Raw genomic sequence first — 65,897 nt, 5'->3', positions numbered from 1 at the left:
GGAGACCTGTAGAGTCAAGTACATCAACATCAAAATAAAAATCAAATGGAAATTGTAGTTGTGATACCTGTGCCGGTGGTACGTAAAAAGCACCACCCGAATGTGGCCGATGCCAGCGACGCCTTGACTGGCGTCTGTGCCAGTGGCATGTAAAAAAGTACCCACTACATTCATGGAGTGGTTGGCATTAGGAAGGGCTTCCAGCTGTAGAAACACTGCCAGATCAGACTGGAGCCTGGTGCAGCCTCCTGGCTTCCCAACCCCGGTCGAACTGTCCAACCCATGACAGCATGGAAAACGGATGTTAAACGATGATGATGATGATGAGTGTTTAGAATGTGTCAAGTCATTTCACATTCCAACAAAGTAGAATGACATATAGAATATTTTTTTTTGCTCTTGGCACAAGGTCCAAACTTTTTGGGGAGGAGGCCAGTTGATTAGATCGACCCCAGTATGCAACTGGTACCTAATTTATCGATCCTGAAAGGATGAAAGGCAAAGTCGACCTTTGTGAAATTTGAACTCAGAACGTAACGGCAGACGAAATACCTATTTCTTTATTGCCCACAAGGGGCTAAACAAAGAGGGGACAAGCAAGGACAGACAAACGGATTAAGTCGATTATATTGATCCCCAGAGCATAACTGGTACTTAGTTAATCGACCCCGAAAGGATGAAAGGCAAAGTCGACCTCGGCGGAATTTGAACTCAGAACGTAGCGGCGGACGAAATACCGCCAAGCATTTCGCCCGGCGTGCTAACCATTCTGCCAGCTCGCCGCATAAGACATATTGTATAACAAAAAAATTGAAAAAAATTAAAAATCTTTCAGTTATCTCCCTTTGACCGTAACAGATCAACTTAAATCCTTTTAGTTTTGTTTTTCTGTTAATCTCGCACTCAAGGCTCAGCTCTAAACACCGCGTGCGCTTGAGATTAAATGATTTAAGCGGTATTTCACCGCATTTCTTTAGGAACACCCAGGCTGCTTATATCTGGACAGCAGAGAAGATTCCTCTACAACTAAGGAATGCTCTCTCATTGTCAAGAACTGTGTATGTATACACACCTTGTAATCGACTGACGGCCATGCTGGGGCACCACCTTGAAGGGTTTTGTCGAACAAATTGGCCTGAGGACACATCTGGAGTTATCTCCCATATTTACTCTTTTACTTGTTTCAGTCATCTGACTGCGGCCATGCTGGAGCACTGCCTTTCGTTGAGCAAATCGACCCCAGGGTTTATTCTTTGTAAGCCTAGTACTTATTCTATTGGTCTCTTTTGCCAAATCGCTAAGTTACGGGGACATAACCACACCAGCATCGGTTGTCAAGCGATGTTGGAGGGACAAACAGACACACACATATATGACGGGCTTCTTTCAGTTTCCATCTACCAAATCCACTCACAAGGCTTTGGTTGGCCTGAGGCTATAGTAGAAGACACTTGCCCAAGGTGCCATGCAGTTAGACTGAACCCAGAACCATGTGGTTGGTAAGCAAGCTACTTACCACTTAAAATATTAGACAGGCATCCAATGTTCCCTCCATGCCCACCACACAATTATTTCTAATTAGCTTTTTTAATGCTTGCCACACGAATTAACAAACATTTCTGTTATACATAGAGATGTTTTCTTTGAATTATTAATTATCCAAAACTGCTCCAGCATGTCCTCACAGACGTCGTCGTTTTAGTTCCCAAGCCGACCTTTTCTATCTATAAATTTATTCATGAAATTCTTGTTTGTCCTGGGAATAAATTACTTCAACGAATGACTGGCAATATTTCTAAACACATTTTTCTGTGTGAATAACCTGGCAGTGGGGAGGAAAGTTGGAAACAAGATGATACAAATGTTGCCGATGTGGATTCGGTTGGCCATGGGCCAATAAACCTATTGTATTTCTAATCGGGTAATTCCCAGTGGGCCAATTAAATTATTGAAATACATGTTGCAGATTAAGTCAATGAGAGGGCCTCTATGTAGTCATTTGATATGCTAGCAATAACAGCCAAACCTCTTATAAACCAGTTTTTTTTTCTGTATAAAAACTTATAAAGAATAAGTGCTGATGTTGATTTCCTCGATTAAAGGCGGTGCTCCAGCATGGCTGCAGTCAAATGACTGAAACAAATAAAAGAGTAAAGAGTTCCACTGCAAACAACTCAGAAAACTTCTTACAAACCAGTTTTTTTTTTGCTGTTTAAAAACTAGATAATGTAGCCTAATGTAGACTTTTACCTGAAAAGACAGACAGGATGGTCATGGCTGGAATGCTGTTAATCAACCACCTCAACTGAAGCTGGTTTGAGGCTAACAAAACTCCGGAAACCTGCAACTTATGGTTTGGTCAATTCATCATCGTTTAACGTCTGCTTTCCATGCTAGCATGGGTTGGACGATTTGACTGAGGACTGGTGAACCAGAAGGCTGCACCAGGCTCCAATCTGATCTGGCAGAGTTTCTACAGCTGGATGCCCTTCCTAACGCCAACCACTCCGAGAGTGTGGTGGGTGCTTTTATGTGCCACCAGCACGAGGACCAGTCAGGCGGTACTGGCAACGGCCACACTCAAATGGGTTTTTTTTATGTGCCACCTGCACAGGAGCCAGTCCAGCGGCACTGGTAGAACACAAACAAACACACACACACACCAGCCTATATCTATCTTTTCATTTTCTTTCCTGCACACCTTAACATAATGCAGGGGTAGCCATGTATCTCCTCAACTGCAAAACCCCTGTACTGGTCCCTCTGTTGTACTTCTTAGCACAAAGCCATCTCCCTCTCTCATACTCCACCACTTAGGAGTGAGGGTTTTTCTCTTGTTCTGTCTTGCAAGCTACTTGCCAACTTCACTCGAGTTGGTGCCATGGAAAAGGCACACAGCACATTTTTAACATGGTTGGCATTAAGAAGGGCATCTGACCATAGAAACCAGGCCAAAGCAGATGCTGGACCCTGGCACAGCCCTGTCATTCACTGGATCCTCTCAAACCATCCAACCCATGCCAGCAAGAAAAACAGAAATTACATGGTAATTGTGCTAGAAGTTTGACCATTTCAGGATCATCTTGTCCAAGATCACCTCTGGATTTATGATGCAAACTGTTTTAATGTGACATTAATTAAAACATTCCATCAACAATTGTTAATTTGCCCCAAACACCAGTTTAATGTTAATTATCTTAATTGAAACCAAAGCCATGTACTTCAGCAGAAAATTGATAATTCTGGTGAGGAAATTTTTTTTTTAAATCTTGTTTCGGTCACTGGACTGTGGCTATGCTGGAGCATCGCCTTGATGTATTGAATGAATTAACCTTGGCACTTAAGTCTGGTACTCAGTGGTTTGATAAAAATCTGATGCAAGTTATGGGGGATGCAAATAAACTAACACTGGTTGTCAAGGACACATGGATTCCCAGCTTTCATGTACCAAATTCACTCACAGGCATTGGTTGTTTTGGGACAGCCCAAGGTGCCACACAATAGGATTGAACCCAGACCAAATGGTTGCAAAACGAGCAACTCAACCACAGAGCCATAGCCCTGTTGAAAGAAATTCTTTAGTTTTTGCTAGATTTATTTTCCTTATCGTTTTGATTTTTTAATGCTAAATTTAGATGGTCATAATAAACGTTATAAATACTTTGAACTCTTTGCCTGTCCAAAGAACTTTTCAGAAGTTTGGCACATTAAGCACACCATTCGAGCGTGATCGTCATCACGTTGCCTTACAGGCACTTGTGCTGGTGGCACGTGAGACATTCGAGCGAGGTCGTTGCCAGTGCAGGTGGACTGGCTCCTGTGCAGGTGGCACGTAAAAAGCACCATTTGGGCATGGCTGTTGCCAGTACCACCAAACTGGCCCTCGTGCCGGTGGCATGTAAAAGCACCCACTACACTCTGAGTGGTTGGCGTTAGGAAGGGCATCCAGCTGTAGAAACTCTGGAGTCTGGTTTGCCAGACCTCAGTCAAATCGTCCAACCCATGCTAGCATGGAAAGCGGACGTTAAATGATGATGATGTCCTAAATGTTGATGCTGGTTTTCAGACTTTCCGTTGACCCTTCTTTCACATGGTCTGCGTAATATCAAAGCTTTCCTTTCATAAAGCCTCAACTTACTTTGATGGTTGACAGAAACTTGAGAATGTGTATCATTGATGCTGCATGTCGAGGGTATCTAGTAAAGAGGACAGGCAAAGGACTACCGTAACAGTGAATGTATGAGGGTGGTGAACTGATTACAGGGGATGGAGTAGAGAAGGGCAACAGATTAAGAAACAGTGGTGTGCATAGGGTAAGCTCAGAAGAGTAATTCTACTTCCATATTCTAGCCAAGCTGCCGAAGTGACTCATCTCTACACACTGCAGCAAAAAGCATTTTAGCAAAGTATTATTGAAGGAAAATAAACTAGAGTTAAAAAAAAAAAAGAAATATTAAGTTTCTAAATATCTGAGAGAGATGTAAGCAGTAGTGGTATGATAGAGTAGTTGTATACTGTCAGCTTAACATGACAGTCCCATAAAGGGAATCACACCACTGCTATTTAGCCCTAGGAAGCATCAACGCTTCCTGTCGGCCTTAACTCATTTCTATGTTTACAAGGGGGAGACAAGCACCCCCACCCAGCAAAGCCTGCACCCAGGGACTAGTTTCTGAGTCTTGGTCGTCATCAGTCTGGAGTTGCATGACCTGTTAGTTGGCTGCAGACACCTGTCCAGGCCTTGTAAACATATACACTTTCAGTGAAGTAAATTCACTGATCACAAAAAATAGAAATATTAAATTTCTAGAGTTGGTTCATAAGAAAGTTCTTTTGATGGTAATTAGCGAGTAAAGCAAACTTAATTTGAAAGGACTCATTTCATTGGCTGAGAAATATACTAGCCAAAGCCGTCCTGGTTTTTGACTGAAAACTATTCCAAAAGATTGTTTCTGGACGCTTCTAGAAATTTCCAATGAAGGTTATAAAAACCACAATTTTTTTCCATGTTTTTAGCGACATTTACGCTGTCCTCATGAAGCTATGTCACTCACAACCTTGTGTGTCTCAGTGTTGGAATGTCTCTGACACTAACGTAATAGACATGGCATTATTCTCTATTATGACCTTAAATCATTTATCGAAACCGTTTCCTTAGAATACTTTGAATAAGTTAAGGAATTTTATTCTTATCTTTTCATGAGAGGAGTGGCTGTGTGGTAAGTAGCTTGCTTACCAACCACACGGTTCTGGGTTCAGTCCTACTGCGTGGCACCTTGGGGAGGTATATTCCACTATAGCCTCAGGCTGACCAAAGCCTTGTGAGTGGATTTGGTAGACGGAAACTGAAAGAAGCCTGTCGTATGTATGTATGTGTATGTTTGTGCATCCATATTTGTCCCCCCAACATCGCTTGACAACTGATGCTGGTGTGTTTATGTCCCTGTAACTTAGTGGTTCGGCAAAAGAAACTGATAGAATAAGTACTAGGCTTACAAAGAATAAGGACTGGGGTCGATTTGCTCGACTAAAGGCGGTGCTCCAGCATGGCCGCAGTTAGATGACTGAAACAAGTAAAAGAGAAGTTATTTTTAGTGGTGGGGAAAGAACTAGAAAATGTCTTTCATTCCATTGCTTTGGCTTAATCTTCAAGAGAACAGTTTGAGAATTACTCCTGATATATATATTTTGCAATTATCTCTATAAAATAATTGATCAAAATAATGCAAATGATCTTTTTGTACGTGATAGTGCTTGTTCTGTTAACTACTCAAAGTTGATGTATACTCTGAGTTATATATCTACACAACATACTCAGTTTGTTTTCAATTAAAACCTTGCGGAGCTGTTGCACCAAGACATTATTTGCTTAAATTAACTGATCTCGATAGTTGAACTGGTGACCCCCTAGATAAGTAGAACAGTTGAACTGACAACCAGAACTCCTCTATCTAGTTTAGTTAAACCACTTTTCTGAGATGACAAGACAACATGAAGCTGCTGAGGTTGGTTAACCCTTTTGTTACCATATTTCTGTTGAAATATTTTGTGTTTCTTTCAATTAATTTTAAATATAACAAAGAATTTAGTAACATAACTTAGTTATCATTCAGCTAGTATCAGGAACATAAATTGTGACTAAGGTTTGGTGGAAGATTTTAATTCAGAACTTATGAAAACAAGACATTTGTATTCGGAGCCAAAGGCAGTTTCAGCTGGGTTGGTATCGAAAGGGCTAAAGCTTTCCACACACACACACACACACAGATCTATGCAGCTCTGCTCTCTTGTCAGCCGCGTCTTTCACTGCAGGGGAAACCTTAGCCAGAACATTTGTTGTTGCAGATGGTGAGGAAATACAAAGGCCAGTCACTGGCTGGTAGCAAGGACTGTATGCTTTCACTGGCCATGAGCTGGCTGCAGTGGGATTGTTCCTTGATGGTCAAGAGATGTTCACACTAATCAATGTCGTACAGTTACGATGAAACAGATTTTAAAAAAAATTCATTTTTATTTGCTATTAAAATTGCTTTATAAATTTTGTAATCAAGTACCGAGGATGATAAAGTACTTGGTAACACATCATTGATTTTAAAGAGATAGTTCACAATACTGTATATATTGTAACATAAATATAATCTCCAACTGAGGGTTATTTTATATCACACAGTTAAGGGTGGGGTGGGGCGATTATGGATTATATCAGTCATTTATCAAGATAGGATTATAAAAAAATTAAAAAAGAAAAAAAAAAATGAATAAAAATCATGCATTGGAAGAGATAAAGATGAAAAGATTGTTCTGAGGCTGATTCTCGTCTCAAGAAAGACTTTTTCTTCATAGAAAAGATGGAAGTAGAGCAGCGGGAGAGGGAACGGAGGGGGCTGGGATAACTGGCTTTTCTCATGCAGGAGAAATTACCATAACCAAAGGTGATATTAGGGTGAGAAAAATGCAGTGGAGGTGCTGGTGGGGGTGGTGGGGTCTTTTTACTGCATCGTCATATCTGAGATTCCAGAACTGGTAATAACACCAATTGTTAAAACCATTTGACTAGAGATGAAATTTTCTTTTTTTTTTTATACATGAACATTTTCTGTTTACAAAAATTAAATAAGGGAAAAAAAGAAAAAATTGGATATAAATGTAATACACACACATACATAATTATAGACATGCTGTTGCAGTACTTGGTCAGGGATGGTAGTTATTTAGTAACATGAATACACAAAAAAAAAAAAACTGAAAATAAAATGAAAAATAATAAAAATTCTTGTATTGCTTAAGTCTTTGATAATGTTGATCATTTCATAAATGTTCAAATCAGGTTTGTAAAGCAATCAATATCTGATTAATAACGGCCAACAGACACAGGTCAATAACTGGGGGACTGAGGTAAGCTGAGAGTTTTTTTTTTCCAGAAACACATCTATGGGGACAGGGCCTTTCTTATTTTCTTTTCACCTCATGCTTTTAACCATAAAACAAACAAAAAACATTAATAAAAGCAGTGGTAGACAATGGGGAGGACAAAAAAAAGAATTAATATTAGATTAAAATCAGTTAAAAGAAAGAAAGAAAAAAAATTAAAATTCTATTAAACTCCCGATTTAATCCTTCAGGAAATACTCCTCCACCCTAAATTCATTTCCTTTTGTTTCAATGACTTCCTCAGAATAAATTGAAATCGAAAAAAATATTGTGAAGATTTGTCTTTCTTCTGATAAACAGTGAAGTAAATTCTTAATGGATCTTTCTCAGATCTTTTTCTCTCTCTCTCAGGGCCACAAGGCAGAGAAAGGCAAGTCAAAAGGAGGAGCTTGGATTACTGGGAGAAAAGAGAACACCAAGAAAATAACACTGTACACCAAGGGGCATGTTGTCCACATACACACACACACATGTATATATAGCTGTCTACATTTATAGACAACAGTTGTTTATAGATGTAGACAGCACTGTCTTAACATCAGAGCTGTCTGCATACGGACACAGCATCTACATCTGATCCCATCAGTAGAGAAGACTGTAGGTGGCGCTAGTGTTTGTGACTTATGAAGACAAACACTTCATTAACAATTAATATGCAGACATCACAAATTTCTAAAATACATTAATTGTAAAAAAAAAACAAAAAAGAATACTTCACAATATTTTTTTTTTACTTACTTTAGAGTTTTTTTTTTTCCCTCCCTTTGGTTTTAGAAATCCCTTCTCTGATCATAAGGGACCCAGAGAAAGACGAAAATAATGAAATGCCCCAAATGGAGAAAAACTGAAAAAAAATTGGTGGGGACCTCAATCCCCATCTGCCCCAAAGTAAGTAAACGACAGCGAGGTGGTCCTGGGGTGCACGAAACCCCAGTCAGACCCCTCTTTTTCTAAAAATTATTTTAAAAACCGAAAGATTTGCATATATTTTGAGAAAACAAATATTCAAACTAAAATGGAAGACACTGACAGGAAAATTCAAAGAAATCGAAAAATGTGGAACAGAAAAATAGACATTTCTACTTTGTATCAGGTTGTATCATGAAATAAAAGTTTGCAAAATGAGTATTTCCTGTAAATGTTGATTTTGATGAAGTAAAAAAAGACGTGTGCATGCATGTGTGTATGTATATATGTATATATACATACACATATATAAATGAAATAAAATATTAAAATATTCATAAGGTTGGGAGTTCCTGGACATGATGGGGGGGGAGTGAGGGATGTTTTAGCTGACGAAAGGAATTTAAAAAAACGCTTTTTTTTTTTTTAAAAAGAAAAAAATGGCTTCATAAATTCTGAAGAAAATAAAACTACAATTGTCCCCTAGAGAAAGAAAATGTGAGATAAGCAAATAAAAATTCATGAGGATGAGAATTAGTGGAGTAAGCTCAATGTAAAAGTAGATGTTGGGGGTAGCGAAGAAGAATGTCTTGTTAAAGGATGCTGGCTATAATTGTACAAATGAAGAGAAACTAACAGCTGTTTGGGTATTCACTTTGATTCTTATTTCCTAATTAATTGACGAGTTGGGTGGGAGGATGATCCTCGTTGGCACTCATCTGGTTAAGCAGGCGCCGGATTTGGAATGTCACTTCGTTCAGCTGCCGACCAAGTTCTCGCACCTCGACCAAATGCTGGAGTCTTTGTCTCTCCTGGAAAGAAGCCAATTCGCGGCGAGTGGTCTCCATTTGTTCCAGTCGAAGACGGGTCTCCCTCATGCGAGCCCGTAGCCGTTCGTATTCCTTGGGGCCAGTTCGGCGATTTACAGAGCGATGGTGGATAGGACCGACACGATTGGAATTGTTGGGGTTGGTGGTGACATTATCGGGCTCAGTAACCGGTGGAGCAGAGGATGGTGGGGTGGTGTTTGCTTGAAGAGCATTTCTAGAAAGGCTACTACTATTACTACTACTATTATTATTATTATTAAGGCGACTTACAGGAGTTGGATGTGTGGTAGTAGCAGGAAGGAAGGAACGAAGGACACTCTCTATAGACTCGTTTGCTCTCTCATTCACACGGTTGTTGTTGTCAAGCGTTGGGTGGTGGCGCTGAAGACTAACTAAAGAACTACTACTATTATTATTATCAGTAATATTATTATTATTAGTAGTAGTATTAGTTACTGGTGTTGAACTGCTAGAAGATAAAACATTTCTAGAACTGAGCCCTGTACGAGGGGTTGTTAACAAAGGGGACAATTGGGTGGTGGTGGTTGCGGTGGCCTCGGTGAACAAATTATTTGAAGACAAGTTGGCTTCTTTCCTCTCATTCCGGATTCTTTGAAGGAGGGCTGCTGCTGACGAGGGTTCCTTCGCTAAAACTCTCTCCGTTATTTCAGAGCATCTGTCCCTAAGATTCAAATTATTGTTATTGCTATCATTATTGTTGTTGTTGTGGTTGCATGACTTATTCGTCTTGTAATTGTCTTCGTGATGTAGTTTTTTGTTGAGCACATGACGGTGATTGTGAATGTTTTTCAGCTGACCGACCCAAATGCAGGAGCGGAGGAGGCAGCGCACCTGCCTGTTGTTGAGGTTGTCTGCAATAGCACCACTCGGTAGATAGTAGCCGCTCACACGGCACACGGGGCATTTGTTGTGGTTTTCAGAATCCCCGCTTCCCGACCATACGGTGACGCAGGAACGACAAAACTGATGCTTGTTCACACAGTGACACGGGTTCTTGCAGATGAGAAAACTGCAACGAGAAATAAAATAAATTGAGAAAAAATGGGAAAAGAAAAAATGAAATATATAAAGAATTTAACTTTGGAAAATGGTCTTTTTTTCCTGTTGCTTCCAGACTTACCACGGCGCTGACTGTTTTAACCCTTTAAGCATTTAAACTATCCATATCCAGCCCAAATATTCTTTTCTACTCTAGGCACAAGGACTGAAATTTTTGGGGAGGGGCCAGTCAATTAGATTGACCCCAGTATGCAACTGGTACTTAATTTATCAACACCCGAAAGGATGAAAGGCAAAGTCGACCTCATCCAGGCCCAATATTCAACATGTTTTATGTTCGCACTGGCCAGATCTGGCTTCTTACACATACCCAACAATGTCATTCTAAAAATATAGTCACATCATCAAAATCTGGAAGCTTTGACATACAATGCATGATTAATTTAAGATAATCTGAATAAATAAGCCTCACATTTGATGGAGTAGTGTGAATGCTAAAGGGTCGAAGTTGTTATTGAGGGGGAAACTTCTGATAATTGTTTCAAACTTTCCAGTGGGAGGGGGTCAGTCGATCACATGACCCGTGAAAGGTAAAGTTGAACTCAGAATGTAAAGAGCTGGAAAAAGAAAAAAAACAAACACACACAGCTAAGCCTTTTGTTTGACTAATACTAATAATTCTATCAGAGGGTCACCTTAATTTCTGATAATCCTTTCCCCTATAGACACATCATCATCGTTTAATGTCTGCTTTCCATGCTGGCATGGGTTGGACGGTTTGACTGGGGTCTGGGAAGCCAGGAGGCTGCACCAGGCTCCAGTCTGACCTGGCAGAGTTTCTACAGTTGAATGCCCTTCCTAACGCCAACCACTCCGAGAGTGTAGTGGATGCTTTTTATGTGCCACCAGAACAGGGGCCAGAGGGGCCTGGCAATGACCATGGTTGGTTGGTGCTTTTTACGTGCCACTGGCACGGGGATCACAACCACAATTTCCATTTGATGTACTTGACTCAATAGGTCTCCTCGAGCATGGCCTGAACTGTTTTTTTTTGTGTGTGGAGGGAAGAGTAAGTCAATTACATCAACCCCCAGTGCCCAACTGATTATTGTTTTACCAACCCTGAAGGGATGAAAAGTTGGCTGCAGCAGAATTTGAACACAAAACATAAAAAGTCAGAAGAAGAAATGCTGCCAAACATGACATGTCTGACATGCTAACAATTCTTGCAGCTTGCTGCAAAATAACGACAAAATAACGACAGCAGGTTGTTGGCAAACTTGAAATGCTTCAGTCTTCCAAATACCAACCTCTAATTAAATTCCTGTATAACAGCACTCAACCTCTTTCTTAGCTTACACAATCTAAGCTGACCTTTCAAATCCCCGTAACACCTCTCATATAACTCTTTACACATCTAATTCCATTGCCCTGTCTCTAGCTATTGACTGACAATTCTCTGTCATTACATCCACAAGCCTTTCCAACACTCAAGCAAGTGAGGTCCCAGCTTGCTTCTATTCTTTCCTTCTCTCTACAAGCACACAAGGCCCTCGTCTTCCCCTTTCTTTTCCTGAATTAAGCAATCTCCTCTGGCTTTGTCTCATGTTTTTCGTTTCCCCCAGCCTCAAAGCCAAAAGAGACATGATATTACCTACTCTCTTTTACTCTTTTACTTGTTTCAGTCATTTGACTGCGGCCATGCTGGAGCACCGCCTTTAATCGAGCAACCCGACCCCGGGACTTATTCTTTTGTAAGCTCAGTACTTATTCTATTGGTCTCTTTTGCCGAACTGCTAAGTGACGGGGATATAAACACACCAGCATCGGTTGTCAAGCAATGCTAGGGGGACAAACACAGACACACAAACACACACATATATATATATATACACACACACACACACATATATACAACGGGCTTCTTTCAGTTTCTGTCTACCAAATCCACTCACAAGGCTTTGTTCGGCCCGAGGCTATAGTAGAAGACACTTGCCTAAGGTGCCACGCAGTGGGACTGAACTCGGAACCATGTGGTTGGTAGACAAGCTACTTTCCACACAGCCACTCCTGCGCCTATATATATATATATATATATAAAATATATAAACGCATTACCTGTTAGTGTTATTTTGCAAAACATGTCTTAATAATGTCACCAGTTCAAAGACTTTCAAGGCTTGTGTATATATAAATCATCAACAAACTCTTTAACATCTAGTCCCACCACATCTAGACCCAAACATTCCACCTGCTTTATGTTGTTAAAACTGACTCCGTCTAACCCCTCACACCTACCCTACAATGCCATTCTAAAAATACAGAAACACAATATTGGAAATCTGAAGCTACAAAATAATCCATGATTAATTCAAAACAATGTGAATAAAAAAGCAAGACATTTGACAAAGAAATCCGAATGCTAAACGGTTAATGTGTTTTTCCTGCTGGCACAGGTTAAATGTTATGTTTATATATTTGTTTTGCAAGATTCTTGATGTGAAGTCGTGTGTTGAAACAGATGTTGTATTTAGGAAGGGTCATATTGCCAGTTTTGCCAATAAAAACACATGCACTATACACTATATATCTGGTGTTACTTTGCTTCAGTGTTATTTATTTTTTACATTAATCTTAATCTTATTTCGGCCAGTGTTCTTTTGTCACACTTCTGTGATCTCATCATTTGTGTATGGAGAGACACACAAATAAGAAAGAAGAAAGCAAAGGACCACTGATGAGGTCACAGAAGTGTGACGAAAGAACTCTGGTCGAAATAAGATTAAGATTAATGTAAAAAATAAATAACACTGAAGCAAAGTAACACCAGATATATAGTGTATAGTGCGTGTGTTTTTATTGGCAAAACTGGCAAAATGACCATTCCTAAATACAACAACTTAGGTTAAATGGTTTGACATAATCTGGTGAGTTGCAGGGCCACACTGAGCTCCAGGGTCAGCTTTGACATGCTTTGTGTAGCTGGATGCCCTTCCTCCAGAGGTACATAAGGGGGTCTGTATATATGTACCACTTCACTTGTACACACCTCCCAGTAACTTGACACAGCTCCTTCTTGCCCACAACATACCTTCCTAACAATCCCTCCCTCCACCTGCATTTCCCTTCGCATCATCTCCCACTCACCTTTTGCAATCTTGTAAACTTAACCACCCACTCACCCCTATTCTATCCTTAGTACCACTTCATTAATATACCCCTCTGTAACTTCTGCACCACTTTCTCTCTCTCTCTTTTCCCAACTGAGGTAGCCAGGTATCTTCTTTAGTGCAGGACATCTGTTTCTCCTCCTCTGTTCATACACTAACCTCTCATCACTTGACACAAAGTCACCCCACTCAATACTACTCCCCCACCTCATTTACGGGGGGGGGTCTTGTCTTGCAAATGACTTGGTCACCTCACTGGCATTGGGGCCACGTAAAAAAAAGCATCTAGTACACTTTGTAAAAAGGTTGGTGTTAGGAAGGGCCCCCAGCCCTAGAAACCAGCCGTTCAAGAATTTGGACCTGGAGATCTCCATTTCCAGCGACTTCGAGGGCCACCTCCCAGTGGTGTCCGTTGTCAATGAAGAGCCCTTGACTACAACAGGACGACCAAAGTTTTTTTTTCCAAGGTCTGGGGTCTCCCGCCCCTAAGCCCTAGTCCCTAATCATCTAATCACACTTACCCGTCTTGTTGCTTAACAACAACAACAGCCCTAAAAACCATGCCAAAGCAGACAGAGTTTGGTGTAGCTTAAACCATCCAACCTTTGCCAGCATGGAAGGCAGACAATATTACATGACAATGATGTGTGTGTGTGTGTGTGTGTGTGTGTGTGTGTGTGTTTCCTTTTCTACCTCCCCCTCTCACAATTCCTCTTTACCATTTAGTCTAAAGACTATTTTTCCTTTTGGTTATTTCTGTCCTTGTCTGTCTACGAATGCCAACGGAGGAGCCTTTATGCAGTAGCTTGATTAGCTAGAAATAATCGGATACGTTGGGTAATGTAGCTCTGTGTCCGAGGGTGGGGAGACAAACAGGATGGCCATATGTGGAATGTCTTATTTCCGTTGATTAGTTGGTCTGAAAACTAATCAAATAACAACCTAAGCTATCTTTAATTAAACGATTCTAAACCAAGATTACTGCACTGACAGGTAACAGTAGCAACACTGTTTCATATGAGATCGAAAGGAAACAAACGATTGCTGCCATTCAACATTCAAATACCATTGTGTGTGTGTGTGTGCATGGGGGTGGAGGGAAAGAGAGAGAGAGAGAAAGAAAGAGAGAAGCTTATAGGAGGAGGATGGCATGAATAGGCTTATTCAGCTTTCAAAAGTCACTGTGTTTATAAACACAGGTTTATACACAAATATATGAATAGCTCCATTCAGCTGTCACGTCACCATATGTGTGTGTATATATATATCATCATCATCATCATTGTTTAATGTCTGCTTTCCATGCTGGCATGGGTTGGACGATTTGACTGAGGGCTGGCAAACCAGATGGCTGCACCAGGCTCCAATTTGATCTGGCAGAATTTCTACAGCTGGATGCTCTTCCTAACGCCAACCACTCCGAGAGTGTAGTGGGGGCTTTTACGTGCCACTGGCATGGGGGCCAGTCAGGTGGTACTGGCAACGACTTCGCTCAAATGTTTTTAGACGTGCTAGTAAGGCGACGCTGGTAATGATCACCCTTGAACAGTGCCTTTTACGTGCCACTGGCATGGAAGCCAGTTAGCTGCTCTGGCAATTATCACGCTTGGATGGTGCTCTTAGCACCCTACTAGCACGGGGCACAAGTGCCAGTAATGCGAATATATATATATATATATATATATATATATATATATATATATAGCTAGTCCTACTGTACATCATCCTCAACTATTGTCTTCAACTAGAACCCTAAGAGGACCAAATCCTTGTGAATGGACTTGGTAGATGGAAACTGAGAGAAGCCTATTGTGTGTGTGTGTGTATATCATTGCTAACTGTTAACAAATATGCCTGTCATATAAATGGTGTTTTTTGTATGCAATCTCCCATGAAATGTATTCTTTTATTTGTTTCAGTCAGTTGACTGTGGCCATGCTGGAGCACCATCTTTAGTTGAACAAATTGACCCCAGGACTTATTCTTTGTAAGCCTAGTACTTAGCAGCTCGGCAAAAGAGACCAATAGTATAAGTTACAGGGATGTAAGCATACCAACATTGGTTGTCATGTGATGGTGGGGGACAACACAGACACACACACACACATGACAGGCTTCTTTCAGTTTCTGTTTACCAAATCCACTCACAAGTCTTTGGTCAGCCTGAGGCTTTAGTAGAAGACACTTGCCCAAGGTGCCACACGGTGGGACTGAACCCAGAACCATGTGGTTGGGAAGCAAGCTTCTTACCTCACAGCCACACCTGGCCATTGTACTATTTGTTTCTTCTGAGGACTATGGAAAATATTACGTTGCTCAAAAACAGGTGAGGGTTGATACAGGAAGAGAATCCTGCCTCAATAAATTTCATCTACCCTGCTTTGGCTTTTCATTGGTTATGACAATAAGGGTTCCAGCTGATTCAATCAACAGAACAACCTGCTCTTGAGTACTTCACAGACACGCATACCCTTAATGATCTAAGGGAGATTCAGCATGATACTGAATGTGACAAGAGCGGCCCCTTTGAAATACAGGTACTACTCACTTTTGCTAGCTGAATGGACTGGAGCAACGTGAAATAAAGTGTCTTGCTCAAGGACACAATGCACTGCCAAGTATTGAACTCATAACTCTACAATCGTCATCGTCGTTTAACATCTGCTTTCCATGCTGGCATGGGTTGGATGGTTTGACTGAGAACTGGCAAGCCAGAAAGCTGCACCAGGCTACAACCTGATCTGGTAAGGTTTCTACAGCTGGATGCCCTTCCTAACGCCAACCACTCCAAGAGTGTAGTGGGTGCTTTTCATGCGCCACTAGCAAAGGAGGCTGTCAGGTGGCACTGGTAACGACCACACTCAAATGGTGTTTTCTATGTTCCGCCCGCACGGGACCAGTCAGCTGGCACTGGCATCGACCACGCTTGAATGGTGCTTTTTACGTGCCACCGGCGTGGCAGCCAGTCAGGTGGCACCAGCAACGACCATGCTCGAATGGTGCTTTTTACGTGCCACCGGCATGGCAGCCAGTCAGGTGGCACCGGCAATGACCATACTTGAATGGTGCTTTTTACAATTATGAGTTGAATATGCTAACCACTGAACCATACACACCTTCATTTAACTGAAACATGAAAAAAAGGCAGACATTAAAATGATAAAACACACACACACCCGTTTCAATTCCACATTATTTAAAGTTTCATTGGTGCAGGACATGTCTATATCATCAGATATTCAAATGCAGGGGATATAAAAGAAACTAAACATGGCTTTAGATAAGAGTATTTAGGCTTCCATTGGTCAGCTAAAGCCATGTGGTTGGCTTACCTATATTAGCAACTAAAGGAGGGTGAAATACTTTCACCTAAAAGCCATTTTAAAATTCTTTTAATTTCTCTCCACTCTTCTGTAAACATCTGACGATGTGGACATATGCTATACTCATGAAACCTTAAGTGTGTATGGCTTAGTGGTTAGGATATCCAGCTCATGATCGTAGGGTCATAAGCTCGATATTTAGTGGTGTTGTGTCCTTGAGCAAGACATTTTATTTCACAATGTTCCAGTTCACTCAGCTGGCAGAAACAAGTTGTACCCATATTTTAAAGGAACAGCCTTGTCACATTCTGTATCATGCTGAATCTCCCCGAAAACTACGTTAAGGGCATGACTGCCTGTGAAGTACTCAGCCACTTGCTTGTTAACTGATAGTAAATATATTGAGGGCTACTTTGGTTTTTACTCTCACTGGTGTGCATATCTACACACACACACACACACACACACAGAGCAATATCTAAATTTATACAACCGGTCTTTTCCAATCTTTGTGTAGCTGGATGCCCTTCCTCCAGAGGTACATAAGGGGGTCTGTATATATGTACCACTTCACTTGTACACACCTCCCAGTAACTTGACACAGCTCCTTCTTGCCCACAACATACCTTCCTAACAATCCCTCCCTCCACCTGCATTTCCCTTCGCATCATCTCCCACTCACCTTCTGCAATCTTGTAAACTTAACCATCCACTCACCCCTATACACACCTATACACACACACAGACACACACAAATTATATTAGAGGAAAATCAAAATCAGGGCAGAACAATCATCTCAAGTCATTTAGAATAATTTAATTAGGGTAAGGTGAATTTCAATTAAATCATTCTAAATGACTTGAGATACTTGTTCTGCCTTGGTTTTCATTTTTCCTCATAATATATACAGGTTATAATGGAACCCTAACATGGATCCTTATATCCAGCCTTAGCTCTGACCTTGGAACCTAACGGTTGACCTGCTATATAGCACATACCTGTTCATTTAGATCACAAGTGAACCAAACCCAATATTCTATATACAAGTATATATAATAATGGACTCTCCCATCGTTAGATGATGTATGAGCGTTCGGCAAGTTCTTTATTGAACAGCCAAACAGATGATCTGCTTATAGTGATCAAAGGTTTGTGTTCCCATAAGCTGACTCCCTCCATCAAATCAACATTACCTGTACAGGTGCTTCTGGGTGCCACACGTTAGGTGTTGAAATGATTGCAGAGCAACGTGAAATGAAGTGCTTTGCTCAAGAACACAACGTAATGTCTGGTCTGGGAACTGAACCCACAATCTTGCCATTGTGAGTGCAACACCCATAACCACTAAGCCATGAGCCTTCAGTAAATGTATGTGTGTGTGCGCATATGTATGTATGTGTGTATATATATATGTTACCAACGTCGCCTTACTGGCACCTGTGCCGGTGGCATATGTAAAAAGCACCCACTACACTCTCAGAGTGGTTGGCATTAGGAAGGGCATCCAGCTGTAGAAACTCTGCCAAATCAAGATTGGAGCCTGGTGCAGCCATCTGGTTCGCCAGCCCTCAGTCAAAATTGTCCAACCCATGCTAGCATGGAAAGCAGACGTTAAACGATGATGATGATCTATATATATATATATATATATATACATATACACACATATATATATATATACATATACACACATATATATATATATACACATATACACACAGTCATGTACAAACACTAATATATATCATATATGTATGAATAGCTTTATTCAACCATCAAAAATTACATACATAATAATATATAGATTTATACAACTGATATTTTCCAGTCAACAAGTTATGGTAAGCACACACACACACACACACACAGAGAAATATATAGGTTTGTAAGATCGATCACATTCAACCTTCACTCTCTATATACAACCATATATAGATTCGTAAAGTAAACTACAACAGCTGTTTTTACTACTACCACCACCACCATTGCCACCAGTAGTAGTAGTAGTAGTAGAGTGGTTAGTAGTTTATCAGTGAAATATTTTAGGTCAGCCCGCAACTATTAGCTCACTGTGCCTCCTCACAGACTCCGTACAGAGCTGTGAATGTATTAAAGTTCACGAAGGTGGGTGTATGAGGGGGTGTATAATGCTATTGTGTATAGTCAGAGGTGATTATTGTGCAAGTGTATGTTTAACGGGTACACATGCACGAGGTCAGTGTGTGTGTGTGTGAATGCACAGGGATATATGTATGACTGTCTGTCTGTCTGTCTGTCAGGGTACTCCACCCCACTGCTGAAACAGGGTAGTGAAATAACAACAATGGTGACATTTGGATTTCTCCTTCAATTAAGCTTTGCTCTCTCTCTCTCTCTCTGTCTTCCCCCACAGTGTGCAGAACCCTCCCATGGCCACCCAGCTAACACATCTTATATCATGAAGTGACTTAATTAATTTGTGAAGTGGTTTAATTAACAAGGTGTCATAAGGATGTAAGCTTCATAAAATCTAATTCTGTGTACACAAGCACACCTGGTGCTGCCACTGCTAGCCTCTGGTCAAAAAACGGTAATATTTGACCATCGCATGAAGAAGAAGAAGAAGAAGAGGAGGAGACTGTCACAAGTGTTTTGTACTAAACAACCAGTTAAAAACAATACTTTGAACAATAGGTAAGTTAGCATTAACCTAGTTCATACAGGAAATAGAAGAGAAGAGAATAACTAGAAATAAATAAAACAATACAAGTTAATGAGTATTTTCAGTTTATTGGTGAGTAGGAGATAACTCTGAACCTGTTTCAATGTTATAATGACCTCATTAGAACTAAATCTCTATAACAACTGGATACAAATATTAATTGGTTTTGCCAGTCACACTTTACATTATATAAAGAGGGGAGGAGGGAGAGAGAGAGAGAGAGAACTAACGGAAGAGATGCAGGGATGAGGAGAGAGAAAGAACCATAGTGTGACGAGAGAGAGATGAGGTACAAACGACGGAGTGGTTGTTGGATGGAGTACAAACAAGGAGGATTTATTTCATCATTTTGTACAAGAAGAGATTCGTCAAAAGTTAAATCATAATTAGACTGCGACCACGCTGGGGCACCACTTTGAATGTTTTAGTCAAATGAATTGACTAAGCCTGGCACTTATTCTACCGGTCTCTTTCTGCTGAACCACTAAGTTATGGAGACATAAGCAAACCAATACTAGTTGTCCAAGAAGTGGTGGGGAACAGAGACAAACACACAGATTATCATCATCATCATCGTTTAATGCCTGCCTTCCATGCTGGCATGGGAAGGATGGTTTGACAAGAGCCGGCCAGGCAGATGCCTGCACCACACTTCTGTGACTGTTTTGGCAGGATTTTTATAGCTGGATGCCCTTCCTAACACCAAAAACACACACACACATATATATATCGTCATCATCATCATCGTTTAGCGTTCGCTTTCCATGCTGGCATGGGTTGGACGGTTCAACTGGGTCTGGGAAGCCAGAAGGCTGCACCAGGCCCAGTCTGATCTGGCAATGTTTCTACGGCTTGATGCCCTACCTAACGCCAACCACTCCATGAGTGTAGTGGGTGCTTTTTACGTGCCAGACGAGGCTGGCAAATGGCCACGATCGGATGGTGCTTTTTACGTGCCACCGGCACAGACTGGTTATTATAATTCCTTGATTTATGAATCGACTGGATGGTCACTACAGGGACGCCTATCATCATAGTTAACCCGTGCTTAAACTATAATACTTTCTATTATAGACACAAAGGTTTGACATTTTGGAGGAGGTGGGTTACTCGATTACATCGACCCCAGTGCTCGACTGGTACTTAGTTTATTGACTCTTAAAGGATGATGGCAAAGTCAACCTCAACGGAATTTGAACTCTGAATGTAAAGACGGAGTAAATGCCGCTGAGAATTTTGTCTGGCGTGCTAATGATACTGCCAACCCGTCGCCTTTCGGGGTTAAACAATAACAGCTCTCTTTCACAGACATAAACGAATAAACCAGCGAAGAACCTCCTATGTGATCGTTCGGCCTGCTTAAAATAGGAACCAAATTCCCTCAAATTACACCATGCCGGGATTAGATGGTACCCAGTGCACACAAGCATACACACTCACAATTTCAGTGCATAGCTGAACACTCACATATCCTCACACAATCTAGTAAAGATCTGTGCTCCAGTACGCACATCACGAGGGAGCTTCTACGTAATCACTGGCTTTTCTAGAACTTGCAACCAAATCTCCAAAGAGAGGATCGAATCATCGGGTCTTCTCGAAGACCAAGGGGAACTGGAACTGTATTTTAAACTCGTGAAATGACTTTGTAGGGCCAGCACATGAAAGAGGAGGGTGCAAAAGCCTTGAAAATCTGTTTCGGAGTTCCCAGATGTTTGAAAGGCATGGGCTCCAATCTGGCAGGGTTTCTACAGCTGGATGTCCCTCCTAATGCCAACCACTCCGAGAGTGTAGTGGGTGCTTTTTACATACCACCAACTTGGGAGCCAGCTTGTGGGGGACTGGTATCAACCACATTTGGATGGTGCTTTTTACGTGCCATCAGCACAGAGAGCCAGTCAGGTGACACTGGCATCGACCACGTTTGGATGGTGCTTTTTATGTGCCACTGGCACAGGAGCTAGTTGGTGGGGGGCTGGCATTTACCATGTTTGGATGGTGCTTTTTACATGTCACTGGTACGGGAAGCCAGTCAGGCGACATTAGTATCAGCCCAAGCTTGAATGGTGTTCATTACGTGCCACTGGCACCAGCCAGGGGAGACTGGTATTGGCCACAACTACAATTTCCATTTTGATTTCAATATATACACATATGATGGGCTTCTTCAGTTTCTCTCTGCCAAATCCACTCACAAAGCATGGTTAGCCTGGGTCTATAGTAGAAGGTACTTGCTCAAGGAGGTGCCATACACTGAGAATGAACCGAGAACCCTGTGATTGGGAAACAAACTTTATACGTGGCACCACTCAATATTACCCATGGTGGAAAAAGTCACCTGGCATATGACAGGTATCACTTAAGTTTATAGTATAAAAAAAAACATAGTTAAAATGGTCAACAGGAACTGTCATTGGAACCTCTTTGGTAGTGATGGTGGTGGGAATGGTGGGCCTCCATTGTAAAGTGAAGAGGATTCAGTTGTGCAAGTGGCTGAGTATTTCAGATACATGTAGCCTTAAACTTAATTCTTAGGCAGAATCAGCAAAACACAGTGATAAAGCTCTATCTTTTGAATTACAAGCTACAATTTGCTCAGTGGGCTTCTCTACAGTTTCCACTAACAGAATTTCACTCATGAGATAAAGGCTGAAAATGACATCTGCCCAAGATGCCATAGAATGTGACTGAACCCGAGATCTTATGGTTGTAAAGCGAACTTAACTATTTGACCCCACTGCACCTACAGTGGTTATAAACTATGCCTATACACACACACAATCTGAAGTAGATATGCCAATTGTGCTAAGCGTTTCAATTAGTTTAATCTCACAGTATATTTAACTATTATTATTAACCTTGCTAACAAGTTATCAAAGTATTAACCTCATTAGCAAGTGGTTTCCATTGTTATTTGATCAAATTTATTATCAAACATTAAATGTTTAACAAGAAGAGGGAACCAAGTAGCCCCCCCCCCCTCATAAATTCTGTTTATCTCTTTTAACATCAATTAGCAGCTTCTGCATTTATCACTTAATCTGTCCCAGATTTTCTGCACTCTGCACCAAATAACACCAAATAATTAATATCTATAAGCCTACATGTGAACCTCTGTGTGTTCGCACAACCTATCGAGAAATAGCAGCCTAATTTCCCTCAAATCACTCACTGTCATCTGTGTCTTTAGGTTTTACTTGATCAGTGTTTCCCTGGTGAGGGTCGTTACAATCTTCCTAATTGACAATGTTGAAAAGGGGTAGATTGGCAGAGTTGTGGGTGTGTAGCACTTAGTTATAGTTAGAGTTCAAATCCTATGGCTCATCCTTCCAGAAGATCAAATCCTGGGGCTGATTTAATTGATTCATACTAGGGCTTCCCAGGTTCCTTGAAGCAAACAGTGACAACAACCCGAGCGAGGATGTAAAACCCAACAATGGCTGTGAGAAACAGGGACTTCTGGTATTCCAGCTTTGAAAGGGACAATAAGGAAACACAGCCATCAAAATTCTATAATTAATGGCATTTGGGATGTGTCTGTCAATGTGTCAACAGAAGAGGCAGATGTTACAGCTGAATATATCACATCACAGATTTTACAGAGGTGGTTTAACTGTGTAGAAGGCGGTGAGCTGGCAGAAACGTTAGCAGGCTGGGTGAAATGCTTGGCGGTATTTCGTCTACCGCGTTACGATCTGAGTTCAAATTCCGTCGAGGTCAATAAATTAAGTACCAGTTACACACTGGGGTTGATGTAATCGACTTAATCAGCTTGTCTGTCCTTGGTTGTCCTCTCTGTGTTTGGCCCCTTGTGGGTAGTAAAGAAATAGGTATAACTGTGTAGTCATCATCAGGGTTGAAATGCATCTTTGGGGTAGATCAATGTCTCCCAACTGGGGCTTCACCTAAGCCCTAAAAATCTGAGAGAGGCTGCTTAATGTGCCACAAGACATAGTACTATACATATAAACTAATTATATGCAAATGCCTGTCCTGGGTAGAGTTTCAGGGTTTGAGGAGTGTGGAACCATCCCTTGGCCACTTCTGTTCCTGGGTCTGCTCAGACCTATTAAGGTCTCAGCTAATTAGCATTTCATGGAACTGCCTCCAGAAGAAGGTCACTCACAGACTCCTCAAAGGACTCAAGAGAGATGAGGCTCTTAAGCTGCTCATCTAAGAGAAGGGCACTCCATGCAAATCCCGAATCCAGACAGCTATTGAGCTTTTGTAGCACTTGCTGCAGTTGACCAATACAAGTTTGAAGGACGAGGGAGCGAGACTGGCCCTGAACACAAACCAAACCCACTGTCAGAATATTCATAGTGCAGGCTGTTATATCTAAATGGAGGCAAAGTGGCTGAGCTTCTTTCTAGTGTTGGGCCTCATGGATGCAATGACTAAGGCCTTTGGCATTATGTTTTGCTTGAGAAGAAGACCCATCAAGCTGAGCAAAATTAGTCGTGACAGATACCAGTGTCATGCAAATGGCACCCATGCTGGTGGCACAAAAAAACCATGCCAAATCAAACTGGAGTCTGGTGTAGCCTTTGGACGCTAAATGATGATGATGATGATGAAATGGAATTGTAAGGAAATTTGGTCAATAAGGTCTTGTTTAACCCTCATGATATCAACCCATCTAAGACCACTCCTGATCTGTATTTCAAAGGGGCCAGCCTTATCACACTGAATCCCCCCAAGAACTACGTTAAGGGTGGAATACTCAGCCACTTGTATGTTAATTTCACGAGCAGATTGTTCTGCTCTCCGGATCAACTGGAACATTCGTTGTTATTACCAGTGGAGTGGCAGTTATTTTTATTAGCACAGCAAAACCTTTTAAAGACACTTTAAAAGGTCTTGGTTTATTTTTATGAGACAGCAAGAAAAGATCTAATTATGTGAAAGTTCCACAAGACATGGACTATATCTTAAGGGTTCTATATCAAGATTATTTCTTAATTGCCCACAAGGGGCCAAACATAGAGGGAACAAACAAGGACAGACAAACTGATTAAGTCGATTACATCGACCCCAATGTGTAACTGGTACTTAATTTATCGACCCCGAAAGGATGAAAGGCAAAGCCGACCTTGGAATTTGAACTCAGAACATAACGGCAGACGAAATACTGCTAAGCATTTCGCCCGGCGTGCTAATGTTTCTGCCAGCTCGCCACTGGATTCTATATTAAGATTAAAAGGGTTGGGAAACAATGATGCAATTGGTAGTTTAGAGGTGGGCCTCTACCTCTTGCTCTCCTGCACAAAACTGACAACTGGTTCATTTATTCTACTAAGTTAACAGTACTAAGTCACTGACCTACTAAACATCTACAACAGCCACCAGCAACAATATAACTAATCCTCCTGTTGACATTCAAACCAGATCTGTTATAATAAATGAGCTCAGTCATGGCTGTTTCTTGTCAAGAAGAAAGTTTATTCAACAGCCATCAGTTGCTGGTTCAATCTCACTGGTAGGTGTCTGCTTTCAGAGGTGTGGATATGAAATTTGGAAGGTGGGAAATAAGTGGAAGCTCATCAGATGAGTGTGTTGCAAAGTGCAGACAATAAGTTCAAAATAATGCCATGGCAAGGTGTGTGTTTTGGGCCCTAATGAAGCACTGGGTTGACTGTATCTACGGGACAGGAGAAGGAGGGTTAACAAATGTGGGAATTATGTCCTATGCAAGGATCAACTCAAAAAGGGAGTAACAAAACAATACTGTGTACCATAAAGCAGTTGTATACTGTCAACTTAACGTGACAGTCCCATGAAGGGAATCATACTACCGCTGTTTAGCCCTAGGAAGCATCAACGCTTCCTGTTGGCTTTGACACATTTCCTGTGTCCTTATGTTTACAAGGGGGAGACAAGAGCACCCCCAACAGCTAGGCCTGCATCCAGGGACTAGTTTCTGAGTCTTGCTCGTCATTAGTATGGAGTAGCATGGCTTGCTAGTTGCAACTGTGTACCAGTTCCAGCAGAATGACTATAAGAATGACAATGGTAAACTCAATCAAAAGATTACAGTGACTTAAAAAAGGTTGAGGTTTCAAAAGACTAAAAGCATTTCAACCAGCAAAGGTGGTCAGCTGGCAGAAACGTTAGCACACTGGGTGAAATGCTTAGTGGTATTTCGTTGTTTGTCTTCATGTTCTGAGTTCAAATTCCGCCGAGGTTGACTTTGCCTTTCATCCTTTCGGGGTTGATAAATTAAGTACCAGTTGCATGTCACTCTAATTGACTGCCCCACCCACCACTCTCCAAAATTTTCGGGCCTTGTGCCTAGAGTGGAAAAGAATATCAACCTGTTTGAGACCAACCCTTGGTTCTACGGCACTAAATGCCATTTTAAGTTGATTGAAATTAAAATCTTCTCCCATCAAAATTTCATTCATTTCCCAAACATCAGCTTTAACAATCTTTGTCTTTTAGTTGTTTCAGTCACTAAACTGCGGCCATGCTGGAGCACTGTCTTGAAGAATTTTAGCCAAACTCTTTTTTTCTAAATCCTGGTACTTATACTATTAGTCTCTTTTGCTGCACCACTAAGTTACAGGGATGTAAACACACTAACACTGGTTGTCAAGTGATGATTGGGGACAAACATAGACACAAGGACATGCATTTATATACGACAGGCTTCTTTCAGTTTCTGTCTACGAAATCCACTCAGAGGGATTTGGTTGGCCTGAGGCTATTGTAGGAGCTACTTGCCCCAAATGCCACATAGTGGAACTGAACCTGGAACCATGTGACTGGAAACTTCTTACCACACAGCCATGCCCACCACAAAGTTATTTTACTAAATTCAATATTTTCAAAGTTTGCTGAAACAAAGTCCATAAATTTTAACCAAAATAGAGTAATCGAAGGATTAAGGTGTTACGTGATAGTCAGAGGAAGAAGGGTAGAACCCCCACAATCGCCCGGATGGAACTATGGAAAAATAACGACACAACTCAACCTCAGACTGAAAATCTTGTCAAAAATCTTTGCAACAGAGTGGACTCCATTAAGGGCAAGCGAGGGCCAAGTGGTGGTATCAACTAGAGAAATGAGTTAAGTCTTGCAATTGTGAATAGGTACAACCTATGAGGCAATTTCTCTGCCCTTTCCATCAGCTGAATATTGGTGGCAGTGGGACTGAATCCTGGAACCACACATAACTGAGAGGAAAGTTTATGCCACAAGGTGGTTAGCTATCTCAGCAGGAGCACTGAGCTGTTGAAGAGTTTTACTGATTGTGTGGGGTCCCTAAAGGAAGACATGGTTCCTTTAACCCTTTCATTAGAAACACTGCTGAAACCGCCTCTGGTTCTGTAGTACAAATGTCTTGTTTTCATAAGTTTTGAATTAAAATCTTCCACCAAACGTCACGATTTATGTTCCTAACACTAGCTTAATGATAACTAAATTATTTTGCTAAATTCTTTGTCATATCTAAAATAATTGAGAGAAACACAGAGCATCTCAAAATAAATACAGCAACGAAAGGGTTAATATAAATCGCCAATCATGCTCTATGACTAATTAGTGAGGATTACTAATAATTAACAGATGTGAAGTGAAATATAGTTTTTTTTTCCTTCTAATAAGGAAGGGGGAGGATTTCATGGAATATAAGCAGGCACAAACAAAATAAACCCGACAAATGCTAGGTAGGACATCGCTGATGATAATCAATAAATTAGTCACATATATGATAAATCATTGAGCAGCACAACTCGTTACATTAATCACAATCCAAAAATACCTAAGCAACAGGCACCAACAGATATACACAACCTGCAGTTAACTGAAATAACCAAGAACAGTGTCAATTATATATGTATATATATATGTGAGTGTGTGTATCTGTCTACCTACATATCTATCTAAACAATTATAAATAAGGGCAAAAGAAAAAAATTTCTATGCCAATATGCTGAGAAATAGACTTTAAAACGTCAATCACCACATTAAAATATACATTACTATAAATATACATCGTTATTTATAGAGATGTGTACTGTATGTGGTGATTGACGATTTAAAGTCTATTTCTCAGCGTATTGGCATAGAAATTTTTTTCTTTTGCCCTTATTTATAATTGTTAATAATTTTCACCTTAAAAGGTATTTTAATATACTGGCCACTTGATGAAATTTAAAAAAAATTTTTTATCCTATATTAGAAGTACATATCTATCTATCTAAATATCAGTTGCCATGATAAATCGTTAGCCACTACACACATTGTTTTTTCTCTCCTTGTTTTTTTCTGTGTCCCTTTCTGTAGAAGAGCATAGGCTCGAAACGTAAAAGACTTTCTATTCCTGAGCGTTATATTAATACATCTTTGTTTTGTACACCACCTGCCTTTGTCTTTTGTTTTTTTCGTAAACTCTCCCTATCTATCTACATATCTATCTATCCACGCACACACATATAAGTATGCTTCATTCATTCCTTTTATATTGCAATCATTGCTTGTAAAAGATCCTTAACAGACTAATCATCAGTTCACTGCATTTCTCACAAGTAACAAGGGAGTGGGTGCAACTTAGCACAGAACAAATATCATAAGAGACTTCATTTGAAAACTGGTTTTTTAAAAACTTTCTCCCTGATGTTCACATTCCACCCCACCACCCCAATAAGCATCAAACAGACACACAGACAGATACAAACATACACAAGGCACATGGCCAAATAGTGATGGTGTTGAGCTTGTGATTATAAGGTTGTGGGTTCGATTCCTGGCCCGGGCAGTGCATTGTGTCCTCAAGCAAGAAACATCATTTCATACTGTTCCAGCAGACTCAGTTGAAATGAGTACCAGCCAATTGTGAGTACAGTACTCTATACCTCCAACTTGATGTTCCACCTGGTGGAAAAAGTGGGATGGCAAAAAAAGTGTTTACATTTACAATTAGAGAAAGTATGATACATGCTACCAAATCATGCTGTGTCGCTTTGAATATACCACTCACAATCTATTGAGAACCTGTATCCTGAATCCTTCAAATTACTCAGGCTGGCAAGTGAGCACAGATACGAGGTTCTTAGCTCCCTTTAGTTGTATCAAGCATTTGGTGATAGTAAAAGGGCTATTTATGTCCCCCTATCGTTTGAGAGGTCCTAGCCTTGCGAGTTTGTGGGTGCTAGTGCCATGTGTAAAGCACTGGTGCTGGTGCCACATAAAAAGCACCCAGTCCACTCTGTAAAGTGGTTGGCATTAGGAAGGGCATCCAGCTGTAGAAACCATGCTGAAACAGACGGTTGGAACCTGGTGCAGATTTCTGGCTGGTCAGCTCCTGTCAAACTGGCCAATCCATGCCAGCATGGAAAATGGAGATTAAATAATGGTGATGAGCGTGTTTGTGTGTGCTTTTGTGTTTGTTCCCCAGCATTGCTTGCCAATTGCTGTTGGTGTTTTTATGTAAGTTAGTGGTTTGGTAAAAAAGTACTTTGTTCGACTAAAACTTTTCAAGGAGGTGCCCCAGTATGACCACAGTCTAATAACTGAAATGAGTAAAAGATAAGAGATTTATGACTCAGCAACAGAATATTGGGGTTTGTATCATTGCTTAATCCCAAGGTGACCCTAATCGATGTGCTCCAACTAAATCCATTCAAACTATTTTCAGGTAATGTAAATTTGGTTAATCAGATGACCAAGCCCAAACAACAACATGTGTGTGTGTGTGTGTGTGTGGATGTGTGTGTGTGGAGGTGTGTATCAAGAACACATTTATGTGTATCTGTGCACAGTGTGTGTGCAAAAACAACAGATGAAAACCAATATGCCAGAAGCTATCAAAAGGCAATCAATCAATTGATCAATAATGTTGGAATGTTTTCCTCTCGAAAACTTGTTTGCGACTTGAAACAGTCAGTGCCCAATAATATGAGATTGATGGGGAGGGAGATCGATGAAGGAAATGGGAGCCAGGGTTTCTTTTTTGTACTTTCAGCCTTATGAGGCAAATATCTATAATATGCAACAGGTGAGGTTGTGCGATAAGAAGTTTGCTTCCCAACCGTGTGGTTCCAGGTTCAACCCCACTGCATGGCACCTGTGTTTCTCTGTCTCTCACCACTGCTTGACAACTGGTGGTGTTGTGTTTAAGTCCCTGTAACTTAGCGGTTTGACAAAAGGAACCAACAAAATAAGTACCTAGCTAAAACACTATCACCTTTATTGAGTACTACTGCTCCTGTGTCTCAAGTAAACTGTATATGTTCATCTTTTAGCTTTTACTTGTTTCAGTCATTAGACTGCAGCCACACTAACCTCGGTTGTCAAGCAATGACCGGGAGGAGGGAAGACAAACACAGAGACACAAATACACACACACATACATACACATATATGTATATACACACACACACATACATACATACATACATACATACATACATATATATATATATATATACACACGATGGATTTCTTTCAGTTTCCACCTACCAAATTCAGTCGCAAGGCTTTGGTTGGCATGAGGCCATAGTAGAAGACACTTGACCAAGGTGCCATGCAGTGGAGCTGAACCTGGAACCATGTGGTTGGGAAGCAATCTTCTTAACACACAGTCACAACTATGCCTGCCACACCTGTTTGTAAATAAGTACTAGGATCAAGCCATTCAACTAAAATTCTTCAAGACAGTGCCCCAGCGTGGCCACAGTCTAATGACTGAAACAGGTAGAAGACAAAATATGAAAGTAAACATTTCACATGAGAAACAGGAATAGTAGTACTCAATAAAGGTGATAGTGCTTATCTTATTTGAAGCTGAGGCTGCCATCTGTTGATTCTCTCACATTTTTAAAATGTAGAAGCCAGGAGTTTCAACAGAGGGAAGACTCGGGTGGCTACTCTGAGCTTATTTAAGGGTTGATTTAGGCTAAATACTGGGGCCATAAATGTGCTTGACTCTTTTTGTATAAATGTCTATGTCCCTTGGCTGCTGGAAGTAGTTGAGCACAATTGTTGTGTTGATGACTGCTACTGAGGCAGAAACGCATGTCCACAACAATGAGCCTGACCTTTTTTCCCCCTCAATTTCACGTCAACAATCTTTGAATCTTCAGATGATCTCTCCTTCTCCTATGGATCTGGTCACAGTTACCATTTGGTAATTGTGACACATCTTCTAAGAGGAGCAGATAATTTTAATAAATCAAAAATTTATTTGGTATCAGTCTTTCTCAACCATTTGGTACTGATGGACCCCTTTCAGCCGTTTTACTCAGATAGACTCCCACAGCTATTCTAATTTTTAAAAGTTCTATTATATACTCTTTTACTTGTTTCAGTCATTTGACTGCAGCCATGCTGGAGCACCGCCTTTAGTCAAGCAAATCGACCCCAGGACTTATTCTTTGTAAGCCCAGTACTTATTCTATTGGTCGCTTTTGCCGAACCGCTAAGTGACGGCAACGTAAACACACCAGCATCGGTTGTCAAGCGATGCTAGAGGGACAAACACAGGCACACATATATATACATATATACGACAGGCTTCTTTCAGTTTCCGTCTACCAAATCCACTCACAAGGCATTGGTTGGCCCAGGGCTATAGCAGAAGACACTTGCCCAAGATGCCACGCAGTGGGACTGAACCCAGAACCATGTGGCTGGTTAGCAAGCTACTTACCACACAGCCACTCCTGTGCCTATATCTTCATAATTAAATATTATTAGAAACTGCATTAAAAAAATTTTAATGTTTGGTGTATTGAAGGAGTAGAAGCAATTTATTCTTTTATTTTATTTCATTATTTTACTTGTTTCAGTCATTTGACTGTGGCCATGCTGGAGCACCACCTTAAAGGGTGTTAGTCGAAGAAATTGACCCCAGAACTTATCCTTTGTAAGCCCAGTACTTATTTGATTGACCTCTTTTGCCGAACTGCTAAGTTATGGGGGTGGGGTAAACACACCAACATTGGTTGTCAAGCGATGGTGAGGGTACAAACACGGACACACAAACATGCATATATCATCATCATCATCGTTTAACGTCTGCTTTCCATGCTGGCATGGGTTGGACAGTTTGACTGAGGACTGGTGAACCAGATGGCTCCACCAGGCTCCAATCTTGATCTGGCAGAGTTTCTACTGCTGGATGCCCTTCCTAATGCCAACCACTCCGAGAGTGTAGTGAGTGCTTTTACATGACGAGCTTCTTTCAGTTTCCGTCTACCAAGTTCACTCACAAGGCTTTAGTCGGCCTAAGAGTATAGCAGAAGACACTTGCCCAAGGTGCCATGCAGTGGGACTGAACCCGGGACCATGTGGTTGGGGAGAAAGCTTCTTACCACACAGCCATGCCTGCTCATAAATTTTGACAACAGAATCTTACATGGACCCCCAGTTGCGAACCACTGTTGTATGGTATTTGATATACTTGTTGTTGTTGTTGTTGTTCAAATATGTGCCACTGACCACTGCAGGTTAAACTCATTCTTGCTAAACACACACACACAGACATATATTACTTTGGCATTAAAGAAGAACGCACACTGCTATTAATAACGATGATGATGATGATGGTGGTGATAATGGTATGAGAAAGTAAATTTCACACAGTCTGTGGCTGGAGAAATTGCTTGGAATACATAAAAAGAAGAAAGAAAAAAGAAAAAAAGAAGGAAGAGTAGTAACCTCAGAAATAAAGTGAGTCAGTGAGATGTGTGTGAATACGATTATTGATTGGTTGTGTTTGTTAGAGGAAGGTCAGGGTCTATAGAACTGGGTGTATATATATATTGTTGTTAGATGGTGGCTTATTGCAGGGGTGGTGGTGGTAGGGGAAGTAAGTAAGAAAGGGGGGGGGGTGTAGCAGTAAAAGACTTTATTACAATATATTAAGTACAAAACCAAACTTTATATGTAGAGAGATGATAATATTGACATAACGACTGGTAGTCATACTAATTGCTTGCATTCTGACAATTGGAACTCTCACATGTCTGTGCTATGTTTTATATATATGTGTATATATATATATATATGTGTGTGTGTGTGTGTGTACACACGCACACATGAGTGGAGAGACATCCAGCATTAAAGTAGCAGGGGTGGCAGAATGTTTAATCTTTTACTTGTTTCAGTCATTAGACTGTGGCCATGCTGGGGCAATGCCTTGAAGAATTTTTAGTCGAATGAATCGACCCTGGTACTTATTCTATTCATCTCTTTTGCTGAACTGCTCAGTTACGGGGACATGTACACAAGCGGTAGTGGGAGACAAGCCCAGACAGAGAGACACACAGACATATACATGTATGTGTGTGTGTGTATTCTTTTATTCTATTGTTTCAGTCATTTGACTGCAGCCATGCTGGAGCACCACCTTTAGTCGAGCAAATCAACCTCAGCCTAGTACTTATTCTATCGGTATCTTTTGCTGAACTGATAAGTTACAGGGACATAAACACACCAACATCGGTTGTCAAGCAATGGTGGGGGGAAAAACAGACACACAAATACACATATACATAACGTGCTTCTTTCAGTTTCCGGCTACCAAATCCACTCACAAGGCATTGGTTGGCCCGAGGCTATAGTAGAAAACACTTGCCCAAGGTGCCACGCAGTGGGACTGAACCCGGAACCATGAGGTTGGTAAGCAAGCTACTTACCATACAGCCACTCCTGCACTATAGAAACTTTCAAAAATAGTGTGTGTGCGTGTGTGTGTGTGTGTGTGTGTGTGTGTGTGTGTGTGTGTGTGGTGGATATTGGAACTGGGGTTATTTCCAAGAGGACAGGTCATGTTGATAAAACTAGATAGACTGACACATCTGCAAAGAAAGGTGTGAGTGGTGCTGTATTGGAGATAACCATTGGGGAGAATGGTAGCCCTACAGACACTTCCAAAGGTGGCAGAGGGGTGTAAGCGGTAGTAAGAGAAAAGTCATGGACATTGGAAAAGCAAGAGAGGAGGAGGTGCCCCTGCTGCTGCTTTTAGAATGAAACAAGCTACAGGGAAGAGAGAGAGAGAGAGAGAGAGAGAGAGAGAGAGAGAGAGAGAGAGAGAGAGAGAGAGAGAGAGAGAGAGAGAGAGAGAGAGAGAGAGAGAGAGAGAAATAGTTTAGAAACCTCAAAACTAGAAGTTTTGGGATTAAAGAAATAAAAAGAAACATGAAAATTAACAGAGTAAAAGGTTGTCCTCAAGAGAAAAGCTTGATGGAGAATCTAACATGTACAAGGAGAATCAAATAACAAATGACATTACCATGTTAATCATCATCATCAGCAGCAGCAGTGGCATTATAAACCTATTAAACATGTCTTGCAACCTCAGCCCCCCTCCCCACCCATACTAGTTAGTTGTACTATCTTCATCCACCCCATGTTAAATGTAGGTCAAGTATCTACTACTCCAAGCCAGTTTTTTTCTAATATTACTTCAGCATATATAATAAGATCTATAGAGACACAGCACACACACATGGCACAGAAATACCAGACACAGGATACTACACATACTGAACAGAAATATCCTTTTCTACTCTAGGCATAAGACCCGAAATTTTTGGGGAGGAGGCCAGTCGATTAGACTGACTCCAGTACACAACTGGTACTTAATTTATCGACCCCGAAAGGATGAAAGGCAAAGTCGACCTTGGCGTAATTTGAACACAGAATGTACAGACAGATTAAATACCTATTTCTTTACTACCCACAAGGGGCTAAACACAGAGAGGACAAACAAGGACAGACAAATGAATTAAGTTGATTATATCGACCCCAGTGCGTAACTGGTACTTATTTAATCAACCCCGAAAGGATGAAAGGCAAAGTCGACCTTGGCGTAATTTGAACACAGAATGTACAGACAGATTAAATACCTATTTCTTTACTACCCACAAGGGGCTAAACACAGAGAGGACAAACAAGGACAGACAAATGAATTAAGTTGATTATATCGACCCCAGTGCGTAACTGGTACTTATTTAATCAACCCCGAAAGGTTGAAAGGCAAAGTCGACCTCGGCAGAATTTGAACTCAGAACGTAGCGGCACACAAAATACTGCTAAGCATTTTGCCTGGCGTGCTAATGATTCGGCCAGCTCACCACCTTATGACTCTAGAAATATTTTTTTTATCCTCTAGGCACAAGGCCCGAAATTTTGGGGGAGGGGGCCAGTCAATTAGATTGACTCCAGTATGCAACTGGTACTTAATTTATCGACCAGAAAAGGATGAAAAGCAAAGTCGACCTCTGTAGAATTCGAACTCGAAATGTAAAGACAGATGAAATACTGTTAAGCATTTTGCCTGGCGTGCTAACGTTTCTGCCATCTTGCTGCCTTACTGAACAGAAATATCAGACAAATATTACAGACTTAAGGATAACACACACACACGCACACACAGAGAAGGCTGAGGAGTTAGAAGTTGGAACCAGTTATTGGGTTACTGGGGATGGTGTCATAAAAAATATAAACTGATAGGATGCATTAAAATTTCCAGTTTCACAGAGACTAATTTGTTCCCTGCACTAGAAATGCTCAAAACAAATTTAATCCTTTTGGGACCAAGCCACCCGAAGCTGCTCCTTCATAACAAAAGGGTTAAATAGGAGTTTGTTTTACAGAATGATACACATTTGAACTGCACCTCTGGTCCCCAACATACAAACTTCTTAACCCTTTTCATAGCAACCCATCCAAAATTGCTCCTGGTTCTATGATATAAACTTCACATTTTTAAGTAAATAACAGCAACACTGATCCTAATCAGGACTGCCACTTTATGTTGGCAAATAAACTCTATTGTACTGTTGCTGCCTGCTTCTTGTTCAGAGATTTAGAACTAATAGCTTTTCTATTTAAAATATTCAAGATTTCATGTTAATTTGTATTCTAAACACCAATTTCAATAAAGACAGTTATTTTACAACATTCTTCATTATTTTCGATATTAAGTGAAACAAATCCAGTGTACTTCACCAGAAATAAGGTAACAGAAGGGTCAAAGAGATCTGCATTAAAACTTTCCTCCAAGATTTCATATTCATTTATGTTCTAAACACCAGACAAAGTTATACTAAATTCTTTGTCTTTATCAAAATTTAATAAAATTAAGGCCTTAATTTTATTAAATTTAATTTCAACAGAAATTTGGGGACAGAAGGGATTAATAGTTTGTGAAGGAAGATCTGAGAGAAACAGTCCCATTTCTAAGATGTCAATTTTTGACTTAAGCCCCTATTCTACAGATACAGATTTTCTTCAATATATTTTGGTAGGAATAAAATTAATCCATCTTTAACAATGTAATTTTTATTCTATTTTGTTAATAATACAAAATTCCACAATGGCATCGCTAAAGGCTTCCAACCAATTAGGATACTAAAAAACAGCCTGGTGGCTATGTTTGCCGTGTGTTTTTATTAATCAATCTTATAAATACACAATTTAATTACAAACAGAGGACTAATTTCAAGGCCCCGCTCACAGATATACAGCACAGAGACCCCCCTCCTCCACCTTCTGTATTACTGATCATTTACCCCTCTTTCTGCCACCCATACACACGGCAAAGAGCTATCTCAAAAGCCACACATTACAGAAGCAGCTCTCTCTCTCTTGTATACAAATACTGTAAAGGTGTTACTCTCTTTCATAAACCCACACAACACCTGTGTCTCATCAAAGCTGACCTGAGTTAATCAACAAGCACAGAATCAAGCCACACCACACTTCCTAAGTTCCATACTAAACAACTATGTCACTAATCCCTAACTCACAACACATTCACCTATACTGTATGAGTGTTACAGTTCATGTTGCAGTAGAGGATACAGTATGGCATGTCAGCAAGGCTGGATATACCACATGTCAGAGGTGCAATCAGGCTGGCATTAGCGTATCTCAACTGTAAGTATGTATGATGGATGGATGGATGTGGGGCTAGGGGTGACTGTGCAGTTAAGAAGCTCCAACTCCAACCATGCCAGTCCAGGCTGAGTTCCACAGTGCAATATCTTGCTAAGTGTTTCCAATCAAAGAATTGGGTTGCGAAAAGTCCATCACACTCAAAGTAAACATGGGAATGTGGGTGGGAGGCTTGCTTCCTAACCTCATGCTTTCATGTTCAATCCTACCGAATGTCCCTTGGGCAGCCATGGGACGACACAATGCCTTGGAAGAGAATTTGATGGACAGAAACCGAAAGAAGGGCAGTGAGCTGGCAGAGACGTTAGTGCACCGAGTGAAATGCTTAACGGTATTTCGTCTGCTGCTATGTTCTGAGTTCAAATTCCACCGAGGTCAACTTTGCCTTCCATCTTTTCGGGGTTGATTAAATAAGTACCAGTTAAGCACTGGGGGTCGAGGTAATCGACTTAATCCGTTTGTCTGTCCTTGTTTGTCCCCTCTGTGTGTAGCCCCTTGTGGGCAATAAAGAAATAAGAAACTGAAAGAAGCTCATCGTATGTGTGTGTGTGTGTGTGTGTGCATGCGTACACTCTGATCTTGACATCACATGATGGCTGTAAATGAGCATCACCATCATACAAGCAATGTTGTTCATTTTTAGTCTTCTGTGAAAAAACATGTTTGGCCATGGGGCAAATATTACCCTGCTTGGAAACAAGGGAGGTTTGGTGACAAGAAGGGCACCTTGTCTTAGAAAATCTTCCATTTGATCCATGAAAGCATGGAAAAATGGACATAAAAACATTTTCAGTGATGAGTTGTCCAGTTGTTTCATCAATTAGATTTAATGTCCACTTTTCAAGATTGCTCCTGGGGTCAGGCAGAATTTGAGGCAGATTTTCTACCGCCGAATGCTCTTTCTGTCACCAACCCTCAGCTGTTTCCAAGCAAAACCATTCTCCCTCCATTGCCAGACATATTTTTCACAGAAGACTAGAAATGAACAACTTTGCTGATGTCAAAGTAAGGGTCCATAAAAACACACGTGTATATACAATAAGTTCCTTTCAATTTCTATCTACCAAATCCACTTGCTCAAACTGGTGCATAGTGAGACTGAACCTAAGGCTACATGCTTGGGAAGCCTGCTTCATAACCACAGAGCCACATTTGCACTTTCAATCCAAATTCCAAGTTACACCAGTTTAATAATGATAAAGTTATTTTGTTAATTTCGTTTTTGTATTTGGTTTGCAAGATTCTTGATGTGAAATCTAGTCTTGGGAGGATCATTACACCAATAATAACACACACACACTGGTTCAATATCACTTCTTTATTGTTACCTTGAAGAAGTCATGAATAGCAACAAAGGGACTTCCACAAACAACTGATTGACTGTATAACCAGCACATGAAACAAATGGTTGATTCGTAAGTTGGTTAGATATTTAAACAATTGATTAACAATAAAGAAGTGATATGGAATCAGTGAGTGTGTTGTTATTGGCATAATGACCCTTCTAAGGCACAATAAGATTATTTTGCTAAATTCTTTGTTATTTTCAAGGCAGTGTATTTCAACAGAAATATGGTAATGAAAGGTTTAAGATCCAAATTACAGAGTTTGAAGGAAGGGCATTGTTGCTCTTACTTCCGCTTCACTGCAACTTGCTGTATCAACCCCAGAAGTATGGAAGACAAAGTTAACCTGGGTGTATTTTGAACTTATAATATAAAGGTATGGTATTATGTACGCAAATCATTTCATCTTATCTCGTTAATCAATACAGTCATTAAGCTGGTTTCATTATGTCACAAGACAATAAAAGATAAGAAAAAAACACACAAAAAGAGAATTCTACAAAGGTCAAACTGGCAGTGTGACCCAGAATTGAAGAATGATTGTGAAATAGCTTGGTATTTTGAAAATTACACAGAACGAACAGACAAGACACCATTATAAGGTAGTAATGTTAGTAAAGGTGTTAGTAAAGTGACTAACGGAGGAAACGAAGTTGGTCACTAAATGAACCAGGAAATAAACATTGAGTGCAAAGAAACAAAAACATGAAAGGAAACAAAAACAACCCAAAACAAATAAAAACCGCTTACTCAGAACATCTCAACACTGCTATTTCTAGATCCTACGTAACACACACACACACACACACACACACACACACACACACACACACACACACACACAGACGTTGCATATATATACAAACACGTTTTCATCTTTTACTTGTTTGTCATTGAATTGTGGCCATGCTGGGGCATCCCCATCAACAATTTTTAGTCAAATAAATCGATGTTTGCACTTCTTTTTTAAGCATGGTACTTATTCTGTCGGTCTGTTTTGTTGAACTGCTAAGTTACAGGGGGAGGCACAAACACACACATCATCATCGTCGTCAAATGTCCAGGGGGGCGGGGCAGAAAAGAGAGAAATCTTTAACAAAAGTCTTTTTTTTTGCCCACTGTGTGCTAGTGGGTGGTCAGTAGTGGACAGGGTGCTATTATGTGCCTCACGAATAATTGCAAGAGAGTTAACTCTTTAGTATTTAATCCGGCCAAAATATTTATCCGTTTTATGTTCAACTGACCAGATCCAGCTCTCCACCTACCCTACAATGTCCTTTTCAAGATTGCTTCCTGGGGTCAGGCAGAATTTGAGGCAGATTTTCTACCGCCGAATGTTTCTCTTTCTGTCACCACAAGAGAGTTAACTCTTTAGTATTTAATCCGGCCAAAATATTTAATCTGTTTTATGTTCAAACTGACCAGATCCAGGCTCTCACACCTACCCTACCCTACAATGTCCCACTTTTCAAGATTGCTCCTGGGGTCAGGCAGAATTTGAGGCAGATTTTCTACCGCCGATGCTCTTTCTGTCACCAACCAACTCAGGTTTTCCAAGCAAGACCATTCTCCCTCCATTTCCAGCACATATTTTTCACAGAAGACTAGAAATGAACAACTTGGCTGATGTCAAAGTAAGGGTACAAAAAAAACCCCCAGTAATTACACCATCAAGATCTTGAAGATATGAGATAATGCATGATTAATTCAAATCAATGGGAATCAATAAGCATTATGTTTGATAGGATAATCTGAACACTAAAGGGTTAAAATGAACAGTGAAAAATATAGTGTTGTGTACGACCATAAAACCCCAGACAGCAAACCAGATAGGTAGCCATTGTTTAATGATTTCACTCAAACAACACATCATCATCATCATTTTACATTCGCTTTCCATGCTGGCATGGGTTGGACGGTTTGATTGAGGACTGGCAAGCAAGGAGGCTGCACCAGGCTCCAATCTGATCTGGCAAGATTTCTACAGCTGGATACCTTCCTAACGTGATGGGTGCTTTTTATGTGTGTCACTGGCATGGGGGCCAGTCAGGTGGCACTGGCATCGACCATGCTCGAATAGTGCTTTTTATGTGCCACGCTCAAATGGTGCCTTTTACATGCCACCAGCCGAGGCATTGGCCTGCATTTTTATGTGCCGCTGGCATGGGTGCCAGTCAGGCAGCACTGGCATCAGCCACAACAACCTGCAAAATATGGTCATTAGTCAAAAGTTAAAGTGACAACATTTAATCTCGGTGTTTAGTGAAGAGCTGTACAGCCCAAAACCACCTCCACCTCTGACTCTAGTAGAGGCACAACACTGAAATATGGGCTTCAAATTTTGGTACAAGGCCAGTAATTTGAGGGGGTGTAGGGTTTAAGTTGATTACATTGACCCTCATGCTTACCTGGTACTTATTTTATCGATCCTGAAAGGATGAAAGCAAAATCCGTCTTGGTGGAATTTGAACTTAGAATGCAGAGTCAGAAGAAATGGTATTAAGCATTTTTTGTGACATGGTTAACGATTCTAGCTTATGCAACACTGAAATATTGGCATCAGGAAATATCAGCCCTTAAAACAACATGTACGAGGGGCACCCACATCTCCTCCGAAGAGAATTTGAGACAAGTGGAAGGAAAGTAAAACCTGGCCTCAATACTTCTCATAAAGGTACCTATGATCTAGGTGGTGGTGCTGAACTGCCCCCACGATTAGGTGCGTCACCCGAGAACAGGGATGTTCCTTTTAACAGGCTTCTTAACTGGCCCTCAATCAGTTAGAATGATGAGGGTTCTAGTCAATCCGATCAACAGAACAGCCTGCTTGGGAGATTAACTGACAAGTGGCTGAGTAGACCACAAAGACACAGATCCTTAATGTAGATCTCAGGGAGATTCAGCATGAGACAGAATGTGACAAAGTTGGCCCCTTTGAATTACAGGTACAAGTAATTATTGTCAGATAAATTAACTGGAGCAATGTGATATAAAGGGTTTTGCTCAAGGACACTACATGCGTCTGGGAATCAAACATAAAACCTTACGATTGTGAACTAAACACCCTAACCACTAAGCCAAGTATGTTGACAGGCTTCTGTGCAGTTTCTCCAGGAGGCAATGACCAAGAACTTTGGCATTATGTTGTGCTTGAGAAGAAGACCCATGAAGCTGAGCAAAATTGCAGTCGTGGCAGATACCAGTGTCACGCAAATGGCACCTGTGCTGGTGGCACATAAAAGTACCCATTACACGCTTGGAGTGGTCTGCATTAGGAAGGGCATCCAGCCGTAGAAAACCATGCCAAATCAGACTGGAGTCTGGTGCAGGCTCCCAGCTTACCAGCCCTGGTCAAACAGTCCAACCCATGCCAGCATGGACAACGGATGTTAAATGATGATGATGATGATCTGAGAGGCCATTGTATGAAACATTTAGCTAAACTGGCACTCAGTAGGTTCTGAATCATGAAAAGAATGCAAATGCAAAGTTAACAACTGATCACACAGCCATTTGGTCAGAGCAGCTGATGAGGGGCAGGAGAGAAGTGCTCTGCATATCATTAATGGCATCAAAACCTCAGGTATTTACCCTACATGCCGTTAATCATATACTGAAAGTCCTACAGCATAGCACCTTGGGCAAGTGACTTCTACCATAACCCAAGGCTGACCAAAGCCTTGTGACTGAATCTGGTAGACAGAAAGTGAAAGAAGCCCATTGTGGTGTTGGGGTGTTTACATCCCTGAAACTTAGTTTAGCAAAAAAGATCATCATCATCATTTAATGTCCGTTTTCCATGCTAGCATGGGTTGGACAGTTTGACTGGGGACTGGCAAGCCAGGAAGCCACACCAGGCTCCAAATCTAATGTGGCAGTGTTTCTACAGCTGGATGCCCTTCCTAACACCAACCACTCCGAGAGTGTAGTGGTTGTTTTTTATGTGCCACCAGCACAGGAGCCACTTAGGTGGCACTGGAATCGGCCACATTTGGATGGCGCTTTTTACATGCTACTGGCACAGGAGCCAGTTGGGGCAGAGTAGGGGGAGGGGGGATGGCATTGACCATGTTCGGATAGTGTTTTTTACATGCCACCAGCACGGGGAGCCGGTCAGGTGGAACTGGCAACGACCCATGCATGCATGGTGCTTATTGCATGCCACCAGCACGGGGAGCCAGTCAGGTGGCACTGGCATCACAGCATGGCTGCAATCAAACACCTGAAACAAGTAAAAGATGAAAGATCTACAAACTGGGAGCAGCTCAGCAGTTGAGGCACCCAAGATAGGGTGACGCGAAGAAACCAAAATATATCAGGCAGACATCTGTTACCATAACACTGTAACGTCAGTGTGTGTGTGTGTGTGTGTGTATGATGCAATGTCTTGGTAATGTTACTTAGTATCACATGACCAAGAGGTAGGATCGTTGTTGTTGTTTACATTCAAGTAAGCTCTAATTAAATACTCATGTGTTCAAAAGCATTCCAGCCATGACCATCCCAACTATTATTCAGGCTGTATGTATCTAATATTATGTCAGCCAATGTTGTCTAAATTAGCAACAGAAGAAGAAGGGTAAGAAGAGCGGAATTTAAGGGAAGAAAGTTCAGCTGCTGTTTGCAGCAGGGTGAGAAGCACCCTTATTGGTCTGTAAGGTATGCAGGAGGGTAGTGGTGGCTGTTGACTGCAAGATATGAGAGAGGGAGGGAGAGGAGAGAGAGAGAGAGATAAGAGAGAGGAGAGAAGAGAGAGAGAGAGAGAGAGAGAGGAGAGAGGGAGAGAGGGAGAGAGGGAGAGAGGGAGAGAAGCGGAGAGAGAGAGAGGGAGAGAGAAGAGGGGAGAGAGGGAGAGGAGAGAGGGAGAAGAGGGAGAGAGAGGGAGAGAGAGAGGGAGAGAGAGAGAGGGAGAGAGAGAGAGGGAGAGAGAGAGGAGAGAGGGAGAGAGAGAGAGGAGAAGAGGGAGAGAGGGAGAAGAGAAGGGAGAGAGAGAGAGGGAGAGGGAGAGAGGGAGAGAGAGAGAGAGAGGGTGTGTGTTTGTGGGTAGACTTATGACACAAGTTAAATTAAATGCAAATACGGTGGAGTAGTTGGGAAAAGGAAAAACTCTAAATGAGATCCAGATATAGTAGAATGTCTATTGTTTATTAGAGGGGGGTTGTGAAGATAAAGGACCAAGAAGAAGCTTGTTTACATTACAAAAGTATGTGCGTGTGTACCGTTGGCGATTTTTTTCCCCTGTCTTCCCTTCGCCTATGTTTCCGATGAAGAGCTCTGCTCAAAACGTTAAACCCTCCTTCTTTCCTGAGCGTCCAATAATACTATATTTGTTCCACGTCCTCGTGTTTTTTTGTGCTTTCTTGTTTGGATTAACTATATATACATATATAATGATATCAGGGTAATAAAGAATTATAGAAATGTTTACTACCTGTCGCCTAGCATGTAGAAAAATTAGTCAATAGACTATATATTATTCATATAAAATACAGTGGACATCTAAACACATAAAATAGGATTCCTTTCATGCTAGAAGGGACAGCTAAAGTCCAAACCACTATTAGAGATAAAAACTCGAAGGGAATGAAAAATAAAAACTTTACCCTCTATCTATTGGATCATGGCTTCAGACTTTTTTTTAGCAAATAACCCTAATTTTATTTTATTTTATTTGCTAAAAAAAAGTCTGAAACCATAGTCCAGGTAATAGATGGTAAATGTTTTTATTTTTCCTTCCCTTCGAGTTTTTATCCCTAATAGTGGTTTGAACTTTAGCTGTTCCTTCTAGCGTGAAAGGAATCCTATGATGGATACCTCTTATGTGTTTAAATGTACACTGTATTTATATGAATAGTGTGTGTGTGTGTGTGTATGTATGTATGTATATATATATATATATATATATATATATATACCACATACATAGTCCAGGTGGCACGTAAAAAGCACCCACTACACTCGCGGAGTGGTTGGTGTTAGGAAGGGCATCCAGCTGTAGAAACACTGCCAGATCAGACTGGAGCCTGGTGCAGCCCTTGGCTTCCCAGACCCCGGTCGAACCGTCCAACCCGTGCTAGCGCGGAAAACGGACGTTAAACGATGATGATGATACATATAAAATGTTATCCTTTGTACATTACACACACATACAATAATATAACCCAATGGAGTTACTAAGTAGTTGCTTTGACCTGCAAGAAATAACAGCCAAATCACAGCTTAGCATGCTAACAACTTCCATGTGTGTGCGTGATCATCTTCATTTAACGTCTGTTGTCCAAGCTGGCATGGGTTGGATGGTTTGACCAGGGCTGGCAAACTGGAAGGCTGCACCATATTTATCATCATCGTTTAACATCCACTTTCCATGCTGGCATGGGTAGAACATTATTTATATATATATATATGTGAAGGTGCGTGGCTTTAGTGGTTAGGGCATTCGACTCACGGTTGTAAGGTCGTGAGTTCAATTCTTGGCAACATGTTGTGTCCTTGAGCAAGATACTTTATTTCATGTTGCTCCCGTCCACTCAGCTGGTAGAAATGAGTTGCACCTGTATTTCAAAGGGCCAGCCTTGTCACACTGAATCTCCCTGGGAACTATGTTAGGGGTACATGTGTCTGTGGAATGCTCAGCCACTTGCACGTTAATTTCATGACTAGCTGTGTGGTAAGTAGCTTGCTTACCAACCACATGGTTCTGGGTTCAGTCCCACTGCGTGGCACCTTGGTCAAGTGTCTACTACTATAGCCCCGGGCCGAACAAAGCTCTGTGAGTGGATCTGGTAGACAGAAACTGAAAGAATATATGTGTGTGTGTGTGTGTGTGTGTGTCAGTCTTCCCAGCATCACTTGGCAACCGATGTTGGCGTGTTTACATCCCCGTAACTTAGCAGTTCGGCAAAAGAGACCGATAGTATAAGTACTAGGCTTACAAACAATAAGATCTGGGGTTGATTTGTTCAACAAAAGGTGGTGCTCCAGCATGGCCGTAGTCAAGTGGCTGGAACAAAAGAAAAGCTGTTCTGTTGATCATATCAGCTGGGACCCATGCCATCGTAACCGATGGAGTGCTCCTTTGATATATATATATATATCATCATCATCATCATCGTTTAACGTCCGTTTTCTGTGCTAGCATGGGTTGGACGGTTCGATCAGGGTCTGGGAAGCCAGGGGCTGCACCAGGCTCCAGTCTGATCTGGCAGAGTTTCTACAGCTGGATGCCCTTCCTAACACCAACCACTCCGCGAGTGTAGTGGGTGCTTTTTACGTGCCACCTGCACAGGTGCCAGGGGGATCCGGCATCGGCCACGTTTGGATGGTGCTTTTTATGTGCCACCGGCACTGGAGCCAGTCGAGGCAGCGCTGGCATTGGCCACGTTCGGATGGTGCTTTTTATGTGCCACCGGCACAGAAGCCAGTCGAGGCAGCGCTATATAAGTGAACACCTATATGCTAGATATAGACGTCAAAATCACCATTTTCCACAAGAATTTGTTCTCAAAAAAAAACTTTTGCTGAGTTTTTTTCTTGAGAACAAATTCTTTGTGGAAAATGGTGATTTTGACGTCTATATCTAATGCTGCTGTCACTTTTAGTGGTTGGTCCTCTAAGTTTTGTATGTAAAAAATATTTTAATCTTTGGATTTTTTCTAAATATGCCAGGCCACTGGTTTAATTGATTAATATCAATTTCTACCATTATTTAATTATATTATATATATATATATATATAAATATATATATATATTAAATTAGAGATAAAACCACTATTAGGCAAATCAAATTATTTAAATAATTTTTATTTTTAAACTTTTATATTTTAAAATTAATTCTATGTATTGGCTTATGTTTTTCATCGTTTGATTTGCCTAATAGTTTTTCTCTAATTTAATATAATATAATATATATTTATCTATAAAATTGGATTTAATCCTAAATCTAATTTTTCCCTGTAAGTTTGGATTTATTCCCTAATTATTATTATTATATATATATATATATATATATATATATATATATATATATTATATATATATATATAATAATATTAGGGAATAAATCCAAACTTATATATATACAGGCAATGGCAAACACACTTCTAGCTTTCTACTCTAGAAACACACATACAAAGCTTGATTGACTCATGGCTACCATAGAGACAACTTGACCAAGGTGCCATGCAGAGGGGCTGAATCTGGGACCATGTAGTCGGGAAGCAAACTCCTTATCACACAGATCTGTAATGAAGGATCGTTATTGAAATGGTGTCTGGAACCTAAATGAAGATGATATTTGGATGGTAGGGTTTAATTTAGATCTCTTTAAAACAGAAAGTTTGAATCATAGAACTATCTGGAGTGGCTGTGTGGTAAGTAGCTTGCTAACCAACCACATGGTTGCGGGTTCAGTCCCACTGCGTGGCATCTTGGGCAAGTGTCTTCTACTATAGCCCCGGGCCAACCAATGCCTTGTGAGTGGATTTGGTAGATGGAAACTGAAAGAAGCCCGTCATATATATGTATATATATATATGCGTGTGTGTGTGTTGTGTGTCTGTGTTTGTCCCCCCACCATCGCTTGACAACCGATGCTGGTGTGTTTATGTCCCTGTTACTTAGCAGTTCGTCAAAAAGAGACCGATAGAATAAGTACTGGGCTTACAAAAGAATAAGTCCTGGGGTCAAGTTGCTTGATTAAAGGCAGTGCTGCAGCATGGCCGCAGTCAAATGACTGAAACAAGTAAAAGAGTAAAAGAGAGTAACGGTCAGTCTTGGGCTGACCATTAGTATTAAAAGGGTTAAATCTAGCCTCAAAAAAAAAAAAAAAAAAAAAGGAAATGGTCCCTACGGTAGGCTTCCGTATAGTTTCAATGTACTAAATTCCACTTTGGTTGATCTGGGGGTTATGGCAGAGGACACAGTACCAAGGTGCCAGGCTGTAGGATTGGAGCCAAAACTATTTTCTTTGCCACACAACTCTGTCTGGTCTCACAGCTAAGTGTTTTAACACTGATGGACAGTTCACAGAAAGGGTAGAGAGGGGAGGAGGGGGAATGAGAGAGAGAGAGATAGCTTTGATGCTTGTCAAATACTTCTCGAAACGTCCCACTAGAGGAAATATAGAAGTGTGTGTGTGTGTAGATAAGCTAACAACACCTATTGCATGATAAATGTCACGTAGGATAATACAAACATACACACACATGTCAGCTTGACCTTACTGGTTAATCCTCAGATGTAATATGATTTATACAACCGATGGCAAGGATTAGAGGGAAGAAGATGGAGGAAGAAGAGATTGAGAGATTAATTAGGTAAAGAGAGGGGGAGAGAGTCTGTGAATGGAGGTAAGCTGGCCAGACAGTGAAGGTGATAAAAGAATTATTAGGTTATTATCCCTATGTCAGAAACGGAGATGATGAGTCTCATAGATCCACCTGAACACTTACCTTTCAAATGGAATTTATCACTTAAGCAGCTTTGAATTATCAACACAACACACATGCCTATACTATACAGATGTTGTTTAACGAGAAAGTGAAAAACAAAAAAACCCACTGGTGGCACATGAAAAGCACTGGTGATGGTGTCACATAGGAGGCAGCCCATATGCTTTTAAAGTGGTTGGCATTAGGAAGGACATCCAGCCGTAGACAGCATGTTGAAAACAGACAATGGAACCCGATGTGGCTCCTGTCAAACCATCCCACCCATGCCAGCATGGAAAATGGATGTATGATGACGACGAAGATCTTTTATTTCTTTCAGACAGGGGTGATGCTGGAGCCACTGCCTTTAGTCAAACAAATCAACCCCAGGACTTATTCTTTTTAAGCCTACTATGTATTCTATTGGTTTCTTTAGCTGAACTACTAAGTTATGGGGACGTAAACACACAAGTGCCTGTCCAACAGTGATTGCATCATCCATACTCTCAACAATGCGCCCTTAAATATGGTTTCTGATTACAAATATCTTGAATCATACATATCATCATCTGGAAAAGATTTTCTAACTAGAAAGGGTATGGCCTGGTCAGCCTGTAATGACATGCATAAAATCTGGTCATCAAATCTAAGTAGAGACTTCAAACTTGAAATCTTCAGAGCCACAGTCGAACCAATTCTACTATATGGCTCAGAAACCTGGATGTTATCAAAGAAACTTGAGAGGCGGTTGGATGGAACCTACACTCGCCTCCTTATGAGAGCTCAAAATCTCTCGTGGAAGCGCCATCCAACCAAAATGCAAATATATGGGAAACTAACTACCACCTGTGTCATCTCTTGTGAAAGGTAGGAGAGTCCAGTTTGTTGGACGTTGTTGTAGAGCTGAAAAAGAGGTAATTTCTACTCTTCTCCTCTGGAAGCCATCTACTCGCAATACCAGAGGGCGCACACTCTTCTACTCTGATGTAATCTCCAGGGATACAGGCATCCAGCAGCAGGACCTCCATAAAGACATGATGGACTGTGAACAATGATGAATGATGATGAACACACAAACATCAGTTGTCAAGATGATGAGGCACAAACACAGACACACATAGAGGGGAAAAAAACTGTGTGTGTGTGAGATAATAGATTTAGAGCAAAAAGGCCTACGTAGAGTGGAAAAAACTGTGTGTGCATATTCTTTTTATATTTTAGAAGAGGAAAGAGTCAACAGGATACATAACAAAAGAGAACACTTCAATAAAACTATCCTGTTTATGTTGTTTAGCCCTAGGTCAGCTCTGATCACAGGTCCTCCAGCCATCTCCTCCTATTCTGAAGACATCAGGGGTGTGTTTGAAAGATTTGGGTGTTATTTCTAATAGGTTGAGAAACCACAGAAAGGTTGCCTTACTTGCTTGTGCTTACTAAGTTTGTCTGTCTGTCTATCTATATATATATATGGTGCTCCATCATGGCCACAGTCAAATGACTGAAACAAATAAAAGAATAAAAGTGACCTCTGTGCCAGTAGCACGTAAAAAGCACCATCTGATCATGGTTGATGCCAGCTCCTCTGGCCCCTGTGCTTGTGGCACGTAAAAAGCACCCACTACACTCGCGGAGTGGTTGGCGTTAGGAAGGGCATCAAGCTGTAGAAACTTTGCCAGATCAGACTGGAGCCTGGTGCAGCTTCCTGACTTCCCAGACCCCAGTCGAACCGTCCAACCCATGCCAGCATGGAAAACGGATGTTAAACAATGATGATGATAGGTGCAGGCATGGGTGTGTGTGTGTGTGTGTGTGTGTGTGGTTAAGAAGTTTGCTTCTGAAATGGCTTCAGGTTCAGTCCCACTGTATGATACCTAAATGTCTCCTACCATGGTCTCAGGCTAACCAAAGCCATGCAGTAGATTTGGTAGATGGAAACTGAAAGAAGCCCATTGTATGAGAGAGAGAGAGAGGGAGGTAGTGTATGTGTGTTTGTTTCTCTTTGTCATGATATTAAGTGATACTTGTTTATGCGTATCACTCTCCTGCAAGCAGTGTTGTGCAAACATGTCTGGCCATGGGGCAAATGGTAACCTTGCTTGGAAACAGGGTTGGTGATAGGAAAGGCATCTGGTCGTAGAAAATCTGGCTCAATGAACTCTGTCCAACCCATGGAAACATGGATATGTGGAGGTTAAAATGATGAAGAGATAGGATGGTTATCAAATTCTACCTAAGACTGCCAACATTCCAACTACCATGCATGTGAGGGGGGAAGAGAAAAAAAAAAGAGTGGACACTTCTAGCTAGTCACCACCATTTTATGCAGAGTATGAAAGAATTGGTCAAATGGCACCATAACCAGAGCCATGTAATAATATTAGGGAATCATCGTATTTCATGTCCACTCTTCCATGCTTGCAGGAATCAGACAAATTTGTTGAGTCAGATTTTTCTGTAACCAGAAGCCTTACCTGTTGCCAACCCTCACCTGTTTTATAAGTAAGGTAATATTTCCCCACGGCTAGACAGGTTTTTCACAGAAGACTTGAAACGAGCAACATTCTTTGTGTTTGACAACGATGCTTATCTACATCTTTCACGAGCGATGTCTAGACAAAGGTACACACACACACAATCATATACAGATACGATGGGCTTCTTCCACTTTCTGTCGACCAAATCCACCCACAAGGCTTTAATCGGCCCAGGGCTATAGAAGACACTTGTCCAAAGTGCAAGACAATTCAAAAATACATTTGTAGATTTATTTTCGTCAGCAAAGCATATTTCACAAACATGTGGTCATCAGAGAATTGGGTTTAGCTTGTAATATACGAACATGTAGTATCTAAAGAGTGTATTGTTAATATCGTATAAACATGCAATAATCTCAGTGAAGTCAACAATAACAGGAGTTCTTTTGTAAAATATCTAACAAATAAATAGTAACATGGAACGACTAACAGCCACATGTTATTGGAGGTTTGAAACACGTTATCTAGCACCAGGTTAATAACCCTGACCAACGAATCCACGTTTAAAGACATTCCAGCTATGGCTAACACGTTTCTTCAAGGACTACATTATCCAATGAAATTCTGCTCAAGACAACAGCGTGCGTTTTGAAGGACATTTGGTTGGTATTTCCAGCCGGTCGAACAACCAAACATGTTGGCTCACCTCAAACATGTTGCTTAGCCCCATGATCAGTCCCGTTCGAGCAAACTTAACGATCTAAAGGCGTTACAATCATGACCATCTCGTCTTTTCCCCCAGGCAGTGTGCTTACAACTGTTATGCAATGCATCCTTCTGCATGTTTGGAGCGGCTGGATGTGATGACGGATATTTAGTTTTCATTTCTAGCACGTCGAGCGACTATGTAGAGGCTTTCTCATGTAGCTGCAGATGTCATAAGACAGGTTACTCTCGGGTAGTAGTAGTAGTAGAAGTGGTGGTGGTGGTAGTAGTTTTCGGAGATAAGTCACTTAGTCCCTCCCTCCACTTTACATAACTTCATAGATAATGAAGTCGGTTATAAAGGAAACAGACATCCATATACAGCTCTACATAGCAGCACAGTAACTCATATCTTCACAGAATATATATATATTTGTAGATTTATTTTCGTCAGCAAAGCATATTTCACAAACATGTGGTCATCAGAGAATTGGGTTTAGCTTGTAATATACGAACATGTATATATATATATATATATCTCACTGCTGTGAACGTGTATTTGTTATACATATATCCGAGGTTATTACATAACATTTGTAACTTACACGCCATCATTCATGTTTCAGACACGTTTTTCCCTTAGCAAAGACATTCGCTGTCGTATAAATGGGCAACAAATGGGTCGCTCGATGTTGGGAAAATAGCGACCAAATCTCCCTCAAGCCCCGGCTTATCTATCTCCCGTCTTATCGAAAGGAACATATCGGATAATATCTGAACTTATTCCAAACGGTATGCTATAACATACCAGAGGTGACCTGGAGACTAAACAACAATTAGTATTTTCAACCTCTCCAAAATAGTAATAGCGTTAGGCACGCATGATAGATAGATATATATATATATATATATATATATATATCATTTTCGGATTGACAAGCAATTAGTGGCTTCATATATAACTGCTCTTTCTAGCGAGTCAGATATCCTATTGTTTGGGTATCTTCTTTTGTGTTTGAATGTAAACCGTATTCTTCCCTGAATAACTTATTTTTCCCTTCTCGCAAGACCACTGCTCACTAAGAACTTTTTCGATAAATATTCTTGCTACCCTAAGATTTGGATATCAAAAGGAAAAGATCCTAAGATTTTAATTATATATATATATATATTACAAAGAGAGGAGAGAGAGAGAGAGAGACCAAACAGGAATGGTTGCTTGCAATAGAGACGTGTGTGTGTGTGTGAAAATATATATAATTACATTGCCTTTACAAGAAGTGTGTGTGTGTGGGGGGTGGGGGTGACTGTTTTCGAAGTTTTCATCTGTCAGTGACTTCGCAGTTTCAATGGTTCAACGAAGGCTGACACCTTCTGTAAAGTATGAGAAACTTGTCTGTACCCGACAAAAAATATTGAATAATAACTTCAGTCTAATGTTAAACTGTCCTCAATATAACTCGACATCAAAACAAACCCCCTCCCCATACATCCACCCGAACAGGTACCCTTCTAAATAGTGTTTGTACAACGCAGCGTATCAGAAAGCTAAAAATAAATCTGAAGTAGATAACCTGATTTTCGGCCTTTCGCCGAGGACCTTTAAACAGACGCAAATACATTTTGTACGAAAGAAAAATAAAACCAGTTGGCCTTGACATGTTTCACGGTCTCCACAACAAGTCGAGAGAGAGTGTGTGTGTGTGTGTGTGTGTAAAATAGTTAATCCATATCGTTGAAATGTTTTATTCACTGTCAGAATTATCTTCGAGTTCTTGTAAGAGGCCGGACAAAACTTCTTTAGAACCTCTCATCCATAACACACACACAAATACATAAACACGAGCGATTCAGCTAAAAAAAGGAATTAAGGAAATAAAAAAATGTTTTTTTACGGAAACTGCCGAGCAAATACTTTCAATTTTGATATACTTCTTCCGAAAGATCGCCAACTCTCTCTCTCTCTCTCTCTCTATATATATATATATGGTATAACTACAGATTTCTGCCCCCACCACCGAATTTGGATGATCATAACTTTCAGAAAAAAAGGATTTAAAAAATAAATTTTCTACGAATATGTGTTGTATCATGTAAATTCCGAATATACAATTTTTGTTTTTGGTGTGTGTGTGTGAAGGGCAGAAAGTAGTTATCCTTATATACACACACATATATATTTGTAAAAATTTACCTATATGGTGTGTGTGTGTGTGTATATATAAACATAAATAATATTAGGCTAATAAGAATTGTAGAAATTATTATTACCAGTGGCCTAGCAACAAAAAAATATTAGTCAATAAACTATATATTATTCACATAAAAATCCTGTGTACATTCAAACACATTAAGAGGCTTCCAGGAAAGCCTTGTGCTAGAAAGAGCAGTAGCAGTTTTGAATGGCACAACAATGCAGTATAATACAAAGAATGGACTCTAAGAACTGTTGTAATTTAATCATCCATAGTCTGATATATTTGGGAATACAAATTCCTTCTTCGGATATCCCAAGGAATTGGTGGAGTCGTTGCAAGTGCCTTGTTGTGTCTTTCAAAACATTTTATTCTTTACAAACAAACAATACACAATGTTTCAAGCAAACTACAATACTCTCCTATATATTATATATATATATGTAAAAATTTACCCATGTGGTGTGTGTGTATTTATATAATATATACATAATTATGTTGAAGCAAAATGTTTGTATAGGCCCCGCCCTACCCAGAATTGTAATTCATAAGATATCTGCACAAACTCTGACACCCAGCCACACACCCCCATATGTACCCGCATAATGTCACTTGTCCACCACCGTGTATCCAGCAATACAAATCAGGTTTTCATTTTCAAATTTCCATTTCTCTGGTGTCAGTTCGTTTATCAGAAATAAATTGGAAAATCAGGAAGAAAAAACCACTCGGAATATTATCAACTCTGGCTCGACTCAACATTGAATAAATAACATAAATGTCTACGAAGCTAAAATCTAAGAAGAGTCGGCATTGCTTAAGAGAATGTCTCCAGTTGAAGAATATTCGGGGAAAGTGTTTGGGAAGTCGATCAGATTCTGGTTGGAGAAGCACAGAAGTTAAACCAAACGAACAAAGCATCGACTGAAGGAAATGGGTTAAACATTTCGGGGTTATTTGTAAATGACTGTTATATACACATTATATATATATATATATACACATATATATAGTCAGTGGATCATGTATCCGTAAAAGAAGTACACTCTTTAGAAGTTAGAGCAGTAATATGTGTGTGTGTGTGTGTTTTAGAGCATGTATCTATATTTGTTCATGTCTATACATCAATGACATCTCATCAGTATAGTGTCATATACATTGCATAATACATGCATATCAGTATACATATGTCTGCTATATATATACATACATGCATGTATATATATACATGCATGTATATATAACCTTTAACATAATAATAACATGTGAAATATATTAACATGTATGTATATATACATATATAGTATATGCATGTACTGTATATATATACATGTATGTATATTATATTACATACATAATGTATCATATATACATACAGTATGTATAATATACATACATGTATATATCTATATATACATGTATGTATAATATACACATGTGTATATATATACATTAGTATATATATATACATGTATATATATATATGTATATATAAGTTTATATATATATAACACAGTATGTATAGTATATATACAGTGTATGGTATATACAAATGTATGATATATATATCATGTTATATATATATATACAGTATATATAACATGTATCTATATAGATATATACATGTATATACACACACATATAAACCATCGACAGATGAGGAATCGAAACAAGAACGTCGGAAGAGGAGGATGAAGACAATGAAGAGGAGGCCAGCACTCACCAAATGCCACACTCGAGTTTTTCCAGTTCTTCCTTGGAAGCTTTGTGCAGTAGGATATCGGGTGGGTACCCCCCGGGCTTCACCAGGCTCGGTGTCGTCTTCCAAAGGCGACGTTCGGCTCCGTTGTTGGAAATCAATCGCAAAGTCGCATCCAGAAGAGAAATCAAGTCAGACATTTTGACAACCTTTTTTTTGCTATTATTAAATTAGCTTTTTTTTTATCGAATTCTGAAAAAAATATGAAATTAAGGAATAAAACTGATGGATGCTTTCAAGTATGTAGAATAGTTTCTTCTTTTTTTTCAAAAAAAAAAAAAAAGAGTTGGTCTGAAGACATAAAAGTGAAGAGAAGAGTTTTTAGACCATTTTTCTGCTGAGAGAAGTGGTTGATGTGGCGACACCTAGCCGTACCGACTGACAACTGAAGCGATCCAACGGCAGATAACTTAGCTTCAACTACTCACATTCCTTTTACTTCTTACCTTCCTCTCTCTCTCTTCTTTTTATTTCTCTTCTTATCCTTTCTCTCTCTCTTCTTTTTATTTCTCTCTCTTTTTCTTTCTCTTCTTTTCCTTCCTCTCTCTCTCTCTTCTTTTCTTTCTTTCTCTCTCTCTTCTTTTCTTTCTCTCTTCTTTTTCTTTCTCTTCTTTTCCTTTCTCTCTCTCTCTTCTTTTTCATTCTCTTTCTTTTTCTTTCTTTCCCTCTCTTCTTTTTCTTTCTCTTTTTCTCTTCTTTTTCTCTCTCTCTCTTCTCTCTCTTCTCTCTCTCCCTCCATTTATTTCCACATCTCTCTCTCTTTTTCTTTCTCTTTTTCTCTTCTTTTTTTCTCTCTCTTTCTCTCTCTCTTCTCTCTCTCTCCCTCCATTTATTTCCACATCTCTCTCTGTTTTCTTTCCCCTCTCAATATATTTCCTTCAGCTTCTCTCTCCTCACCACTCGTCTCTCTCACACACACAGTTTCTCTCTCTCTCTCTCTCTCTCTCTCTCTCTATTTCTCTCTACACCTCTACTAATCGAAGTTGGCTTCGCGTCTATCCTGGTTTCTCTGGAGTTTCAAACGAGATGGCGACGCCAGTCGGTCTCTGGAGTAACTGCCCCCCCCCACTCACACCTTATTTTCGTTGATATTGATATTTTCAGTTGAAGGGATGGAAGGAATGCGAAATGAAATGCCTTGCCCAATGCCACAACGCGACGCTTAGTCCAGAATGGAACTCCGGGACCTATTGATCCGGAATTAGCGCGACACCTTAATCACATAGCGGTACGCCAAATAGTTGTTGGTGGTTGTGAGAAGTGTGAGTGTGTGTATGTGTGTGTTGCATATATATATTGTATATATATATATATAATATATATATATATTATATATATATTTGTTATATTTCGGAATGGTCATTTTGCCAGTTTAGCCAATAAAACACCCGCCACTATATATTTGGTGTTATTTTGCTTCAGTGTTATTTATTTTTTCATAATCTTAATCTTATTTCGGCCAGAGTTCTTTGGTCACACTCCTGTGTCCGCATCAGTGGTCCTTTGTTTTCTTCTTTCTTATTTGTGTCTCTCCTTACTAACCGTCAGCCATTTTCAACACACGACATATATAAGCAACACACAACAAATATATAAACGTATATATATACATGCTTATATTATTAAAATTATAAATTAGGGTATCTACGAGATGCCACCATGCTGAAAATAGCACCCATGATCTGACTCTAAAACCACCTTAAGTGTTCTCATAGCAACATGGAGAGAAGACAAAGAGACAAGATGAAATTAGTAAAAATTTACTGGATAATTCCAGATCCCGGATTTCTGACTTTGCATTTTGGAATGCTTTGCCTCGTCAGTGGAATACACACAGAAAGAATATACGAATACTTATATATACGAACGTATACATACATATATATGCACGTATGCATCATGACTAGTTCAAGATGCTTATACGTATACATATATGTATGTATACGCGCACACACACGAACCTATTTATATACCTACCCATGCCGCCAAGCGAACTCTATACGAGGATGATTCTCGGCAAGTTCATTGACCATTTTTTAAAAATAAAGCCTCTTGAGATGGAAACCCTATTTCTATGACCAAACAACTTCACCCTCGGAGGCCGATACTTGCAACATCAAATCTAGAAGATTTCCACCAAGAATTGATCCCCAAACGGTGCTGTCCCCACTGTGCCGACTGCTTCATCTCGCGCAAGGACGATGCACTGCAATAGCTTGGGTTTCAGGGGCCCACAGCTGTTTAATTGTCTGCCGAAGCATCTGAGGAGCCTTCATGGAATGGATGTAGACGTTTTCAAACGTGAACTTGACCTCTGGCTCACCGAGATCCCGGATGAGTCAATATCTAAGCAAGAAACTCAGAGGAGGGCAGTAACATCGAACTCCATCCTTCACCAGAAGCCGCTCCGACAAAGGTAGAAAGTGGAAAGATGATCACAATGGCGGTGCTCCAGCATGGCCACAGTCATTGGACTGAAACATATAAGAGAATAAAACTAAAATTCCGTATGCCCACTAACCCTTTTCAGCACAAACTTACGTCGGATATAACTGGTACTTCGTCTGAGACCGAAAAGTCCAGTTTATTTCTCCATTGGGCATTCCTCATTGATTCCAGCCAATCAATTGCTTGCCTTTTAAGTTCATTAATATTTTTTTTTCAATGGTCTTCGTGATTGTGCTTTATCAAATCAAGGTTATTATTAACTCACCGGTTCTCCGTCGGTTACGACGAAGAATGTTCCAGTTGATCCGATCAACGAAACAGCCAGCTCGTGAAATTAACGTGGAAGTGGCTGAGCACTCCACAGACCCACGTACCCTTAACGTAGTTCTCAGGCAGATTCAGCGTGACAAGAAAATGGGACAAGGCCGACCCTTTGAATAAGAGATACAACTCCTTTTTACCAGCTAAACAGCTGAACGAACGAGGACATAACGTGCTGCCGGGAATCGAACTCCCGACCATACGATTGTGAGTCGAAAAGCCAAACCACTAAGCCATGCGCCTTCCCTGCTTCAGGTATACGTCTCCTCAAAAATTCAGATAGGGTTTTACTTTTCTCTGATAAAAAAAGAAAAGAAAGAACCTACACAAAGTAGAGACCAGCATTTATGGTTTGTTGCTAAGGGATAGCATCTCACACTTGTGTAGACGGGCTTCCCTTCATTCATACGACAGCATAAAGAACGAGTCAGCCAGTTCTTTAGTTGCAGCTGACAGAGTGGAAACCTTAACTAAGAGAAATGCATTTATCACCAACAAGGATCCTAAACCGATTTTCGCCTCCAACCCGCAAGTGCCGCTTGATTAATCTAGCTAAATCGGGAATTGTTTGGTGACTAAGCATCTTTCGAGGAAGATAAATGGTGCCATAAGAAAGGCATTCGGTTTTTCTCAATAACGTTATACTAATGAAGTAGGAGTACTCCGTCGGTTACGACGACGAGGGTTCCACTTGATACGATCAACGGAACAGCTTGCTCATGAAATTAACGTGCAAGTGGCTGAGCATTCCACAGACTCGTGTACCCTTAACGTAGTTCTCGGGGAGATTCAGCGTGACACAGAGTGTGACAAGGCTGGTCCTTTGAAATACAGGTACAACTAACTTTTGCCAGCTGAATGGACTGGAACAACGTGAAATATAGTGTCTTGTTCAAGGTCACAACGCGCCGCCTGGAATTGAACTCACGACCTTACGATCATGAGCCGAATGCCCTTAACCACTAAGCCACGCGCCTTCACACCAATGAAGTAATTTCATGGTTAAATGCAAACCAGGATAGAGGCAGAGCGAGGTTCGATAGAGTGGATTTTTATCCATCTGTATTGAAAGGCTTCCTAGAAAGGGCGCTTATTTTTGCCAGAAAAAACCCTGCTATCTCAAACGAACTGACTCAGGAAGCTCTTTCGATGTGACAATGAGAACATTGAACAGCGCGGATATGTGCGACCTCAAAGGATTGTATAAACAGTAAGAAGTTCTCGCCAGTCCACTTTGGTCTATATAGAGATGATGCTTTTGCCATCTTTAGAGGCGCAAATGGGCAGATTTAGGACAGATTTAGGAAGGACCTGATCCATACACTTAACTTCTTCTGGCTTAAGGTTACCATTGAGACCAACACTACCATAGTCAATATTTTAGATGTTACACTCGATCTGGGCACTGCAAACCTACCGAAAGGCAGACGTGGATCAACACAGCCTCCTACCATCCGCCTATATTGTTTAAAAACTTGTGAAGTGTGTCAGTAAGAGGATTCCCAGCCTATCCTTGAATGGAGACGCCTTTGACCCAGCGGTCCCCTTTTACAACGAAGCTCGACAATTTCACTGTAGAGAAAACTTTCTCTTATGGTAAAAAGGGTGTAAAAACAACATATCTTTTCAATGTCGCCATCTATCCTTTTAGCATTTGAAATACGTCACAAACATATTTTAACTAATTTAAACTTTGCATGTCACTTAGCGGTTCGGCAAAAGAGACCGATAGAATAAGTACTGGGCTTACAAAAGAATAAGTCCCGGGGTCGAGTTGCTCGATTAAAGGCGGTGCTCCAGCATGGCCGCAGTCAAATGACTGAAACAAGTAAAAAAGTAAAGTAAAGTAAAGTATATATATATATACTTGAATATTTTTTAACCAAAACAATGCAAGTTGAAAAATTAAAAATACAGGCTGCTATTATCTAGTATCTGGTATTTCAATATTTCAAGGTTAAGGACCGGTCCCCAGGAAATCTCCGGAGAAAAGGTTATGACTTCTCTGCTCTTTAGTGTGTGTGACTGAAGAGTTGTTTTGCATTGCTATAGTAGCCAACTGTTTGCAACTCCGATCTACTCTTTATTCATAGGCTGTACTTGTTGATTAGAATGGCTTCTTTTTTTCTCAAGTTCCCAATATCTCTTTCTGTGGCTTCAATGGAAACTTGCATCGCTTGGGTATGACGTTTCATTAGTGTTTTTGACGGAAGAAGCATTTGGGTAGAGATGTTCTTTAACTCGTATGTGTTTTCCCGTGGAGTATCTCGCTAATGAGAGTGCAAAGGAAGAGACCGTCGTTGCCGGTGGGCGACCCTATAGTGGTGAGAGGTCAATTAGTAAAGGGTGGCCAAAGGTGGAGACGTTGCATCTTGAGGTCAGAGAGGCAGCCGAACACACGCCTGCCTTCAGGAACCCCAAAACGAAGGTCGTTGTTAGTTCCAGTCTTACGGGCTGTCGGTGAAAGCGCCTGGTCTATGGACAACGCTAGCTCTTCAGCCACAAAAGCATGATCAGCCTTGGGGGTCCGCGACTGCCTGAAACGGGAAATCGATGCTAAGGCATCGTCCGGGCAGAGCGGGATTGAGTCATCATCAAACCGCACAACGGAGATCTCCCGTAGAGAGGGATAGACCGATTCCGGAGGTTCGGCAGCTTTAGCAGTGCCACCGGGGCAGGGATTCTGAGGTGTGGCGAGTGAGTTTGATGCAAGAGAGAGGATAAAAGTTGTGACAGCTTGTGCACTTTCTTCCTTTCTTGCGCCTGTTGTGCGCAGGTGCGACATTGATCATTTCCCTGCGGAGTGGAGGGCTAGAAAGAAGACATGCGACGAAGACGTCCGGGAAGGAATATTGGTTTCAAATTCTGGCACAAGGCCAGCAGTTTCAGGGGAGGAGGAAAAGTCGATTACATCGGCCCCAGTTACTCAGCTGGTACTTATTTTACTGATCCCCACCAAAAGGATGAAAGGCAAAGTCAGCCTTGGGAGAATTTGAACTGAGAATGTAAAGACGGATGAAATACCGCTAAGCATTTTGTCCGGCGTGCCAACGATTCGCCGCCTTCAGTAGCGATATAAATATCAAAATGATAATAATGGTAATAATGATACAGTTCTGTATTTAAGAGATGAGGAATTATGTACATTGTTAACATTTGACGGATATTTGTCCTCATCTTGTTTGTTGTTAACACAACGTTTCGCCTGATATACCCTCCAGCCTTCATCAGGTGTCTTGGGGAAATTTCAGACGAACCTCCGACGAATATCCGTCAAAATGTAAATAATATAACTAAGAGTATAAAGGTTTTATGGTGCTACTTTGGCGTGTGATCGACGAGGGAGATTACTTTAGGTTACTTTAAAAATCATCTTCTACGTACTTAGCATTGTAAATGTATTTTTTCCAAAATTCTTACTATTTTAGTAATAAGAAAGCCACATAAAAATTAAAATATGCATGTAGATCACCCACCAAAGCAAATTTGCTCATGTAGATCTCATGGAAAGTAGCACTAAAATAGCACTAAAGTAGCACTAAAGTAGCACTGGGTATTCGGCTGACGATCGTAAGGAAGTGGGTTCGATTCCCGGCGACGAGTTGTGTCCTTCGGCAAGACTCTTTAATTCACGTTGCTCCAGTCCACTTAGCTGGCAAAAATGAGTTGTACCTGTGATTCAAAAAAGCCAGCCTTGTCACATCCTGTGTCACACTGAATCTACCTAAGAACTACTTTAAGAGTACGTGTGTCTGTGCAGTGCTCAGCCATTTGCATGTAAATTTCAAGAGCAGGCTGTTCCGCCGATCGTAGCCGGCTGAATCCTACTAGATGAGAAAACGCGAGTATAGGACATGCAAGGGAGACAACTAGTATATGGTATTTATTCATGGGCCTTACAGATTTAGCTCCCTTATCCATCTCTATATTAACTGAAAGGATTGCGTTATAGGTGCATCTGTGGAAGTTGTGGTTAAGACATTTTGTTCGCAACTACGCGATCTTAGGATCGATCCCACTGCAAGACATCTTCTACTGTAGCATGTATATAATTATAGCGTGTATATAATTATATATATATATATAAATATATATATATTTGGCAGTACATATACTAAAATTGGAACGATACAGGGAAGATTAGCATGGCCCCTGCGCAAGGATGACATGCAAATTCGTGAAGCGTTCCATATTTAAAAAATGGCGGTGCCCCAGCATGGCCACAGCTCGTGAGCTGAAACTAGATAAAATAAAATAAAAATATATATTGATAAAAATGGTAAGACAACTAAAGAAAGAAAGAGACCTCGATATTATGTAAATAGAGGAATTCATCTGTAAATATTATATTACACACACACACACACACACACACACGAGTTTCAGCACAATAAGCCGAAGCCATGCCTGACGTAACTGCACCACTTGTAAAGACATTTAACGATGTTTTCCTATTACGATCCTTTGTTTTTTGCACACCATAGCCCATTCGAGTAAAGAGTAGTTGTTGTAGAGACATATCCAGTTGTAAGGCGGTTTATCTGGAATTTGTTTGAGATATGCTTGCAGGAACCGTTTGGCTGTTTTGGAATTTTTTTATTCTTCCTTTATGTGTCTTGGCATAATGTTAAAGAGAGCCGCGCAAGTTGAGGCGAAATTGTTCTGCGCTGGTGTTATGATGTGACGCTAACGTGATTGTTGTAGAGAATGAAGGAAACGGGGAACAAACCTCGAGTGAATTTCATATCTATATCTTTATATCTCTCTCTCTCTCTCTCTCTCTCTCTCTCTCTCTCTCTATCTATCTATCTATCTATCTATCTGTCTGTCTGTCTGTCTGTCTGTCTGTATGTATGTATGTATCATACAGTGTGCATATGTATGTGTATATGACTAATCTTTATATATAAAAGTGAGGTTGTGTATCTGTCTCCTACGATTTAGATTCCTAACTACTCCCACATTTTGCGGTGCAGTTTAACCAAAACCGGGTATCTTATAGTCGTGATTCATATCGAGCCCTTCTGGGTATTAGCGCGCGTCTACGATTAGTCTACGATAAAAAAAAATTTACCATCATTTTTTTCCATTTTAATGCATTTTTTCGCTATTAAATAAGGGAAGTAACTCTCTAAAAATGTCTACGATGAGTCAACGATTTAAAAAAAAAATTACCATAGTTTTTTTTCCATTTTTAATGCATTTTTTGGCTAATTTTGGGCTATAACTCTCTAAAAATGCTTATATAGTTATTTCCCTTACAAACCCGTGCAACGCCGGGCGATACTGCTAGTAATATATATATATATGATTTTATTAAAACGTATTATAAATGGTGTCAATTAGACTTTCATGTTTTTATCGCTGTTTTTATCCAAACTCATCTTTATTACTCAATCAGTTGCTCCTACATCCAGCTCTGTTATACTGTGAAGCGATCTCTGATATAAATTACATCATCATCATCAATTATCTCCCTTACATTCATCAAGGGAGGTAATTATATTGGATTGCCCATTTTATACAGCGTGATTTTTTTCTCTTTGTGGAAGTTTGGCTGGCTGTGGTGGCTAACTAATGTCTTATTAAATTACTGGCAGTATAGCCCAGCGTTGCTCGGGTTTGTTTCCACCCTTTAGAATTGGAATTTTTGAAAAGTAAACATTTTGCATTATGTAGCTTGTTATTCTCTTTAAGTGAACATTTTTCTGGTTGAAATACACCGAAAAATGGCGACACAGCAGTCAAAAAATCGTAAAAAATAGGGATTTTCATAGAAAAAAGGCACCGTTTTGATGTAAATAATTTTGGTGTTAACATGGTCCGATTTGAATTTTTGTTCTACGGAAGGAAGAGCAAACCTTCTATCATACCTCAATTTTGGTCAACTTGCGCCGCAGGGTCTCGGAGGAGATAGTGTTAGTTGAAGGCTACCGAACCTGCCTCACACACACAGACAACCTCCGCTTTATATAGAGAGGGATTAAGAGGAGGAATGCATTATTATAAATATATTGCATGAGTTTTATGATTTGAACTAAATTTGGACCAATTCAGAATTCAGTGAAAGTTGCTGTGCTGGTCTGCGCCGGCAAACTGGTCAAGTAGAAAGTTTTTAAAGTTGCAAAAACGTCCGGAGAGAATTTTCGGACGTTTTAGCCTCTTTCAAAATGTCAAAGAATTTTTCCTTCATCGCTGAACAGACTTTAAATTTCTTTAAATTTCAATCATGTCGCGCAATGTTATCTTCAATTTTGTTTCTGTGCTAGCATTTAGCCCCGGGCAAAACTTATGATTAAACACATTCTAAACGTGGCCGTCCAGTCTTTTCAGATGCTGTTTATCCAATATGCCCTTCATTTTTAGCTTTGAAGACAGTGTAATTCTAGAGGGAACTCGTTGTTATTTCTAGCATGTCGAACGCTTCCTGGAGGCTCCTTCATTGGCTGATGCCTATTTGACAGAAAGTGGAGAATGGTCCTCAATGTTAATTTTGGTGAAACTTGTTGGTTGTAGTCCTTACATTAAAATATACAATGTAAGAAGAGGCGCAATGGCCCAGTGGTTAGGGCAGCGGACTTGCGGTCGGAGGATTGCAGTTTCGATTCCCAGACCGGGCGTTGTGTGTGTTTATTGAGCGAAGACACATAAAAGCTCCACGAGGCTCCGGCAGGGGGTGGTGACGACCCCTGTTGTACTCTTTCGCCATAACTTTCTCTCACTCTCGCTTCCTGTTTCTTGAGTAACGCTGCGATGGACTGGCGTCCCGTCCAGCTGGGGGGAACACATACGTCACAGAAACCGGGAAACCGGGCCCATGAGTCTGGATAGGCTTGAAAAGGGCGAAAAATAATACAATGTAAAACAGTAGTGTTGTTGTTTAGCATTAGGCCATCACTGACCAACCGTGGCCATCCCATCTGTTAGCGGTGTTTACTACTATATTATATAAAGCATTCTTCATTGTTAAAGACGCTGAAGTCTGAGCTAAGGGTCGTTTAGCTGCTATTTTACGTAGGTTAAGTGATCATCTAGAGTAGAGGTTCTCAAACGTTTTGCATCCCCCCATGGCCACATAATACCCTCAGCGCCCCACCCCTATTTTTATGTACAGGGTATTCAAAAGGTCTCTTCGCAGTAAATTTTTTTTTCATCCAAGATGTATTTCAAAACATGTGTAGAAGAGTCAACTTCTGTATTGAAAATAAAGGACGACATTTTCAATACTTTTTATAAAGTTTTTTAAAGTCTTGTAAAGACAAATATATTCTTTTGTAGTCTTATACCATCTTATAAATATTTATTTTGCAATAAAATACTTACTGCAGAGAGACATTTTGAACAGCTTGTATGAATAAATATTTTATATTTTACTGATTTACATATACTGTGAGTCATTTGCTAATTAATATAATATTATATAATTTGTATACAAAATGTTTTTATAGGTGTAGGAGTGGGTGTGTGGTAAGTAGCTTGCTTATGAACCACATGGTTCTGGGTTCAGTCCCACTGCATGGCACCTTGGGCAAGTGCAAGTGTCTTCTACTTTAGCCTCGGGCCAACCAAAGCCTTGTGAGTGGATTTGGTAGACGGAAACTGAAAGAAGCCCGTCGTATGTATATATATATATATATATATATATATATATATATGTGTGTGTGTGTGTGTGTGTGTGTGTGTGTGTGTGTGTGTGTGTGTGTGTGTGTGTGTGTGTGTGTGTGTGTGTGTGTTTATGTGTGTCTGTGTTTGTCCCCCCAACATCGCTTGACAACCGATGCTGGTGTGTTTACGTCCCCGTCACTTAGCGGTTCGGCAAAAGACAGTTAGAATAAGTACTAGGCTTACAAAGAATAAGTCCCGGGGTTGATTTGCTCGACTAAAGGCGGTGCTCCAGCATGGCCACAGTCAAATGACTGAAACAAGTGAAAGAGTAAAAGAGTAAAAGAATACTCTAATGTCTCCCAATCCACTGCCTTCCTCACAAAGCCTCCTTTTTTCTTACTGCCCCCTTAGGTACCAGCGCCCACCTGGACCGCCTCAACGCCCACTAGGAGGCGGTTTGACAACTATGGGGTCCATAGGAGCCACACTGTAATATGCAATCGTTGACGACGACGATATCGATGGTAATATTGACAAGAGCTATTTCGGTATACGTGCGGCTTGTTATATCTACCGTACAGGTGTGTAATTAAGTATGTCACGCACCTGTTTCGTTGCTGCTATTGCTGCTGTTATTGTTGTTGTCGTTGTTGTCCTTGTTTAGTCTTAAGTCAGCCTTGATTGAGCCGACAAAACTATTGTAAAACAACAACATCAACAACAGCAGCAGTGGAGTCGCAATGGCCCAGTGGTTAGGGCAGCGGACTCGCGGTCGTAAGAACGCGGTTTCGATTCCCAGACCGGGCATTGTGAAGAAGAAGGAGAAGAAGACAACAGCAGAAAATGGAGGCACAATGGCCCAGTGGTTAGGGCAGCGGACTCGCGGTCGTAAAAGCGCGGTTTCGATTCCCAGACCGAGCATTGTGAGTGTTTATTGAGTAAAAGCACCTAAAGCTCCACGAGGCTCCAGTGGGGGTGGTGGTGAATCCCGCTGTACTTTTTCACCGCAACTTTCTCTCACTCTTTCTTCCTACTTCTGCCACAAAGCAGAGGAATCATGGTGTAACCCACTATGGTGTGGTAAACTTTCAGACCCTAGTCTAGATTGCGAATAATCTGTACCCCACAATGGTTCAGCTCTCCACCCGTTAAAAGCCACCGTTTACGGAATGAGGATAACAACGTAGCTTTCGCGCCCGTGCAACCACCAGTCTATCGCGTGTGGTGGGGTGGATCTTCAAGTTGCCACACGCATTCTTAGTAGCTTAGAGTAGGCTTGAATTAGAGATTATTCTTTGTGGCTAATGGCGTGAGTCCCGATGGA

At 40.6% G+C, this 65,897-nt stretch overlaps 1 protein-coding gene and 1 non-coding gene across 2 annotated transcripts; one reads left to right on the top strand and one right to left on the bottom strand.

Annotated features, from left to right (window-relative positions):
• Positions 1-6,491: 6,491 nt before the first annotated feature.
• LOC115213087 (bromodomain-containing protein DDB_G0280777-like) lies at positions 6,492-54,585 on the bottom strand. The gene is made up of 2 exons (XM_029782010.2): positions 54,164-54,585; positions 6,492-10,197 (listed from the first exon to the last, which is right to left on the bottom strand). Exons 1-2 carry the CDS (start codon positions 54,337-54,339, stop codon positions 9,012-9,014), a joined length of 1,362 nt encoding a protein of 453 aa, XP_029637870.1. The 5' UTR covers positions 54,340-54,585; the 3' UTR covers positions 6,492-9,011.
• A 6,476-nt stretch (positions 54,586-61,061) lies between these two features.
• On the top strand, positions 61,062-61,165 carry LOC115220400. Its single transcript, XR_003882524.1, has one exon. It is a non-coding gene; the product is annotated as a U6 spliceosomal RNA (small nuclear RNA).
• Positions 61,166-65,897: the final 4,732 nt, after the last annotated feature.

The sequence above is a fragment of the Octopus sinensis genome, linkage group LG1 (genome assembly GCF_006345805.1).
Source record: "Octopus sinensis linkage group LG1, ASM634580v1, whole genome shotgun sequence".
Lineage (NCBI taxonomy): Eukaryota > Metazoa > Mollusca > Cephalopoda > Octopoda > Octopodidae > Octopus > Octopus sinensis.
Note: the sequence above shows the minus strand (reverse complement) of the source record. Positions and strands in the feature narration are given on the sequence as shown.

Excerpts from the sequence above, each read along its gene's own strand:
- LOC115213087 (XM_029782010.2), bottom strand. The coding sequence starts at position 54,339 with ATGTCTGACTTGATTTCTCTTCTGGATGCGACTTTGCGATTGATTTCC. Across the intron at positions 10,198-54,163 it reads AAACTCGAGTGTGGCATTTG|TTTTCTCATCTGCAAGAACC; the intron begins GTGAGTGCTGGC and ends TTCTCGTTGCAG.